General features: G+C 45.2%; 1 protein-coding gene across 1 annotated transcript; it reads right to left on the reverse strand.

Moving 5' to 3' along the window:
• Positions 1-48,866: 48,866 nt before the first annotated feature.
• On the reverse strand, positions 48,867-56,242 carry LOC146172924 (uncharacterized). The gene is made up of 2 exons (XM_084584118.1): positions 55,831-56,242; positions 48,867-50,053 (listed from the first exon to the last, which is right to left on the reverse strand). The coding sequence occupies exons 1-2, from the start codon at positions 56,113-56,115 to the stop codon at positions 48,887-48,889; spliced, it is 1,452 nt and encodes a 483-aa protein (XP_084440244.1). The 5' UTR covers positions 56,116-56,242; the 3' UTR covers positions 48,867-48,886.
• Between the last annotated feature and the right edge of the window lie 4,706 nt (positions 56,243-60,948).

Consider the following 60,948-nt stretch of genomic DNA (forward strand, 5'->3'; position numbering starts at 1 on the left):
CGTTTGCTCTCATCGTTACAACTAACGAACCATCATTATTATTGCTAATGTCATCACTGTCATTATCACTAACTGCAGCGTCATTTTCATCGCTACTATGCTCCTCAAGGTATACAAGACGAATTATGATGTGCTCTGGAGGAGTTGGTTTGTCATATTTGTATTTGCGCCAAGTGGTTACCGTTTTGTGTTTTTTCGTGATACGAAAGCCCCTTTTTGCGAACTATGTGTCAGGTTAGATTGAGCAAAGTTTTGCCAAATTTAGTTGTAAGTTCGGCGAGCATGCAAGGGGGAAAATTTGCAATCCCTAAACAAGTGTACAAGTCATGTCGCGTCTTGCAAGCCCGATTTTCGTTTGAATATTTATCAGCTGGGCCGCGAAAGAAACTTTATAAGGCCTTGTGCGATGTCTTTCTTCCGATGCCATTGTACAGATCGTTTTACTGTGCAGGTCCATGGAATTCGGTCCTTAAACTAGTGAAAAATGGGACTGTACCAGGGGGAGCAGACACTTTCTTTTTCAAGCTCTATAGCAATACATAAAAAATAAGTCCTATTTAGAAGTGAAGGTTTTCTTTTTTTGCCTCAAGGAAATCACTGTTTCGTATGCCGCAGGCCGGAAACTATCGAACTCGCTTTCTTAGATTGTTGGGAAGCCTTTTCCTTCTGAGAAGTTCTACAAAGAACGATTAAAAAAGACCCATCCGTGGATTGATTCGGAATTAGATTTTTACCAATTGAAGATAATGATGGGCTACCGCTGCACTTGAACATGTTATTGGGCCTGCACAGTACCTGGCGATCCAGAATGGCTTTCAGGTAGGTAGAAATTGAAGCAAGGAAAATATGGCACTATTTTCGAGAATCCGTTTCCAGCGTTATTGATGCTTTCAATATGCAAGACCAAGTGCCTGAGTGGCTTTCGAGAACGGAAGCATTAATACACATGCCTTAATTTTAATGGATCGCGCAGGCCCAGCTCACGTAGTTTTTAACCCATGTTGTGCGTTTGACGCATAATATTGTGTATCTGTAAAATCTGGTTTTGAAGTTGGCCGTAAAAAAAAAAAAAATAAAGCGGGGTGCAGTTGGTTAAAGTGCTATGGTGGGGATGCAAGGGATGATGGTTCGATTCTCCGTGGAGACAGGATTGATTTCTTTATGTAATTATTTTATATGTCTTCCTCAGGGTAGACAAGGAGAATCATCATGTACGTTTTACGACCCCGGGCGTGACACAGTTGATTAAAGCGCTCGGCTGGGGGTCCAAAGGATGGAGGTTCGATTCTCGATGAAGAAAGTAGTTTGATTTTTCTGATGACGTCATCATGATGCCATGTGATTGGCAGCTATAGTGTTACCAGACGAAGGAACGCCGACAGTATGAGCCATTAAAGGCTTCCGCCTTACAAAAGGGGAGGAAGCAGAAATATATGCGGCTCATATCTCCAGTGTTGGCAATTCCAGGTGCTGCGCCTCAGGCCAAGAATTATAAAGAGATCGATTTTTTTTAAGGCACCCTCTTTTTGTTTCGCGTCGTTGTGGAAGCGATGGTAGGCGTGTAGTGAAAAATTACAAAACTCCCTCTAGACATTTTTTCAAATACCCCACCGTGCAAATACCCCACCGGGGCGGTGCAGTGGTTACGGTGCTCGGCTACTGTGCCCAAGGATGCGGGATCGAATCCCGGCCTCGGCGGCCGCTTTTCGATGGTGGAGAAAATGAGGCGTCCGTGTGCTGTGCAATATGAGTGCACGTTAAAGAACCCCAGGTGGTCGAATCTGGAGTTCTCCACTATGGCATCTCATATAGCCTGAATCCCTTTGGGACGTTAAAGCCCACCAAATTATACCAAACCAAACCATAGCGCTAATAAAGATAAGGGCAACACAGATGAAGACGGGACAGGCGCTACCGACATCACCTACGTGTACATGTCAACATCTGTGTCTACATCTGATAAACGTCTACATTTGCGTCATCCTTGTCTTTATATGGATTACGTTTCTTTAACAAATTGCTACCGACTAGCCCAAAACAAACATCAGCCCTCTAGAACTATGCATACATGCATGGCGCTCACAACTTCATTATCTCCGTGTATATAGAGAAATGGAGATGCCTCAACAGCAGCATGTCCCTACTCTTGCCTTAAACATGCTAGGCATGTTTAAGGCAAGAGTAGGGACATGTTGCTTACAGGACAAGCAAGCATGTAGCATGCTAGGCTTACCACCAGGCAGACATCTCCTGTTGCCATTAAAATATATATCTCTCTCTTGCCTTAAACAGTGGTAAAAAGAACTACTCTATAATGGCAGTTTGGAAACTTCTATCCAGAAGGTCACTAATTTTCAATATGCACGTTTAGATGCTTATAGAGAGCCAACATGTCCGTGCGGGAGCCACGGCGCTACATGTAAGCTTCCTAGATTACCGATTGCTCTGCCATCTAGAATCGGCCAACAAAACCCATTAGCGTGTGTAAAGCTCTTCTTCCTTTCTTCTTTCTTTTAAAAGAGCTTGAGACATTAATGATAGAGAATAGAAAACTGGAAAAATTGTTTCCTCAAACGGAAAGAAAAACGTCCGAAACCCCATCGGAGACAACAATGACGCACGTTCCAGTGCGGGTCACGTGGTTTGGGTGCGACCCGGGCATGGGCAGCAAAGTAGCTCAGACGGCATCGGACCGAGAGAGCTATTCAAAGGTGTAAAGTAGCAGCTAGGAGGGAAATGAGGGCGAGATAGGGACAAAGGGATTCCCGGAAGGGAGGCGGACGGCAACAGGAAGGTCAAGCTAAAGGTAGGGAGGAAGGGAGAGAAGGGGGTAAGAGGGGAAGAGAGATCCCAATGTCATCACTAGCGATTCCAAAGTAGGCAGCAGCAAACGACCTATAATGGAAAATGTAAACGATGATAAGCAGGCTAAGGCTGGACAATGAATGCGGTGCTGACAGAGCAAATAACAAGCTGTCGAGGAATGCTGCATGACGCAATCTGGTGACGCTAGCCACAGGTCTGAATTATGTCCTCAATGGTGATACCGCAGAAGTGATAGAAAGGATAGCTTAAGTAGTTGGGGATATAAGGGCGATATAAGGGCGATATCACACCACGTGCGGATAATGGACTGCACAGTGTCAGGGGTGCTAAGACAGAACTGGAAGGTTGAAAAGAAAAAGATATTTTGGCGAGTAAACGGGAGATAAGGAAGTCACGTCTGGCGAACAGTTTCAAAGTGGCTGAGATGAACAGGGAAAGCGCTTCAGTGAGTTGGCAAAGCGTTTCAGTGAGATGGCAGCCATTTTAACAGAAGAGTGGGAGCTAAGACCTAGCTCCTCACGGACCGGGCAGCAGTTGTATAGGGGGTCCGCGAGGACTCAGGCCACAGAGATGGTTCGATGAGACGCAGAAGATAGTCTAATTGTGCCGGTTGAGTCCAACAAAGGGGCGAAGAGAAGGTAAAGGAAGAAAGCTTACTTAGATTTGTACATTAATACGCGAGGCCCTTGGACAGTTTGGGAATTGGTAATTTTAAAAAGCTCTGGTTCTAACCGTGCTGTTAGCTCGTTGCCTACTAAACAAAGGTGGCTTTAAGATTACTGCGCCCTTCCAACCATTAAATCTGTGTCGTCTTTCTTACCGCCAAGACCTTGTCGACGATTTCTCGGATGGTCCTCGAGACGCTCAGGTAGGCGACGCAATTCCTGTAATAGCGCGAAACTACGTCTGCGGGATCCGCCAGGGTCGTGCGCGCCATCAGCTCCTGGTGCCTCCTGGCGGTGTAGTTGCGCATTGCGTCGGCCATGAAGGATGATGCGGGCATGTCCGGCATCGACGCGTTTCCAAGCCAATGGCCGCAAACGTGCCTATAGAAGTCATGGCATGGCTTCACGTTTTTGTCCACGATGGTGTCCATGTAACCCAGCAACTGAGAACCACGACAAAAAAAAATCGATTCGACGGACGTTTATTCCTATGTCCTACAAATCAAAGCATCAATGTTATAAGATACACCAAAATTCTTCAAAAGACATTTTTAACAGGAAGTCACTTGCACACTTCGTTTTTCGCAGATCGCATGCTTCCACTATAAAAAGAACATATCCACAGATCTCCCCTCGGCAGAATTTCAATGGTTAGGACTCCAACGTTATGATTTCATCAGAAGACGTTTGCCATTAGTTTACTATATGGCCGTCCAAAATAGTCAGTTCACGGGTAGGAAAAAAATTAAATATACTTCACTAAACTGTGGAACATTAGAGTCCACAACTTTGAATATTTCACTAACGGTATCTTACAATACGCGACAATTACATAAAAAAATTAAAATTAACGGTAAGGAAAGTTAGAATTGAATAGCTAGTGCCGGCCAGAGTTTCGCAAAACCTTGGGTCTTATTATTTTACTGTAATCTCTCGAGTTTCACGGGTGGGCTGTAGTAAATGAGATGCACAACAATGTTGTCCTTGCTGGCCATTCCGAAACCAGCTGGCTACATTCTATCTGGACGGGCCGACTAAAATCTGCTTTGCAGCCTTGGTGCCTTAATCTTGGCTGCATTTAAGCTTTTTTGAGCGGTTCTTCTTTTCCCACCTAAGGAACATCTTAAAATGCATATCTCAGGTCTTATCTCTGTATGCATTTAAATAAGATGAAACATATCTGATATCGCTCTCAATCTCCGTAGAAGCCGCGGTAGCTAATTATACATTTGCGATCACCACATGCCACAGCCACATTTCACAGCGTGTTTGCGCATTGCAAAGCATGCTTCATTACGCAAACACTGTGCTTTTTTTAGGAATTCAAGCATTCTCCACCGTAGCATAGAGCAGAATACAGTTGGCAAACCATCAGTTATACGATGTATCACAAGTGAAAGACTCATGTTGATGCGCGTGGCTAACCTCGTCTTTATCTTCGCCTATCTCGATGGTGTAGGGATTAGGGTGCTCGACTGATGTGCCCGAGGATACGGGATTGAGCCCCACAACCTGACGCACTTATACATGTCGAACGCACTGGAATTCAGTGATTGACACTGAATGCTCCGTATTCCTAAACCAGTTAGGTCGGCATCTTTTAAACAGTTGGGTTCGAGAGAAAGACAATGTTTTTCTGACTGAAGGAAAGGTATTAAGGCGTTACTACCAGCTGTCACTAGTAGCACATTTTCCAAGTGGTATGTCTTTATTCTTTTTATTGTATTCTCGGAGACGACGTTCTTAAAATTGTGAAATGCGCACAACACTGCAAAACCTTAGCGCTTCAGAGACAGAAGCAGAGGTACAACCGCAAATTATTTGCAGTTCTTTCCGTTTTCCCTGGGGCTGTGTCTTGAAATGACCACAACTATGCCTTCAACTCTGAGCCAGCCAACGTACATTGCAAATGCGAGTGCGTATAGTGTCAGCCTCACCTGTGCAGTTAGTACTGCGAAACAAATGAGAGTTTTCTTCTTAGTCACAAGGTTCCATTGGTGCCTTTAAGCTACACCTAGCTACCATTCTGTTGTTCTGACGCTTTGCTGCTGGAGCCTACTATTGTGTGTGAGGCTTCCGCCTGCGTAAAGTACCTACTGTTTTTAGTTGCGTCCGTCGCACTTGGGAAATGAGGCATTCGAATAAAGCTTCACGGAAACGCGCTTCATCAAACTGCCGCTAAGTGTGCGTGAATGGCTGGCATAGTTCACCGTAACCCACTGGGAAGGGTACGATATGGTTCTACGGGCTCGCCGCTGACGCACGCGAGACCAGTCCAGGTATTCGGGAATAAAACATACGCGCGTACAAGAACTCAATAAAGTCGTCATTCGTTCTTGTTCCAAGACATTTAATGCGGATATCATCACCTAAATATATCTGCTTAACTATTTTTAAAGCGCGTACTACAACGATTGCAACCTTGCTACCCTTAATCAAGGGAGTGTACAGACCTCTTTATAAAAAAAATTGTAGGGGAGAACGTTTTGTTCAAAATTGGTGGTAGCGCCCATTGATGTCTGACGGGCAGCAGGGTACAAAATGATATAAAACGTATTCCCTTTCTCCCATATAGGGGGAAAGAAAGGGGGGGGGGGGGGGCGCTATTCCTTCCCCTTCTCTCCTATGCCCCTTCAGCGCTCTTACTGCCTTAGAGCTGGAGAGAACCTGGTGCAGTCATAAGAACCCACCCGCATATGGTGACGTCACTGCTCACCTCACGGCAGGCCGGCGTGACACATCGCGTTTTGGGCGTGGGCATTTTGGTGGTGACGAGCAGAACCACCAGGATGATGACCCCACCGGCTAATGCGCACACGGCGATCATGGTCTCCGGGCTTGGCAGGAAGGGGATGCCGCCTTTGGTTGCCGATGGGTGAGAAACAAAAAAAACATTAAGTGGGTATTCCTAAACTATACCTTATGGCGTGTATATAGAGGGCAGGTTGGCATGTAATACAAACAGGCATATGTTGTTATTTTGCAGCGAAGCACCTCGTTGTAACTTGCTTATGAGCATATACTCGGCAAACGTTACTATAATATGAGCATTTACCTTCCACATTGTCGGTGAGGATAAAAACTTTTTTTCTTGTTAGGTCAACATTTCTTTCTAGGTCGAGAGTTCTAGAGCTCCATTTTAAGCGAAAAACATGGCGTCAGCAGTGGAGCCTCGGCATGGCGGGAACCCACGTCACCATGTGACGTCTCAAGCAGAAAATTAAATCAAAGCAGGACCTGTAATTTGAGGTAAAGGTACGTTTCAAATTACTTAACAGTGCGAACTGACTTTTTATACGTGCATGTCTCAAACGACTTTACTGTACGAACTCACGGATTTTCGCAGCCACAAACCACTATGTTTTTGATGGGGTGTGAACCCACGACCTTTTGAGCTGAGAGCAAGGTACACTGCCGAGTAAGTCACCTAGGCAAATTGTCATGACTGAGCTTCAACGGGGGCGAGGCGGGGAAAGGGGAGGGAGGAGAGGGGAAATTGGGTTTTTTTATGAAGTAAATATTATACATTTTAATAAAAGAAACGCTATTTTATCTGTCATTCTGCGCTTTACTTACTGGGTTACATGGATTCTGAAAAGTGCGCATTCTCTACACCTGATAACATTTAACAAAACATTGATATTGTTCGGCAATGCAATCAATTACCCGGCCTCTTTTCTGTGATTAATGAGGTTTGCTAGGCAAATAAATTTTAGCGTAATCTTTTCATAAACATAACGTATAAATAACAGGTATGCAGCATTAACATAACATCCTTGAAAATGGTAAAGCAACCCTGAACAGGCATGTAGCCCACTGTGGAGATGGTGGGCAGATTGTGTGAGCCGTGGACCTTCTTTCATTTGTACATGGCATCATCTTCTTCTTTCATTTGTACATACCATCATCATCATCCCGCGGCGCCGGCTCCGGCGCGTGCCTGGGTTCGTGATCGGATTAAAACGCTAGACAAGGCTTCGCTGTCCTTGCCGTCACGACCTCGCCGTCTCGACCTATCCTCCTTCCACAATATTTATATTAGGTTCACTGAAGTCTAAGGGCTGCCCGGGTTTGGTTAGTGATCAACTTAGCAATACCTTCTAAGCGACGCAGTTTAAACTTTAGAGCTTTTGGAGAGCGGCCGTTCCTTTTTATGGATTAAAATATTTCAGCGTTCTGCCAAGGCTTCCGCTCATTAGATGCTACGAAGAATTGCCTACTAGAGAGGATGGCTGGTTTTTCAAGTACAATCACAAGCCTGCAGGCCGGGGCCGAGGTGATCGGCTTTTTCCGGTGAGAAATAAAGTTTTTCAATCAATTAAATTTTTCTTCTTTCGACTTAACTCTAGTAAGCCGATCCCCCACTCTCCCTTTCTGCATTACTAGTAATTACTGTTACAGTTTTGTTTATTTTGCCTTCGTTCTGTGCTAATCATTTCTTTGTTCAGGGCTAATTTTTCTATCACCGTCCTAAGACGTCTATTCAGCACATTACATACATACATACATACATACATACATACATACATACATACATACATACATACATACATACATACATACATACATACATACATACATACATACATACATACATACATACATACATACATGCATACATGCATACATGCATACATGCATACATACGTACATACATACGTACATACGTACATACATACATACATACATACATACATACATACATACATACATACATACATACATACATACATACATACATACATACATACATACATACATACATACATACATACATACATACATACATACATACATACATACATACATGCATACATGCATGCATGCATGCATGCATACATACATACATACATACATACGTACGTACGTACGTACATACATACGTACGTACGTACATACATACATACATACATACATACATACATACATACATACATACATACATACATACATACATACATACATACATACATACATACATACATACATACATACATACATACATACATACATACATACATACATACATACATACATACATACATACATACATACATGCATACATACATACATACATACATACATACATATATACATACATACATACATACATACATACATACATACATACATACATACATACATACATACATACATACATACATACATACATACATACATACATACATACATACATACATACATACATACATACATACATACATACATACATACATACATACATACATACATACATACATACATACATACATACATACATACATACATACATACATACATACATACATACATACATACATACATACATACATACATACATACATACATACATACTGTTAAGCGGGGATCCAGGCACTGGTAGCGGGCACTGGTAGCGAGCAGGACCGGAGCAGGGGTGGCTTAACTTGCAGTCAGCTAGTCCGCAAAATCACTTTCTCTTCCTCCTTCTCGGTGATCTGCCCAATTAATGGGAACCTCTTCTTTACAATCTTGCCCCCGCAGAAAAGAGGAGCCATCCTGCCGACTCAAGGAGACGAAAGGAATGCAGGATCGTAGTAAGGCTTCAAACGGTCGACGTGAACAATCTCACGCCCACGGCGGCGAAGGTCGGTGGATGCGGTGAGCGGTTCAATTAGGTAATTCACTGGAGAAGTCTGTTGGAGCACTAGGTAGGGTCCGTGGTACTTGGAAATAAACTTGCTGCTCAGGCCGGGTGGTGTCGATGGGACCCAGAGCCATACGTGAGCACCGGGAAAGAATTGATGCACAGGGTGGCTGCTGTCGCTGTGCGCTTTCTTCTGGGCTTGCTCGTCCGAAGTAAGCGAGCGAGCCAGCTTGCGACATTCTTCAGCGTGCCTGGCAGCTGCTGAAAGTGATGTGTACTCTGACATATCAGGACGGTAGGGGAGGATGGTGTCGAGTGGAGACGAAGGTTCACGCCCGTACAGCAGAACAAATGGTGAGAATCCGGTAGTTGAACGGCGGTGTTATAGGCATAGGTTACAAATGGGAGAATCTTGTCCCAATGGGAGTGGTCGGAGGCGATGTACTTGGACATCATGTCACCTAGTGTGCGATTGAAGCGCTCTGTCAGTCCGTTGGTTTGAGGGTGGTACGCGCTGGATGTCCGGTGGGTGGTTTGGCATTCGCGTAGGAGCGCTTCGACAACTTCGGATAGGAAAGGTTTGCCTCGACCACTTAGAAGTTCTCGGGGGGCACTGTGCCGCAGAATGAAATGATGAAGAAGAAAGGACGCGATAGTGGGTCCCGTGGCATCCTGAAGTGCTGCTGTATCCGCATAGCGAGTAAGGTGATCGGCGGCCACGATTACCCAACGATTTCCTGCAGGTGTGTACGGTAGAGGTCCATACAAATCGATGCCAACACGATAGAATGGTCGATATGGGCACGGAAGGTGCTGTAGTGGAGCCGGCTGATGGAGAGGAGGCGGCTTGCGACGTTGGCAATCGATGCACGAACGCACATACTTACTGACGAAGGTATACATACCGCGCCAGTAAAAGCGCTGTCGCAACCGTTCATAAGTCTTAAATACACCCACGTGGCCACACTGCGGATCGTTGTGGTGAGATGCGCAGATATCACTTCGGAGGTGGCGAGGTACGACGAGCAGCCACTTACGGCCATCTGGCATATAGTTGCGTCGATAGAGAAGATGGTCACGAAGGGCGAAATGCTGCGCTTGACGACGAAGGGTGCGAGGAGCCGGTGAAAGTGACGAGTTCGTAAGAAGATCGATTAGTGATGTAAGCCACGGATCCTTGCGCTGTTCTGATGGCATGTCGTTGATGGACAACGAAGACAAGGCGGAGCTGGAGGCAGGGGACAACGGAGCGTCAGGCGACACTGGCGAGCGGGATAAAGCGTCTGCGTCGGAGTGCTTACGCCCTGTACGATAGATGACTCGAATATCATACTCTTGTAGTCTAAGCGACCAGCGGGCGAGACGGCCGGTGGGGTCTTTTAGTGAAGACAACCAACATAAAGCGTGGTGGTCCGTAACAACGACAAATGGGCGCCCATACAAGTATGGCCGAAATTTCTGAAGCGCCCAAACAATTGCCAAGCATTCCTTTTCTGTCACCGAGTAGTTGGTCTCGGCCTTGGTCAGCGTTCTACTTGCGTACGCCACAACGTATTCATCAACACCGGGTTTTCGTTGGGCAAGAACAGCGCCGAGGCCGGCGTCGCTGGCATCGGTGTGCACTTCGGTAGGAGCAGCCGGATCGAAATGGCGCAATACGGGGGTGAGGTAAGTATCTTGCGCAATTTCGTAAAAGCAGCATCGCAAGCCGGCGACCAGGCAGAAAGATCTTTGTGAGCGCTGAGAAGTCGCGTCAGAGGGGCAATGATGGTCGCAAAGTTCCGAACGAAATGCCTAAAATAGGAGCATAAGCCTATAAAGCTGCGTAATTGCTTGATAGATGTTGGCTTCGGGAACTCAGCGACAGCTCGAAGTTTAGATGGATCAGGGAGGATGGCATCTTTGGACACTAAATGCCCTAAAATAGTGAGCTGGCGAGCGGCGAAATGGCACTTTTTCAGATTGAGCTGTAGACCGGCGTTGCTAAGGCATTGCAAAACGGTTTCAAGGCGAGTTAGGTGGGTCGCGAAGTCGGATGAATATACAACAATATCATCCAAGTAGCAGAGACATGTGTGCCACTTCAAACCGCGGAGAATATTGTCCATCATGCGTTCAAATGTGGCGGGCGCATTACAGAGGCCAAATGGCATCACGTTGAACTCATAGAGCCCGTCGGGGGTGACAAAAGCTGTCTTGGGGCGATCGTCCTCAGCCATCGGAACTTGCCAGTAGCCAGAACGTAAATCGATTGTAGAGAAAAATTCCGCTCCATGCAAAGTGTCCGGCGCGTCGTCTATGCGTGGTAGCGGATAGACGTCCTTTCGTGTGATTGCATTAAGGCGTCGGTAGTCCACACAGAACCGAATAGACCCGTCTTTCTTCTTGACTAAAACGACCGGGGACGCCCAAGGGCTACTGGAAGGCTGAATTACACCCCTACTGAGCATCTCGTCGACTTGCTCATCAATAATGCGGCGCTCTGAGGCTGATACACGATAAGGGCGTTGGCGTAATGGGGCGTGCGTACCAGTATAGATGTGGTGAGAAACAGTTGACGTACGACCCAAGGATAGCTGCTGGATGTCAAAGGAAGCTTGGAATCGGTTCAGTAAGTCGAGGAGCTTGGCGCGTTGATCTGGAGCGAGAGCACTGTCGATGGCTTTGTCGAAGGTAGCCAGAGGCGGTGAAGGAGACGAGGAACGAGGTGGGCTTAGGGCACTGACGTTGTGGGATATTGTGTCGGCACAGGTGGAGAAAACCGGTGGGACGGTCACAAAATTTTCTGATCGAACAGGCTCAGCATGCCCAACGCACTCGCCACGTTGCAACGTGAGTGGATAGAACGAATCGTTAGTAATGGCTAGTTCGGTGCGTCCGCTTCTTACACTAAGGACGGCGCAGGGCAGGGGAAGACAGCGTCGCGAGACGAAGAGGGAAGATGGGGTGAAGAGCACTGTACAGTCTTGAAGAGAGGGACAGTTTATAGGCACAATCGCAGCAGATGAAGGCTGGATATCAGTAGCACCCGCAACGTGGCATTTGGCTTCCCCGAGAACGTTAGCGGCAGTCGGTGCGGTGCACAGCGGAAAAAAACTCTACTTCGGCACGAGCGCAATGAATTACGGCGCAATTGCGACACAAGAAGTCCCATCCTAAAATAATGTCATGAGAGCAGTCACGGAGAACGATAAAACTGATGACGTAGAGAACGTTCTGAATGGTGACTCGAGCCGTGCAGGTACCGATCGGTTCGATGTGCTGAGCAGTGGCGGTGTGCAATGAAACCCCAGAATATGGCAGAACAACTTTTCGTAACAAGCGGCACAGTCTAACGTCAATAACCGAAACAGCAGCACCAGTATCTACAAGCGCAAGAGTACAAACATTTTCAATGGTAACTTCTACTAAATTGTTCGGTGGCGAAGCAGGACTTTCACTGTTCGACGAAAGCGCAGTTCTTGCCTGCGGAACTGCGTCTAGTGGTTTTCCGGCATTGGCGAGGTAGAACGGCGGCGCATCGGCGACGGAGAGCGACGGCGCGGAGAGGTTGAGCGGTTGTCATAGGTTGAGCGGTTGTCATGCGAGAAGTGGTCAAAGTGAGAGGAGGGCTGAGGTGGCGCACGGGGTGGGGACGGCGGCTGTGCGTAGGCAGCCGGGCTCTGATCGAAAGCGTACGGTGTCGGACGACGGCGGCACAGGCGTGCAACATGGCCAGGGAGACCACATGTAAAGCAAATTGGCCGATTGTCAGATGTGCGCCAAGGGCGTAGAATAGGTGGCGCACGACGCTGAGTGAAAAATGCGCGCTGAGGCGGACCATACGATGGCAAAGGCGTAGGAGGGGGTAGTCTTGCGGCAACCTCAGCATAGGACAGTGGTCTAGGTCCGGACTTCGGAACAGCGTCGGCATGAATGAGCGGAGCTGTCAGTGGTGTAGAATGAGGAGTAGGTTGTCGATGGGGCGGAAGTGCGTCGGCAACTTGTTCCTGAATAACCTGGCGTATGGTCGGAGCCAGGTGTGAGCTGGAATGCGGAACGTTTGAAATTAGCGATAATTGACTTGCAACTTCTTTCCGTACGAAGTCTAATTTCTTGAATTAGTGTGGAGCTGACAGGGGCGTCAGACATAGCCGCGATCGCGGCTTCAGGTTGTCGAGGGACGATGCGTTGCCGACGAAATTCGTCGTAGCTTTGACACATCGTGACAACTTCACTTACAGTACGGGGCTCTTTTGCCATCAGAATGTTGAATACGCCTTCGTGGATGCCCATCATGATGTGGCGAATCTTCTCGGCTTCAGTCATTGATGCGCTTACACGATGACACAAATCTAAAACGTCTTCGATGTAGCTGGTAAAGGTTTCTCCTGTCTGCTGCCTTCGCTCGCGCAAACGGTGTTCGGCGCGAAGCTTGCGGACCGCAGGTCGACCGAAGACACCAACAAATCGGGATTTGAACGAGGCCCAAGTTGGAATGTCAGCCTCGTGATTTGTGAACCATAACTTTGCTACTTGGGTCAGAAGATCACGTTGTTAAGTTTTAGGACGTCATCCCACTTATTGTGGGTGCTTACGCGTTCATACGAAGAAAGCCAGTCCTCGACGTCCTGATCGTCGGTACCGCTGAAGACCGGCGGGTCCCGCTGGCGAAGCACCCCGGAGCATGGAATAGAGGGGCCGAGGTAGCAGGGCCGGTGGTGTTAGAGCTGGAGTCGGTCATTGAGGTAGGAATTCGGCGGCTGCGGAGCTCCAGAGCGAATAAATGGAAGAGAAATCCCGCGACCTCCACCAAGTGTTAAGCGGGGATCCAGGCACTGGTAGCGGGCACTGGTAGCGAGCAGGACCGGAGCAGGGGTGGCTTAACTTGCAGTCAGCTAGTCCGCAAAATCACTTTCTCTTCCTCCTTCTCGGTGATCTGCCCAATTAATGGGAACCTCTTCTTTACAATCTATACATACATACATACATACATACATACATACATACATACATACATACATACATACATACATACATACATACATACATACATACATGCATACATACATACACGCATACATACATACATACATACATACATACATACATACATACATACATACATACATACATACATACATACATACATACATACATACATACATACATACATACATACATACGTACATACATACATACATACATACATACATACATACATACATACATACATACATACATACATACATACATACATACATACATACATACATACATACATACATACATACACACATACATACATACACACATACATACATACATACATACATACATACATACATACATACATACATACATACATACATACATACATACATACATACATACATACATACATACATACATACATACATACATACATACATACATGCATGCATACATACATGCATGCATACATGCATACATGCATGCATGCATACATACATACATACTTACATACATACATACTTACATACATACATACATACATACATACATACATACATACATACATACATACATACATACATACATACATACATACATACATACATACATACATACATACATACATACATACATACATACATACATACATACGTACGTACGTACGTACGTACGTACGTACATACATACATACATACATACATACATACATACATACATACATACATACATACATACATACATACATACATACATACATACATACATACATACATACATACATACATACATACATACATACATACATACATACATACATACATACATACATACATACATACATACATACAACGCATCTTTCGTCGCTGCACCATATCAAACTATGGTGATAGATAGAATGCCTATCGTGCTGTATCATCGCAGTATAAAAATACTTTATCTAATAATAACGCAAAAATGCAATTTTGTTTTAAAATACCTTGCCTAGGTTACTGATTACTAAACAACGCATGCTCTGTGAGCTGTTAACGACGCGAATCCCAAAAAAACTAATACACTGAAAAATAACCGAGGCGGTCTCGTCCCATCGAACCAATGTTGCATGTTATTCAATCATATGTTTTCTTCATCTTTCACGAGAGCTACGCCGGCTAGCCTTCCTGATGTATCCTGCTCAGGCTTCCCATTGATGCATGCTATAACCATTGAGTATGAGGGAATTTCTAAGGTTCTTCATAATGCTAAAGTGTCATCATCCGCAGGCGTGGACGGTATCAGCAATACATTGTTGAAAACACTGTTACATAATCTTCATTTATGTTGTCAGAAATGTTTACTCAATATTTGCAGTCCGGCGCGCGCCCTGACGACTGGAAAGTAGGCAAGGTGGTTCCGGTGCACAAGTCTGGTCATGTTCACTGCCCCTTAAATTAAAGATCAATTTCGATAGCATCTATACCATGCAAATTACTTGAACATGTTCTCTATTCTGCCCTTGTGAATGATCTTAAGTCCAATTCCTTTTTTACAGCCAATCAGCATGGTTTTCGACGTAATCACTCCTGTGAAACACAATCGCTTTTACTAAGTACCTTTTCTGGTGCTTTGGATAATTTCTCCGTCGTTCTTTGCATTTTCATAGATTTCGCTATGGCATTTGACACCATGTCTCATCTTCTTATACTCCTAAAACTTAGTAACCTTAACATAAATAATGACGTGTTAAAATTGAATGTTATTTTGCGGGTGTCGCACCTAATACGTGACGGCTAATGACCGTAACTACAATCTTTCTTCAGTAATATCGCGAGTTCCTCAAGGATCAATACTAGGACCTCTCCTCTTTTTAATCTATATTATTGACTTTCTTCATCTTGCAACTTCATCTATCCGGTTCTTCGCTGATGACTGTTATATATATGGAAATTTCTAACCCATCTGATACTTTTGTTCTGCACAGCGACATTAATAACATTTCTGCATGGTGCGAAACTTTTTCTAATTAAAGTATCTTAATGTAAACCAATGAGAGTACGACGCCTTCCTAACAAGGCTAACCTGCATCCATACGTTATTAATGGCTCTCCATTAGACTTTGTTTTAGACATCTCATCAAAAACTAATATTGAACGTGCAAGTAACAACGCTAATTGCATGCTTGGCTTCCTTCGCCGTAACATTTCACTAGCTCCGGTTGCTTTAGAACTACTTCTGTACAAAACAGTCGTTCGTAGTAAGATGGAATACGCGTCCTCTGTATGGGATCCTTACATCAAGTCTCTTATTAATATCTTAGAATCTGTCCAAAATCGTTTAGCTCGTTTTATTTTGAATAACTACTCCCAATCATGTAGTTTCACACTTATGAAAAGAACCCTATAGATCTTCCGGATCTTTCGATGCGGCATCATTTTCCTAGCTTTTCCACATTCCACAAAATATATTACACAATTGAATCTTTTAAACTGTCTTTTCATTTCTCCAAGTTAACTATCATACCGCATTGATCATCATTTCAAAGTAATTGTTCCAAATTGCAACGATGCCAAATTGCAACGATACGATGCCAACACTGTGCGAGACCAAGGAATGTCAAAAGTACTCCGGTTAAGTTAAATTAGTACTCATATATCGTTCAGAAATTTTAAATACTGTATGTACCCCCCCCCCACACACACACACATACACAAACACATGCCCGCGCGCGTATATTATGGCTTGCCTATTTTATAGCGAAAGCCATGGAACACAATCCCGTGCGCGAGATTGTGCGCGAGATCTTTCAACACCTCCTATTAGAAGGCGTTGGACCTGTGAGCGAGATTCCGCGAGATGTCAACGCGCACCAAGAAACGCCACACGACAGGAGTGAGGTCCAGTCTGACACTTGCCGGAGAAACACTAACAGATACGGCGCCTTTCCCTTCCTGTAAACCAATTATTTAGCACTGCAACGAACGCCCATAAGAGGCAAACGTTGAGAGCCGAATAATAGGACAGGAAGAATAGGCTTTCGCCATTCTCCTCTTAAGAAACACCTAAAAGACCCTGTAATTTTTTACGCCACTCTAGCTTTCTTCGTTATATGAAGCTTGTTCGAATCTCTCTGCAATATACGTCCTATATTTGTTGTCAGGAGATTAATTGTAAACTCCGATAACTCCCACAGTTATATTCTCTTCTGGCACGCGTTTTTTTTTTTATGCCCGACTCTGCGCACGAAACGAGGCGATGACCCAGCCGACAGTCTGCAGTTTTCCGGTCACGCACATACATTGCATACTCATTGACACTGATACAGTCGTAAAATATTCCATTAATATTTGTGTAGCTCGCATCTATGATCGACTGCGAAAATGTGGTTCGAAAATAATCATCAGCCGCCTATGAAAGATTGCCCCTTTCTACTGCTTTGCTAAGCAATAATCAAGGCATTCTGATCATCGCGCAAATCGGACGATTTGTCAATCCTTAACCCCCTACCTAATGGAGGACTGACGATGAATAAATGAATGGATCTTCAGCCATTTCAAGCACGCAACAAATTCTCCTACATACAGAGGTTGTTAGCCTCTCCCTGCTTCTCGTGACGGGGTCCCTGTGGCTGCACCTCTTGCTCTCGGATCTCTGGGCCTTGTTGCTGAACCTTTCCTTGCTGCTGAGACTGAGGCTGTTCTTGTTTCTTATGAGATTTTTTAGAACGGGAGTCATCATGGTGCCGCCGCTTCGTGTGACTCTTCTGTTCGGTCGACGGCTCCGTCAGTCTCGGTTCCTCCTGGACCACAAGGGAAGCTGAAAACGGCGGCAGGAAAATGTCACCACTTGCGGAGAATAGTATCCCACCAGTCTGCACCGGACCCAACAAAGTGACCCATTCTGCGACAAAATATTATTTTCTCTCCCTTTTGAAACAGTTCAGCTGCTGAAAAATTCGTCCTGATCAATAAGAAACTTGCTCTGTAAGTACGTCGAAGGCCTTTTAGGAAGAGATTTTATTTCGTACAACTGTAGTTGTTGTTGTTGTTGTTTTTTGTACTTTCTGCGGGGCTACTCCTTCGGCGTCACTAGCCGTAGAGTATTCGGAACGGCTCCTAATACTGTGTCTTATATACTTCAGAAGCAAAGGCTGTAAAACTTCGGTTACAAAAATTGCTTTTTTCTCGTGGGGATGGCATACTTAATTACAACACCGCTGAAACTGCAACCTCTAGAAATGTGAGCACTATACGCATATGTCATGCAGGTAATTTCGAAAGCAACTTCTATTCCCTCCATTGCCTTTCGTGAACTTCCGGAATTTAGGGGACACATGAAAAACGAAGGCTCAACCGTTCGAACGTGGCGGCACATAATTGGCTTCTTAAATATAAAATATTGCATGAGCAAGCATTTTGACAACACTGCATTCTAGGATAATTGTGTAAATTTGAGTCTAGTAACTCAATTATACGGCCGAAAGTCAAATCACATCTTCTAAATACTCTTGACCAATGGTGGCTAGATACAAGAGCGCTCGTCCCGTCTGGATCATCATTACCCTTCATATTCACATGCCGATCAAGGAAATTTAGTTATTTCACGTGGACTGCTTTCTGTGTTTTCCTTGTCAGGTGCACCTCACTGTTATTGATCGAATGGAAATGTGCGAAGGTCACGGTGTCACCTTACTCATGGTGCTATTGATTCGAAACGTCACTGTCACATCTGCATGCGGTGAAGGGTAGTAGTGCATTACAGGCACCAGCTTTTTTCTGCTTGAAAGAAGCAGGGTAGTCGAGCCTTTCATAGCTTTGACAGAAATAGTCCTGAATATTGGAAACGAATTTAAAATTCAGCGTATTTAATGAGCGCTGCTAAAAGACCCACTCTTCATGCCGCTCAAAAAGACAGATGACCATATACAAGATGGTGAATGAGACAACATAATAGTGGTTTCTTTCACCGAACGTTGATGAAACTATCGGAACACTCTTTACCTGTATTTTCAACACCTTCTGGACTCATTTTGGAAGACGGAGCTCGGTCTTCCATTGGGTCCTGTATTCCTGGAAAGAGGAAAATTCCCACGAAATCCTACAAGTTTTTGTTTAATTTACAATGTTTTTAGTACCATAGCTCTTCTCCAGCGTACAATCCTGAACTTTATCTCCGCGAGGGGCTTGTCGGAACGTCCAGCAAGGGTGGGCTGCTCCTCTAGTTTACCGCATCTATCGAAATTGTAGTCGAGGTTCGGATGCCGCGTATCGATCTCTCGTTTGGTTTCCAGGTAGCTCTTCATGGGAATGAGGCAGCAGACGCCACCGCCCGCACGCTCTCTCTTCGAGTATTTCTAACAGGACGTCATTTAGCGCTTTTGAAAACGAACCAAATAACGAGTTTTAATATCTCAGCAGCTTCTAATGTGGCCTATTGTGCAAATCTGTAAATGAAATTATCAGACTTACATTATAGGATTTCTATGGGCTTTAAATATCTAGGAGAGTTCGACGCTGCCAAACCGAGTTTCGAGTGATATCTCGTTTGATATAAGACACAAGACTTGTTTCAACGATAATTTGTTGATCTCTTTCACGCTGCTACTTACTGCGAACCTATAGACTTGTGATAATTGTAAACTGCTGAGGTTTCTATGTGATGTCGTCTGCGTAGAGTGTCTGTTGTATGCCATTCATCTGGGCCAGTTGGCCGGCAAGATGCTTGCTGGCAATGTTGAAAAGGAGCGGCAAGTACGCCTCCGTCTTTGGAGTGCCCCAGTTACCCATAGCGTACATCAAGTATAGTGAGGCAACCTAAAGTAAAGAAGAATAATAAGCCTCTGCCCGTGCCACTAACAGCGTACAAGCGGTATTCCAAGTCCTCGATCCGGAGGAGTGCCTAACATTACAATCGTAACCACCGAGGAGAGCCATGGGGAGATGGAGGACCGCTTTCAGCAAGCCCCCTTCATAGTCGATGCGTATGCTGCTGTCTCCAATGTACTGCCACAAACTCAGAGCTTCTGCCTGTCTGGGAAAATCACAAGGACAACACGTCTCTACACATGTATGTCGGGCAGCGCCCCATCGAAGGAGTGGCAGAGCTCCGGATCCTGGCTGCTTTTATTAATAACATGCTTAGGCAGAACTGCACTATTGTGAACCAAACACATAAACAACCAGGCAGGGCGCATGATTCAGCACCTTTCTTACAAGCGAGGTGGTCTGCGGGGCAGGAGTGCTCTACGGGGCACCCATGCCTTCGTGACCAGCCGGATCCTCTGCGCCGTACCGTTTATATGCGCCACCAGACAGGAAGACAGCAGCATTTACATCATCATCAGGAAAGCGACAAAGCGAGCGTTGGATCTCGCAGCGGCTACTTCTAATGCCAAACTTAATGCGTTGAAGGTGCTAAACTCTCTTCAGGGGTTGCGGAAAGCCTTCCTCATTCCCGGGCAGCCCCTGACAGATCGCTTACACATCCAACACACGTACATTTTAGAAAGAACGGCCAGCATCTCGGAGCTTCAGTGCCAATGCTCTGTGTCGCTTCGCTCCCGCGTATAGTGGGCCCGACTTCACTCGAAGGCAGGAGACAAGCGTGGGCTTGCGCACATGAGAGACAATATGAATCTAGGCAGAGCGTCTACTACGTGAACATCACAAGACCGTCGCCCGCGGAATTCTAGTCGGCTGCTGTAGTCCACCGAGGAATGAAGGTCTATGGGCTATCCTTTCGGGCCCCAAATTCAATGTGAGCGGAGGAAGTTGTAACGGCTCCAGCGGCCGCGAAACCAGATTCGAGGACTGCTACCACATACTCTCGCCGAGCCAGTGCACATTATCTGGCAGAGGAAATATATATTGCCTCCGCAATTCTAAGACGGGCTACCGCCGATGCAACTAATAAGGACATCATTTTCGTTCCTGGCCACCAGAGTCAACGAGCCAATGAGGCCACTGATGCGGCCGTCCGAGAGCTCACACATCGGGCGCTCCATCCTTCCTGATGTACTCACTTTAAGCCCAATACCAACGGGCGTTGCCCGCACTGTTGAGAGACCTACGATATCTATCGCATGTTGTGGGCATGCGCTCTGGCTCCGAATCTTCCCTCATTCCCCTCCATCTTCCCGAGAGGCATGGAAGACTGCCCTCCTCAACTGCTGCACACTGGAGGACCAAAGGGCCACATGGACCAAAGTGTCTCGAACTACGAACACTGACTATGTAGCGTGGTCTTCAGACCCCGAAACTGTCTTCTCAACATAAAAATAGTTTTCACCACAACCACGTGTGTGGTACACAGTCCATAGTCTGAATGTACACCGAATGCAAAAAGCATTTTCTGGAAGACGTTGATGAGGTTTATGTAATTTACTTAATACACCTGCGCTGTAACGAAGTGTTATTTATTCCCTACCTGTCTTTGCACGCCGACGCGAAGCTGTAGTATGTTTTAGCAAGCAACATTAGGCTCACAGGTGCCAACAACGCTACTCAGGTTGGCTGCAGGTTGGCGAGCGAACAATTTAAACACAGCGGTGATTTTTCAGTCACTCGGTGCCATTCCACAACAGTTTTATGCGCTTACCTGAGCTTGACTTTGACTTGTGCAGTTTCCCTATGCAAAAAAAAAAAAAGAGGGGAAGTGGAAGAAAAAAGTGAAATAAAAGTTGTCGTACAGCTTGTTTTTCTCCTAAATAGAGAAAGCGAGGCATACAATGTAAGCTATATTGAAACACCCGTAAAACGCAGTTACATTTGCTCAGTGACGTCTTTCATTCCCTGCTTTACAACGTTAGGACATTGAACGTTTCAGAGTAGGTTGTCAGTGATAAAGCCACGCTGGGATTGTTTTTCATGCTACTTTACGGAGAGAAGGACATAACCAGCGCTCTAATAGACTGACTACGAGTAGCGCGTTAGCAAAATTTAATAACGAAGACATCAGCTAGATCTATGTTGGCTGCCTCAAAGCGATACGACTGAATTTCAAATCCACTGCCTTGCATTGCATACGTTTAGAACAAAAAGCCTGAAGCACATGTAAATGTTCTCAGGTTTTAAGAGCTTAAGCTATCGGTCGGAAGAAAAACAAAAAAAAACTTACTTTTGCTATCGTCCACTGAAAGCGTAGTAAATGTCAATTAGGTGTATCACTTAATAATATGAAGGGATTTGCGACAAAGATAATAGCTTTTGCTAAACATACATTTCGTTTTATTTGTTAAAACGCAGCTTCTTCGGTGTTCTACAAAAAGTTACGATGTGTCGAAGGCACGATACTACAAAGGCGTTCGCGGTCTAAGTCCATAATTATTCATGTGCATTAATATCTAGCGTAAGTAGGCGTATTGTAATTGTGCCGAACACAGCATTGGAACAATGTTAAAGAACATACACATATAAAATGAGAATTTGTATAACATGCCTTGAAATAAAGAATGCTTAACAGGCATGATATATTTCGGCCAATGGCTCCTAAACACTGCACTTTGCATGGCCATCTTCCACAAAACTTCCGTTCAGAAGGTCTCAAAAAAAAAAAAAAAATTTCTTTGAAGCTTGTATTGGCACACCTCACATCTGGGTTTTACGCTAGAGCACAGTTGTATCAAACAAAAAGTGTGATACGCTCATGTATGTCATTTGATGAAGATTCCAAGCTCTCCTGTCCCATATTATTGGCAGTATCCTTGGTACTGCGATGCGGTAGAGACAACTTAAAAAAGTGTATTTTTCTCACGCTGTCGCACGTCTACCACCCACGTCAGAAGCAGTGACATCACGCTCCCAACTGCTACTCCTCTGGGCAGCAATTTGTGATTTGCGTGGAACCATGCCAAGTTGCTTATTTGCACTTTGGATCTGAAATCCTTATTTGGAGGGTAAAATTAGGAGGAGCAAACCAGCAAGCCAGCAATAAATAGACGACGGAGAAGATTGCAATAATCAGCTGAAACATGTAATTGTCTACTGTAATGGTTGCTTCGCTTCAGAAAAACAAATCAACTTCATTTTGAAGGTAGCGCGAAAAACGAGGACCAAGAGTAGAAGGACACAACTCTCTTGGTCCTCGTTTTTCGCGCTACCTTCAAAATGAACCAGATTCAACTCGCCCAACTTTCAGCCTTACTACAAACAAATCAAGTTGTGTAGAAATGTGAAAGATGATTTGTTATTCAAGTTCAAGACGCAGTCTCGGTATTTTGAGATGTATGTGGTAGACTTATATACGCACCACCAGAGGCCGTTCCGCTCTGTTCGGTCTCGTCTCGCCTTTCACTGGAGTCCATACTCAGGCCTGAAAAGAGAGGTGCACTTATTTGATGGATAGCACCTCACTAAACATTGGGGTCTTCGTCATGAGCACTCGTTCGTCAACTCATCGGTCATCGACAATTTGGGCGCTAAAGACGGACCAGGTATTCACCCAGCCACTTTAAACGCTTTAAGTGAGAGTAAAATATGATACCTGTGCGTTCATCGTTATTTGATGTTCGCTCTTTCTGCGTTATCTTTCTAATGCTTACCATTGATTGCAATGAGCTGGACCCATAATAATATGTTTTTTCATGAAAGACCATATCGTCCTTCACTAGAACCGTGATTTACGGAGGCAGAAATGAGTAGGCTCATAAAGTTCCAAATTTTCACTGTCATATGAGGTGCACATGCCTTGATAAAGCAGTAAGAAGAGCAAGTTTGACGATGATCGTATAAGTTGCACTGATCTGTTGCAAGCATCAGCTTATTTAGTTTTCAGGAAGCGAAAAACAGAGACCCATGTAAACACTCATCCCACTTAAAAGTAGAAGAGTAGCGTTTCTGTTATTATAATTCTATGCAAGCAATGGGACAGGGTAACAGAGGACAAGCATCTGCACGTGCCTAAACGAACACTCTCGCGTACAAGGAAAGATGTTGATCGACACTCTTCGCTAAGCCGATCTCAATATTCAAAAAAAAAAAGATCGAGCAAGTCAAAAATAAGATAACAGCTTGCTGAAAAGGACCAACAGACCACCTTCATCATGGCGCTCGCTGTATTCTCTTTCCTTACTATTACGCCATTATATTTGAATTTGGCATGCATTTATGACCCTTACTTTTACGCCAGTTTTATTTTCATTTGCGACGCATTCATGACCCTTACTGTTAAGCAAGTATATTTGCATTTGGCATGCATTCATGACGGTCAGCCTCGCCGGGGTGGCGCAGTGGTTACGGCATTCGACTACTGTTCCCAACGACGCGGGATCAAACCTCGGCCTCGGCGGCAGCTTTTTGGTGGAGGCGAAAAGTAAGGCGCCCATGTGCTGTGCGATGTCAGTGCACGTTAACACGGCGCGATGTCAGTGCACGTTAAAGAACCCCAGGTGGAGTCCTCCACTACGGCGTCTCTCATAGCCTTAGTTGCTTTGGGACGTTAAACCCCACAAACCAAACCAAGCCAAACCATCATGACGGTCACGCGCACGCAAATACTTGCGAGTGTTTCCAACGCCCATGAAGATATCATGGCGGGCCATAAACCTTGCACTGTCGACCTTACGCTGATCGCGAAATGCCGTTGAAAATCCTGCTAGAAGGTGTCTGCTGTATATGGCGCTGCTCTTTATAGCGCTAAGACTGTCTACTAAGGCGGCCATACGAGCTCAACCCACGAGACATGACATCTCGCACTGCGCGTAATATTTTCGCACATTTTAAGTGCCGCTTTTATTTCTGTTTTAAAGGAGTCGCCGGTACTGCAACAGCGACGGAAATGGTGCCAAAACGTTAACTAGAACGTTGCGTCACCGGCTGACAAGACACGTCTGAGCTGAGAATATATATGATTGCGTACCTCTTTTGTACTCTAATCAAGGCTCCTTCTTGGAGGCTCGCTGTCGTACGCAGTCGACGGTCGGAGCTTTGTGGAAGCTGGGGGTGCGAGGCAAAGGTGGCTGCGCAGTCTTTTCAGGAGAAATTCCAGCACGGCGCAAGACTAGTTGCGGGTCAGATGGCTTTCGTGGCGCGATGTCACGCGAAGCTCGCGCTCTGCTGGTAGCGACATGATGAGGACGAAGAATAAAATTGCCATTCTGGGAAATATTGCTACATCTAAACCATTTGTTAAGGACATGGGTACATGCTTTGCATATTTTGTTGTATTGCTGCAGTTTGCTTTGCGGTCACAAATAGATATTTTCATATATAGATACGGGTCAGACTCTTGATGGATTTTTAGCATTATTTGAAAGTGAGCTTCGATATTAAGTCATCTATAGCGTACATCCAGCGGTCGACATGGCCGAGGTCAGAATCGGAACAGGGAATTTACTGGAGGTTATTTATAAAGAGGCAACACCAAAGCAGGCATCCGTGTCGACATCCCAGACATGTGCGGGGTAGAAAGGCGAGGAATCACCGAATGGATAATCGTACGGTGTGATAAAAAACCAGATGACAACAAGGATAAGAACCACGCGGAGGCGCCACCTTCGAGGCAAGACCTCCTCCACTGCAATACCCCCGGAAAGGTTGAGGTTCAACGGTACGAAAATTGATCTCAAAAAATGAAGAAATTCTCCTTCTACAAGAAACCTTACATCCGTGGGAGAAGGTCTTGTTGAAGGTCACGGCTTGGTATTTCGCTGTGACAAACTATTCACCAAGGCTTTGCAGGGGTGTTCATTTGTAGGGAACAACTGTACACGCACTCTCGCAATCTGAAGGACAAACAATAAAAGGCGTCCTGAATTATCGGCGTCAGCAGTTCAGAACTAAGCACACGTGGCAGACCAAGGATGCACCCTAATTAATATCTGATGATATCGGTGCGATATTTAGAGATTAAAAACAGGGATCACAGGGTAGACAGGGTAGACAGGGAGTCCTTAATGCAAGCAGGTCCTTGTTTTTAGGCGAGCAGGCAGGGGAGCAAGCATATGGGCATTGCAGTATTTCACTCAATATTTTCGGCCAACCAGCAGCTGTAGTCACGTAACTTTGGCTTAAACTAGCATCATCATACGCCACATGCTGCCACAGAGTTTTACATCGCAGATGATGTGTAATCCGTCGCCACACAGTTCGATCAGGGAACCAAAGGACCGTACGCTTAAGCCAGGCCGAGGCCGATTGTACAGTCATCCAAACACTTCGCAAGAACTGGGGCTTAAAGGATGGCATGGTATCTCACGCACCGAGATTTGCGACTCTGGTGAATCAATTCGCCACGCGCTTTTAACCGACGTCTTGGCCTTTACAGCGCCAAGGACTGTAACTCTTCAGATGGCCGCAGTAATTATACGCAATATTATCTTGATAGATCCCAAGCGTTCCGCACGGCCTGTGCCATGTGATCGAAATGGGCTTGTCATATGTGAATCTTAAGTTTAACACAGAACGTGTAAAGAGGCGAGAAACAGACGACATGCAACTCACGACTGAGAAATATGGTGCATGAAGTCAAGCACTTGTCATATTATATCGTCTGTAAATCAAGGAGCTGACGGAGTGGGTATCTTCGAACGTTAATACCGTAGAGTTAGAGTAAGCTGATAACTGGGCTTCTGAACAAAAGAAAAAATATTACAAGGTCTGATGATGAGTCATGATGAGTCATGCCTAGTCACTGTAGTCATTCCCCCTCATCACTATGTGTTACCGATTTCCAATCAGTTGTAGTTATTAAAGGTCGTAATTGCACATATTAGTCCTTAGAAGTAATTTTAGTCATTATTAATCATCATCATTAATCATTAGCATTATTCATTAACTCATCGATGCCTATTTTTAACTTTTATCGATTATCCATCACCATCAATTGTTTTTATTCTTCATCTCCTTCGTCACACTTCCTCCATATGCAAGAGTCACATCAGCGCACCGATGCCACGCACAAATCTTCGCTCCGTGAGCCTAGAAATGCTTTCAAAAAAGGGCATCGCCATTTCATTTAGGTGCCATTATACATCTCTGGCAAAGACTGAGCACGTTATTTTCATCAAAGAGCATTGCATTTCCAAGAAAGACGGAAGATTCATCTTTAAAACGAAGCGCTGACTTGCTGCTAATCTTTCGGAATTCTTACGGATGTAACACACTGCAGAGCAAGTACCTAGCTTCCGCTTTGAAAGAGGCATAAATAAGTGCCTTTCCTGCTTAATGACAAAACGCAACAAGTGCCTCCGTATTGCGTGTGAGCCCGCCAAAGACATTACATTTCTACGCCCTAAAGAAAGCAACAAAAGTCAGAATACCTGTAATACGACCGAATTTGCTCGACACTGCATTTCTAGAGCAAGTACTTGCTGACGCCGAAAGCTCCATTTCCAATCAAATGCCCTACACTCGCTGGACAGCCTGTTGCTGCAGAGTGGCCAAGAATGTTTTTAAGTGAACCGTCACCATCGAGAGTTGCGCCTAGTCTGAAAAATAAAAACCGAATTTTGTTACGAATACAGAAAGCCATCGCTCTGCAGGCAGCATAAGATTAAGGTACTCTCTAAAAACACCGCGTTGGCTACTTAAAACACAACTTTACTGTTCTGGACTACAAAGCTACACGGAACACAAGAAAGATTTAGACTGCGGTCTCAATATACTGAACCTTTGAATATGCTTTCGCCTTCTACACCATTTACCGCGATGCGAGAGAACATTGCTTTGTTGTCTATGACTCGGTGTGTATCACGAAGCATTGCTATTCTGTACCGGCATGGCAGGATGTTCCGCTTGTGACACCACGTGGCTGCAGTAAAACATTACTCGTCAACGCCATCTGTTTAGCGCTGTTAGAGCAAAGCTGCGTCCTACTCCAACCACTCGAGAATTGTCGCCCTCTGACGAAACGTAATATCCTCCAAAGTGCTTACTTCTTACATATGCCGGTTTCTCCGCCGTTTTCTGTCGGTCTCAGTTTCAAGATGGCGGCCAAGTAACGTGATCACAGCTACAGCATTACAAATTATTTCTCAGTTAGTACGCGACCACACATACAATAGGGTCCACCACCTAGTCCACCATGTGTGATGTGATGGTTCCCAGTAGCCACTCGAACAGTTATGAGAAGGATAGGAGTAATCCCTATGTTACAAAAATGTAGCGAGACTTGGGCCACTGATAAAATGGTCATCATCAAACGCCTGCTTTCACAAGCTCTAGAGCAAAACTTCTGGTGTGCTCCGTTTCTAGAGACCAGACACAGCAATGAAGCGGCCGTTTGCTCATGTGACAACGAGCGATTTTCTATTCGAAATACCTTCCCTAAAAACGCTGTTTTTATATCATAACAAGCTTCCTGGGGAACGTGGTAAGCAGAGGAAATATGTCGAAAGGCAATGGGTAACAACAGTAGTGCCATCGACCAAAAATAAGACCTCGCAGGTAACTGTGCATGTAAGGAAAGGTGGTGAATCTTGCCATTTATTACAGAACCTCGCTGGAAGGAGCTATAGAGAGTGGTTTTGGTTTACACGCGTGTAAATAATTTTAGCAGGTTTTGTGCCATTGTAAAATGAACATTTACTTGAAATTGTATGAGCTTTGAGGCTAAGTTTAGAAGCAGCAAAAAATGGGCAAGGTGAGTTGCTGAAAACGTTCGTTGCTTATAATCCTCCCGGGATACGCGGTGCTGGCAAGCAGCCGAACATTATTAATTTAAACAGCGCGAACAAGAATACAAAGGACAAGATAAGAGGAAGCCACAGTACAAGCGCCGACTCACAACTTTGCCTAAGCCTTTACTCCAATGCCCAAATAAAAACAAATTTGACGAAAACGAAACAATCATGTGAAACAACCCCTGGGTTCACCTGCTGCACAAAACGTCACACAAAAAAGAAATCTCTTTGCTTGAAAGAGCAAGAGCAGCCTTGCTGGCACACTTATTGTCCGTTGAAATAAAATATGCTTCAACTATCTCTCTCGTCATCTTTTCTTTGTGGCGATATAAAATCCTAACCTGGTCAAACATAGTGCACTCTTATGTTTGATTTGATTTCTGTATTTCCTCTTGCAGCATAAAAGATTTTTCTATTAAAGCAAATAAAAAAATGCATTCGATAACCATCAATAGGTTGTCCCCTTAAAAAGAAAACAATTCGCCGCGGGATCGACCTAGAGGTGGCGCCACCGTCACTCCGGTAGTATGGATCGGCAGCCAGCGGCGCTCGCAGAAACGCACGCTGCGTAGGTCTGCTTCTGAGTTTACGGCGGGTTTGTTGGCGATGAAAACGTGTCTTCTGCAGTATTTATGCAATATTTCAGAAACAAAATCCAAGGATTTCGCCAATGCAGCAGGAGAAGAGCGGATTGTAGGTAAACAAAGCACGCAACCAGTCTTCTAGATTTACTTTGAACGTTTCTTGCGCTGTACCGCACTCACGTGCCTAATGCTTGGGCCTGCCTAATGACAGCTTTATTTTTTTTATCGACTTTTAAACAGTTTGCGCGTGTCTCATGCGAGTGAGACCGGCGAATCTAGTGTCAAGCCCACGCAGATACGAGGTTCGTGCTCTGACCTGCAGTAATTTAGATTGAATCGAGAAAGCCTGGTTCATTATATCGTACTTGACTCGAGGATTAAGCAGGTTAAATGTAGCATTGGCAGCGCACTGCATGGCGAGTTGCTTTAGACTGACTGCACATCAACTCTGGCCCAGACAACCACGCACAAGTATTCCCCAAAAAATGAGATCACGCCGACACCATACAGGAAACCTCGCCGCACAGAAAAGCTGATTGTCCACGTGTACAGCGCTGAGTGGATTGAATTTGCCGAGATGCTTTTTTGCGGCCACTGTCATAGAATGTGTTAGTGTATTATTGCATGCGCCACTAACTGTAAATGATTTCCTGAAACGGAGGAAAGTATAGGGAATTTCTGATGTGTGTGATGTTAATATATAACGGTAAATTAGTAGTGTAATTATTTTGTTTTGCAATGCAAATAAATTTCACCGTGTGAGAGAACTTTTACACACTTGACAGAATTTACAATGATCAGCTTATAATTTTCAGTAACGTTAAAGTGCAAGCTATGAATTCCTCGCTGCGAAGACATCGTTATAAACTGCGCATGGGCACTGTGATGTTCTGGGAAGCAATTTTACAAGCTGAAACTTTCTTTATCACTAATTATTTAGCAGTGACTAAATCATATGCGAAGTAAAATATTAGGGTTGCTTCCAAAACAGATGCCGGATATAAATCTATTCCGAAAGAAATGGAGGTCATCTTATCATGCGACTATAAAAATGTATTTGTTCCCGAACTAAACACTGATATTTAAGTCCGCATGAAGCTGTTTTACTCCCCTTGTCAGAAATGACGAGTTTTGTCGGAAGACAGCACTTGGGCGAAAAGGGATTATAATGATTATAATAGGCTACCAGTAAAGTACATTGATCTAGGTGTATTTTGTAATATTTAGGGTAATAATTAGGTGCAGGGAATATGTTTCCCAAACATTCGAGCATTTCTCTAAAGCAAAATGTGCTGACTAAAACTTTTACGGATGCACAGATGCCTTCAACAACAAAAGAAAAGAACAGAAATGCATATTGGCCCGGGTTTAACGCATGAAAGCGGCATCGACTATGACGGATGATTGCAGAGGCTGGTTTTGGTGTCGTTTTTTTTTTCATTATTAACACCACATTTACCACGTGGGATTGTTTATTGTGCAGCGAAATCCCACAGCAGAGGAACGCCTTTAGAAACGGTTGTGATTGAATCCCCCGTTCTTGAAATCAGCAGTCGAGCGCCCTTACCATTGAGACACTGCGACAGAGGTTTAAAAGCAAAAAAAAAAAGTACTCACACAACTCTAGCGTGCATACAGACGGCATAGCAGGCATAGAGTGGTCTGTTCAAACTGCGTTCTGCAATATGAAGCAGTCTGCGGTGGCATATGTTTTAGTAGCTGAGGTATTCCAAACAGAAACGGGAATATGCGATTTCTGAGCGTTTGCATTAACTTTTATTGACGGCAACGACCTGTTTTGCTTTGACACGGCGGTAACGACAGTACCACTTCGTTTAAGACATTGCATGTCAAAGGATCTCAAGCGCCGAAGACCGCGATGGATGATGTCCTTGTCCAAGCATGACATGCTCGATACGAACAAGCATATATATTTTTTAATTAAGCGTGGGGTTACAGACTGTACATATTTATTTTGCAGGAGGCATATAGTTACGCAAAAGCTCACCAGGAACTGCTAAACAAACAAAAACACTCTTGTACACGCCGCATGCGCGCGCGTAAATCACTGCGGGCTGGCACGCGACGCGAAAACTTATCCACACTGAGTAGGTTTCGCCGCTGAGCCGCAAGGTGGCGACTCTGCTCGATCTCGAGGCCAATAGCTCTGCCGGTCTCAACGTAAGATCACTAAAAAGCAAGAAAACTACCGCTCACGCTAGGCTTACACTTTACCAGTTCAATTCAATGCATGCTTTTATATTTAGTTTTTTGTTTTTTTCCTAAGAATTTTCGGTATCGAGCTGCAGTTGCATGGACTCTGTATGCTCTTGTAAATTTGTTCCGACCTGACTCGAATTAAGAACTTGATGTTCTCTGAAAAGCTATAGGTTCACGAAACACAAGTGAATAGCATTCGTCTATAATGCTCAGTTTCATTTGCGTGAATTCATACAAATGGAAAAGACAGCCCCGCCGTGGTGGGGCAGTGGTTACGGCGCTCGACTACAGTTCCCAATAATGCGGGATCGAATCCCGGCCTCGGCGGCCGCTTTGCGATGGAGGCGAAAAGCAAGGCGCCCGTGTGTTGTGCGATGTCAGTGCAAGTTGAAGAACCCCAGGCTCAGGTGGTCGAAATTTCCAGAGTCCGCCACTACGGCGCCTCTCATAGCCTGAGTCGCTTTGGGATGTTAAACCCCACAAACCAAATCAAACCAAACCAAAAGACAGCAATTTTACTCTGCGTAGAGTACCAGTACGTAGCATGGTAACAGCGGCAACAAGCCAGCTCAAGCTGTATTGTTATTTGAATTATTTTCCCGATGTAACGACAATCAAAAATTGATCAGGCTTGAAATATGGCCCCCAAATCAGATTACAACTAAAGAGGATTCCCGAGTGATTTTCGAACTTCTTTTACAAAGAAGAAAGAAAATGACATCACAGCAAATCTATTGAAGCTACATGGGCACGTTCCATCACTATGTGACTGCACAAAATTGCAGGTTCGTTGCAATCATAGCTTCGGTGTCGGAAATATCCAGCACAGAATTATTTCTTTTTTTTTTCTAGCCTCATACGCATGATATCAACATTCTACATGAGGGCTGTGTAATCACATGATCCAATCTGCATTCACATTCTGGTTTGCTTTGACGAAAATGTAAATATACAAAATTAGAAGGCTATACAACAATGTAAGTCGGAACGCTCGCGGTTGTTATCGATTCTCGGCATAAATTTGCGCATTCGCTTGGCTGGTCAATAACCACGAAGAGATGTCTTCACATTTCCTAACGCACATTACTACATTGTACGCACCGAAGGTAAGCATAAAAAATCTGCTGCAACCAGCTTGGCCAAGACTGTTTTGGCAGATTCTCTTATCCCCTCTGCTCCTGCAAACCGAAAGGCCGCTGAGAAGGTCTCCCGTATCCATTCCCGTGCAACACGGCCACGCACCCTCAATGTGGCGTATGTCGGAGCGACTTTACAATATTCTCGTTATGTGGCGCGTGTGCGGTTGTTTGTTCGTCGCCAATCTAAATCGGACAGATTTGAGCAGAGCCAGGATGACCTGGAAGTCTCCTTACAGCTTCTACTCCATGCTCTGTGCATCAGTTCTTTTTTCATTCAGGATTTCTGAGCTTAGCACACCGCCATTAAGAGACAGCGGCGCGGACAGTGCCGTTTCTGGCTCTCTCTACAAGTGTATGACGGTCATCATTGGCATGGAAAGTGTCATAGTGTTTCTTGTCATCGCCTTCAGATCCGGGGCTATCATACGGTTCCTTCGGAGAGCAGAAACGTTCGAAAAATCATTGGGTATTCCAGACTGTCATCGTCCTAAGAGGAAGTACCTCTTAACACATGTCCTTAAAGCTTCCCTATTCATTACTTTCATGGCGCACCCAATCAAGGTCATAATTTTTCTATTTAGAGCAACCGATATCCATATGAGCTTTCAGCAAATTGCACAGGGCATGTATGCTGCCATGGCCATTACATTGTTTATGATTTGTGACTTCGGCAACGAGGTCACGATTCGAGCAATTTGCGAAGTCCTCGTCAACTATGTCAGGATTCAAGCGCACATCCTGGATGTGAAGAGAGGATCAACTCTCACCATCTGGGATATTGAACGTCTGCGACTCAACATACTCGAGATACAGAGTCTCAAAGAGGAAATCAATGCAGCATTAGGCCCGTGCATCAGCCTCTTCTGCCTGAGGGCTTTCAGCATCGTCTCCATATCCGGACATATGCTGGCTCGGCTTGGTTTCGGATACGGCAGCAGAATGTTTGTCACACTTTATTCCCTCTACATGGCGTTCGGCCTGGTAGATCTGGCTTTGATGAGCCACGGCTTGCAGAACGAGGTATGTACACTTCAAGTGCTTATGAGTAGATTTTAACTCTGTCGATAAACCCTTGCCTCTGCTTTTGTTTCAATAATCATGTGATCATTTTTCTCAATATCATCTCTCTGGCGTCATTGTTTAGAGTTGAATGATAAAGCTTAATTACTGAATTTTGTGGAAGGAAAAACCCAACGCCTAATGAAAGTTCGTGTTGCATGAATCGAGGCACGCAGTGTTACATAGTTGAATTCATTCCATTTTGCTGTTTTGTGTTCTTCGCATCGACCCTGATGCGAACTCCATGCAGCCTGACGGTCTCGTTGAATAGAAGATACTGCACAATTCTGAAATGAACATAGCATGATGTTTGCAGCACTCAAATATCTGCGATGCCAACTGAAGCCGTTAAATGTATGCAGCCCTACAGATGAATTATTTTGCTGATCTCCACAGCGGAGATGAGTTTAATGGCATAGTCCTAATGTAATTTCATTTCAACCACTGTTCAAATCTCTGACTTTGTTAAATAAATGTATGATTCGGACGCTAGCTAATTAAATTATCTGATGCGATGGCTTCTTGGCGGGCTTCATGTAATAGTATTTCATTTGTGCGGCAATTCTAATGCAGTTGCATTTTCTTTCAGGTAGGAAAAATTAAGATGGCCCTTGCTGGCCTAGCCACGAATGAGATGACACAGGAATGGATATGGGAGGTAAGCGCGCAGTCAGTTTTGAGAAAAGAAGAGGAATTCTTTAGAGTAGATGTAAACATGGTTCTAAACACGCATCCGATCAGGCATTATACGACATTTTGAAATTGAGAACAGTAACTGTAAAAACGTGGCACTATTTCTTCTTTTAAAACAAATATGCTTCATGACAACGTAGACGCATTCTTTATAAAAATAAGAGCACCCCGAAGCAGGACAAATGTAATGAATTCATACCGCATTCCACATGCAGTTTAAAGTAAGCAGTGAGGATCAAACAGTCGTAGTCATCACTCAGCCTGCTTAGAGACAAGTATCACTTTGTGTACTAAACAGGTTCACGATCACATTACTAACTAACCTCTTTACTAACTATGCTTCATAATTAACAGAAATTAGAAAGTTCTGTTTCAATATTAATCAGCTTAAGATTGAACGACTAATTTTGGCTGATTAATTACAGTAATAATTAACTGCGAATAAACAATTTACTTAATGCTGAAGCACCAAGCCATACCTCTTTCGATAGATTATGCCAATAATAACCGTCCTGAGCTAATTGCCAGCCAGTTAATTGAAACGTTAATTGTGATTAATCAATACAACTTTACGGTATAGAAACGACCCAAAAACCGTTGTATAGCTTAAACTGAATGTGGTTGTGTTCCACTAATTGCAGACGCTAATTAATTACCGGGAAATTCTGCACTGTGAATAACGATTGCACTTTTCGCTAGATGCCAAGCCATATATCGGTGGAACAGTTTCGAAGTGTAGTAAAATGGGACATATATTTCATCATACAGCGCTGAATATTGGATATAACGAGCGTTAATCTCCTAGGATTTACTTTCTGCCAAGTACAGAACTTTGTCGAACGGCTTTAAATCGCTCTCACTATTTTCTTTTTCCTTACAGGTCAACTTTGTACACAACATTATAGAACCTCGTGAAATCTGCCTGACTGGATCTGGGTTTTTTATAATTAACTTAAGAACACTGCTTGCTGTAAGTACTGTATCAAGCTCAAACTGGTGCCTCTTTTCTATGATGTGCCTGAATATGAATGTAGCGAACCTTTGAGAAAGTTCTTTTCATTACTGGTAAACACATATTAGGCACAAGATAATATCCTCAGGTACATCATCACGTAGCATTGCGCATTATGTTTTGTTTTGTTTTCCTGTGACGTAAACAAGAAAACTCACACTATCGAAGGGAAATATATGAAGCGTAATGCCTGTTTTGAAGGCTGCATTAGAGCAATTCTGTCTAGTTTTTATTCGCACATTCTTTTTTGTATTCGCAAGCAAATGAGACCCACGGCATTTTCATTTATTATTTACTTCTAATTGTCCCATAACCTTCGTTCGGAGTAGTTAGCCTCTTCATAAACATACTTTTTTTATTTTCTATTTAAAAGTAACTCAGAGTTAACGAAGCTTATAGTAGATTGAAGGATGGAAACTTAAAATATGTATGAGATGAGGAGGTAGCCTATCGGCTCATTTTCGTTGATGCAGCCCTAATGAATGGTAACTTTGCGTAAGGCTCATTGTTACTTAGGCTCATTGACGCAGGATTTCACATCTAAAATAAAGCAAGAGAATAAATATTTTGCTAGAGCATATATTCACAAGCAAGCTGTATATTACTTCTGTGACAATATGCTTCATATTGCTTTCATCCTAGGTTGGCGAGGCGGCCATCACCTACAGCGTGATTCTCATCCAAACTGGTGACGCCATTATTCGTGACTGGCGACCCATAGAGCAATCATCCACCCAACATGGAAATGCAACCAGCATTGACCTATATTAAAAATCGCAGAGGAGAAACTTTGACATGAGCAGAGCTTACCAGAGATCGCTCTCATTCTCATTTTTGCTACCTGTATCAATCCCCTTATTGTATTTAGAGCTGGTGAATAGAAGCCCGTAATAATAGTTTTTTGATTTACGGTGCCTTGACGTCAAAGAAGACGTAGGTCGGCGCTGGAACTTACAGCTCTCGTTTCAGCAAATATACGTTCTGGTAGTCTATTTTGGGGAAACGTAACGAATTCTTCTTTTCACGGTGGGCTGCTTGGGCAAAGATTATTCGTTGCGTGTAAAAAGATAAAAGAAAAGGTCAACTTTGAAAAGAGTGGCCTGTCCTCTGTCGGCCAACGCGCGGACGTAACCGATGCCGTGCAAGAAAATATATGATATCGATTCCTGATATCGACTCGATACTGAATTCAACCCTGCTAGCATTTATTCGGTCCCATTCAAACATTTCAATATTTAGAAAAGAAAATTAATGTTTGAATATTTTACCTTGCCATTTCCCTCCAAAAATGTTTGACCGATTTATTTCTGGTCGTAGAGAAAAAATATAGGCCAAAAACCATCAATAATTTTTAGATGCTAAACGCCTTTACCAGAAGCCATCCCGAACCGCATTTTTTTCTACGTCTAAATAATTGATGCGAAATAAAAAGGCTGCCATTAGATCTGTTATAATGAAGTGGTATGATGCGGTTAACGAATCTCTTACCTTCCTCCTTACACCTGCATAGTATAGTTTGATTCTAATTCGAAAGATGAACAATGGGCAGTAGCGGAGCATAAGATTTTTTCATTGCGCTTTCCCTGAACGAATGTTTGGCCTTTTTCTTTATAGTTAAACGCTTGTCACCCTCAATATAGGCACGCTGCTTACCTGTATGCCAGCTGCGTATTAGAAGCTGTAACGTTCGCCTCATCCTCTTGCAGTTTTTATCGCTATACTGATTATGTAAGGAAAGCTGGTACGTTCATCCAGTGCTCTAATGTTTCGGCGTTGCAGTTGCTCGGAGCCGCCTGTGAATCTATGAGAAGGAATAAGGAGCGAGAGACAAGGGGAGGTTATTCAGGATAATAGAAGAATATAAATTTACTGAACATGAATATAGAAAGATGGCGTATGATTAGAAAGAGTGGATCACGATAAAATGCTCAGACGCTCTTGTGCTACCTTTCTTGATTTCTTCGTGATTATTCTTCTTTTTGTTCTTCTCTGCCAGTATCACGTTATCGAACAATTCCACTGCACCAGTTGCTGTCAAAACCCCGTGTAATGTACAACGGAATCCTTCTTAGTATAATCAGCGCCTAGAAACAAGTGTGCACACGACAAACAGAATCTTGTTCGGGCAGTACATTGAGGATGCGGCCAACTGCATTATTTGTTTCCGGCACTTTCGCAGCCTCTTCAGAGCCGCATGCAGTGTGTGAATCAGCGTTTCGCTTTTGTGAGGCAACTTTTGTATCTTTGAGGGCTTTTTCCAATGAACGTAAGCCGTCAGAGATGAGTTTGGCTCTATCGCCACTCGCAATGAAACGCCATTTCTCTTCACGAAGCGCGGCTGTTTCATCTAAGCATCTTTTGGCACAGCCCCGATGCTCTGGTATTACCTGTGAAACTTCTTGCCTCACTATTCCTTCGATCCTGTCAACTCTTTGCTCGAGTTCTTGTCTCAATGCTTTCTTGCTGCCGTTCACTCCGTGGATAATTTCGTTGAGGCAGTCGCTGTTAGCAGAACTTGAAACAAGCCGCTATCTATAAGGGTCTTCAGTTCAACGACTTGCACTTATAGCAAATGCCGGAAGGATGACGATGACGCCATATCGTCTTCGCTGCGTGGATTTCTTTCACATGGAAATCTACCAGGCGTCGCAAAAGTGGAGCACTCTGAACCCAAGTAAGCAAACACGTCGCTGCAAAGAACCGTGGTCGAGCACCTGGGGCATTGAATGGAGTGGAGCTAACATTCATGCTGGAAGTGCTGGGCGATTTTCGACGCAGCCAGCACAGCATCGTAGTCACTTCCTTCATTCCAGCACTTCATCTGCAAGGAAAACAAAACCGAATATTGACAGTGCCATCGATCTTACCACTACAGGAACTCGGGAACTCTTGGGACATTTTGGGAATCTATACGTAAGATTCTTCATCTTAGAGATTTTTTTTATCGTAATTGTGGAGATAGAAGTTCAGAGCTATTAATGCGAAAGTCTATAAGCCCTCGTGCTGTCGTCGACAAAAGCTGTCCGCGCGAGCGGCGCACCTGATTGGTCGACAGAGAAGTGACATCACAAGCCACCAAATTCAAAGCGACCAACCAGAAGTCTCATCTTGTCCAGCATTCCTGCCATTTGCAATCGCACACTTGAACGCGCGCCAAGGAACGCCACGCGACGGGAGCGAGATACTGCGCCTTACATTTCCTGTAAACCAATTTTAATTATATGTACCACTGCTACGAACGCCGATAAAAGGCAAACAATGACAGACAAATGATAGGATAGGAAGGGTACGCGTTCGTCATATTCTTCTTAAGAGACATCTGAGAGACCCACTAATTTTTTTTTTTGCAAGTTAGTTATCGTTTAAAAACGGGGCTTTAACTTAGACACTGCACCATTCGCTTTCTTGCGGGTTGATTTCGAAACTACATATATTGATCTTTGGAACAAACAAGTCGCAATACTGTTGGCTGTAAATGGTAAAAGTCTGATGTTTTCGAGAATATATTGCAAATTTTAGAATTTCTCTTCGCAGAAATTATGTACTCTCATAGTAAACAACATTGCTCAACTTTAGGACAGCCAACTTTCTGTTGATTGACGTGGACACGTCATAGTTAGTCAATAATCATCTGCATGCTCAGAATCGGGGCTCCCAAAAGAGTCTTTTCCAGTCTTCAGTGGCATCACGACTGAAAAAGCGTTTCCTTTTATTCACATCACCGCTGCCAATCGCAGGGAATGAACAAATCAACTAAGAATTCGCTAGGTAAGGTCAGAGAACAGCAGCATCTTTCCAACAGTCCATAAATTGAAGATCTGCGTTTGTGCGGCTGCATCCATCGAGTTCTGGCGAACCACGGAACTTGCAGTCTATGATTCGGTTTCGTTCACCCACGTGCCACACGCGTGAGCCACTTGGGCATTTTTGTTGCGGGTTTCGGGATAAAAATAGGATGCCTGAACAGAGAAGCCTATGTGAGTTTGAGGTGCTCAACATTACGGGGGACACAATCCCTCCCGAAAGGCATGGGGCCACAGAAAACTCTACTGCTCTCTGATTACAGACAAAGGCAAACAAAGGTAAGTTACAACATTACGACAACTTTACCTGTAAAACTACACTGCGTAGACGTGAAACCTCAATTGTTTCCAATTCGTACAAGCATGCCTTCCGTGGCGTAGTCGGTGTGTCTGGCTCGCAACCCACGGTTCATAGGTATGCCTAAAACTAATAATCTAGAACATTTTTAAAGGAATCAAATTCAGTATAATGGTAAATCGTTTGATCCCTACGATTACTTTTCTTTCGCATTATATATAAGCTGTAAACATACTAATTCACCGAATTAGGTTTTTGAAATTCTCTTCTTAACTTTAGGATTTGATAAATGCTCATTAACCTGCAGTAAAATAAGTGCAGAAGCGAAATTGGTTTGGCATAGCAGCCGTAGAGGTAATTAAAAGATGAAAATTATTTTATAAGCGAACGAACATAAATGATAACAGCTGCTAGTTGACACCTTCAGATGGCGCCACTTCTTATAAGCACATAAAAAGTACATACAAAACTCGTCACTTGTTAAGCGGAGTTTGGTATGATCAAAATGTTCTCCATTGCTTTGATAGATGTAAAATACTCTAGCGGAATTTCTTCTATAGTCTAAACTCCTTACGGGTTACTTCGCCACCCTGCCTCACCCGTGCGGCCTTCACTTCGGCTCAGCACTCGAGCGCACGGCAATTCATTCGACACGCTATCGCGGTCGTCATGCGGCCGTCATGGCTGTGGCATGCTACCCCCCCCCCCCCCTTTTGCTTCTTTATACCTGCCGACTTCGCTATCATTCGTTGTAGGCACAACAGCCATCGTTGGACTTCGCTATCATTCGTTGTAGGCACAACAGCCATCGTTGGACTTCGCTATCATTCGTTGTAGGCACAACAGCCATCGTTGGACTTCGCTATCATTCGTTGTAGGCACAACAGCCATCGTTGGACTTCGCTATCATTCGTTGTAGGCACAACAGCCATCGTTGGACTTCGCTATCATTCGTTGTAGGCACAACAGCCATCGTTGGACTTCGCTATCATTCGTTGTAGGCACAACAGCCATCGTCGGAAAGCTGTTTGAAGCCCCTATCGCGCTGTGCAGAGAGATGCAAGGGCGTAGACTTCCTAACCCCGAAGGAAAGCCTTAAGGACAGAAGGAAAGGGGCGGAAGCTTAAATGTTCTTCCACATATAAGCTCGCTAAACGTTGTGGTTCACGCCACAACCGTAAAACATTTAACGCCAAATATTTCGACCTCATAACTTAAAAGAGCTTCGCTGTAGGCTATTTAGTGGGGCGTTATACAATAAAAACCACCGAAACGGCCGGGCATAGTCAAAAAGGAAACACAGGGTGGTGGTGTCTTCCTTGTATTTGTCTTCTGGCCTCCGTCTTTTCGTTTTCGCTGCTTTTTTTTTATAATTGCTACCTCATGTCAGATAAAAAATATCCGTCGACTTCCACCGGTGTAACCCTCCCAGCTACAACATATCGCGAACATGCCTCAGGCAGACAATAGCTTGTATATTTACAAGTATAATCTTTGCACCGTCGTTCTAAGCCTCTGCGAGCTGGTAGTCGGTAGGTGACATGCTGGGCTCTCGAGCTGTCGCACCCGACGAGAGAGTGACGAGATACAAAAAAAAACTGCAATATATTTTCTATGAGAGCGTGTTTACCCGCAGCCACGAGCGAAACGAGGCGACAAAACACGTCAAGACTGCGCTCACTCTGACGGCGAAAGATAAGTCATATCGAACTGTGCTTCAGCTATAACCAGCCGCTGCAAACATACTGCAACATTATCTCGGCTTCAGCCGGCACTCTGTCGAGCGTTCGGCTTAAAAGTGTAGACGGCGGCGTAGGCTTTCATATAAATACTGTAGTACGCAATTACGACCTTCTAGCTGTTCACTTAAACACTATTTATTATTACTTTGCGAACTAGGTCCGCTTGACACTCGACACAAGCTGGGCTTATTAAGTGAAGGCACAGAACACAGTAAACTCACAGTGCTTCAACAAGGCTTACATAAGTAGGCGTGTGTTTCTATGCATTAGATAATTTTATAAATTCCACCGCGATTACCATGCCGAGACAGTGTGAAGCCATCGGGAGCAAGAAAGCGCTCATCGGGCAGGAAAGGGGCTCATCGCATGCGTTTCAGAAGTACTGGAAAGATAGGGCAAAACGCACTGTGGTCGATGATGACGATTGGCTTTCGTTCGCAGTGCTGTAAATTCATACGATTGATGTTCACAACTCTCATAACACGCAAATAATGCCCATGCCCACTCGCTGAGGTTTCTGCAGGAAACGACAAGCCCCCAGTATGCTTTAACTACATCGCTTGAGGGCCCGATTGCGCCGGATTCTACGTCATCTCCAGCTTTCAGTAATGTCTGCCCTTTTTCCAGTTTCAGTTCTAAAAACGACGGGTTTTGTGAGCGATATTCAGATTACTCGCTTCAGTTACCAAAACCATATTTCGCTTTTAGTGCTTTGTTATGACGCACTAGTAGTAAAAGGTGGTGGTGGTGATTTATTGTATATACAAAAGGAAAGAAAAGATGTTTGCCAGCCCTGGTGTCTGCTATCTGATATCTGAAGCACCTGAACTGGGGCGGCGGAAATAAAGGGATAGCGAGGAAGAGGTAGAGGAAATCAAAGAGGTGATCAATAAGGAGAAAAAAAAGAGTAGGTAAAAATAAAAGAAATATATACACTATGGTACAGTATGGAGTAAGTAGTTCTAGTAAAAGCTCCTGTGCTCCGTTTCTAGAAATCTGTCGCAGCAATAAATAGGTCGTTCGCGCAGGTGACAACAGGCAACTTCCTTTTCGAAATGGCTTCCCTAAAAGGGCTGTTTCTATCTCATACAGGGGTTTCTGAGAAAAGAGGTAAACTGATAAAATATGTCCAAATACATTTCATTTTAATTCAAATCTTTATTTTTATCAGAAACAATGCATCCTGGAAAGGGGCAAAAGGCTAAAAGCTGTCTCGTCAGCTTGACTAACCCATGACCCCCTGTACAATGCAGTCGTGGTTTTATACAGAGTCACAGATACTCAGAAATTATTATATAAACACAGACATGTTCAAAATCACTTTGGAATATTGCTACTATATGTAAGTAGAAAATACACATCACAATACCAACTAAAGATGGAAGTAAACAGATTAGCATAGAACCAAACAAGTAGAATGCATACATGTTGAAAGAAAACCCGTTTGAAAGGAAGCACATATTAAAAGCAAACACATCTACTTATTCAGTCCTTTTCTAGAAAATACATTCGGAATTCATTAACGACATAAGTAGGCACACATTTATGCATATTCAGAATAATAGACATGTCATGCTGCACTGACGGATTTTTGTAATTGTGTCGAAACCTTGGGAGGAACTATAGTTTATCACTGCGTGCAGATTGTGTCTTCTTTTTGAAGATGTTAGATTCGTCAAAAAAAAATTGAAAAGCTGAACAGGAAAAGTAGAAGGAGCTGTGACGACGATACAAATACAAGTATTCAGCTCGAATTATATTGTGGCTTATGAAAGCACTACTCGTGGGAGATAGGTTTTCTAAGTTAGCATTATGGTTACTAGGCTACAGCAGTTAATTAGACGAAGCCAGCAATGCATAATAAATTTGGCTTTTGGCTTGTGTTGGAAGAAGAGGTCGGCAACGAGATAAGGCTCCTGTTACTGTGGTTAGTTTTTTTACAAACGCCTTCTACATGTTCATCCTAAGTTAAAGTGGCCGAAAACGTGACCACGAGAACTTTATGAACATTGACTACTTGAACTTCTTGGCCTTGATATCTGACAGCAAGGCGTGTTTGTATATTGTTTGTACGTGACTACAGTAGAGTCATGGTCAAAAAATAAGATCTCGCCGGTAACTCTGCACGTAAGTACAAGTGGTGAATCTTTCCGTTCATTACAGAACATCGTTGGGAAGGTACTATAGAGAGTAGTTTTGATTTAGACGTGTGTAACTAATTTTAACAGGGTGTGGCCTGTCATCAAACGATCGCTTCCTTGAAAATGTATGATCTTTTGGGCAAAGTTTAGAAACAAAACAAAATGGCCAAGGGGTGTTGCTGAAAGAATTGTTTGCTTATAATCATTTCAGGACGAAGAGCGCTGGCAGCCGACAGGATAAAAAGAAAAGGCACAACATATCACATCAGGCTACAGAACTTTTTTTCCTTTGTTTGCCTGTTATCTGGCAGCGGTGGTGTTCCTATGATGACAAAAAATGACCTTGCTTCGCCTGAATGCGGTTTTGCATCGTATACATTTTTGTTGGCAACGTTGAACGCAAGAAGCTTAAGGATAGTTAATCACGCGCTTATTTATACGTACACTAATTCTTACTGCAGATTCGCATTCGCCGACACGTGCTCACAGCCAGTTTGCAGCTCCGGGGCTTTGAAGGCAGTCATGTCTGTCCTGCCGACAATTTTAGTGAACGGTTAGTCATATTAACTTGAAACAGCTTAGCTTTTCTCTTTAAAGGCATTGCACCTGCTGTTACTTTTGAACCGTTGTTGATACCCTTTTAAAATTTTTTTCGTGGAGTAAATCACACGCTTGATGCAGCCACTGCTTTTAGCCGCGCTTCGGCTGGTTTCTACTGCCATTTTTTTATCAACATTTAAAACGACCCACTTTGCTGTCTAAACTGTTGTAACAAATTCTATGGATCACCGTAAACCTCGCTATCATTATTTTTATTGGTAATTACTTCCACTACCCCTAAAGGCCGTCTTCCGAAGGTATTACCTAGGGGGAGGGGGGCACATGAACACATACGTCAAAAATACAATATAACACTTGAAGAGCTGAAATTCACACGACATAATTGAAGCGCAAAAGAAAAAAATACGACCGATAACAACTGATAGGCTCTACTTTACCGAGAATAGAATTCCTGCGCATTTCTCAACGACTAGGAGCAAAACACCAATGCTCACACTTGACCTATTGTTTTTCAGTGCAATTCATTACACACTTTTATATGCTGTCCCTTTTTTTTCTTTTTTTGTCAAGAATTGCAGGTACCTATAATTGCAGTTAAGTGCAATCATAGACTCCTGAGCACTTTGATCCGACCTGACCGAAATTCGGCAATTGAAATTCTCTGCAGAGTTTTTGCTTAGTAAAACCCCAGTGAATAGTATTCGTTCTATAAGGTTTTTTTTCTTTTTTTTTTTTCATTCGCTTGAGTCTATACACGTGGAAAAGATTGCGCTTTTATTTGTACCTTCGTTTCACCTACCCGCTGTAACGACAATGTGAAGGTAATCAGGCTTGTAAAGTAGCCCTCAAATAAGATAACAGCCAAAAAAAAATTCCTGCGTGATCTACGAACTTTCTTTCACAAAAAAAAAAAGAAAGAAAATGACATCACAGCAAATTATTGAAGCTACATGGGACGTTCCTTCACTATGTGACTGCAAAAAAATTGTAGGTTAGTCGAAATCATAGGTTAGGTGTTGGAATTATCCAACACAGAATCTTTATTGTCATATCTAGCCTCATACACATGACCTCGACATTCGACAGAAAGGCTGTGTAATCACATGCTTCAATCTATATGCACGTTCTGGTCTGCTTCGATGAAATAGTAAATATACAAAATTAGAAGCCTACATAAAAATGTGAGCAGGAATTACCTCGCACTTGTTATCGATGCTCGGCAACAAGTTGTGCGTTCGCTTGGCTGGTCAAGAGAGGTTCTACTTCGAATAACTACAAATGATGCATTTTACATTTCCTAATGCATATTAGGAAATGTAATATATATATATATATATATATATATATATATATATATATATATATATATATATATATATATATATATATGTGTGTGTGTGTGTGTTTTTTGTTTTTGGCCGATTCTCTTATTAACCACTGTGCTCCTGGAAACCTAATGGCGGGCCAGCAGTTCGTTCGTATAGTCATGCAACGCGGCCACGCACCCTCAATGTGGTGTATGTCGGAGCGCCTTTACAATATTCTCGTTATGTGGCGTGTGTGCGGTTGTTTGTTCATCGCGAATCTAAATCGCACAAATTTGAACCAAGCCAGAGTGACCTGAAAGACTCCTTACAACTTGTGCTCCGTGCTCTGTGCATCGGTTCTCTTTTCATTCAGGATTTCTGAGCTTCGCACACAGCCGTTAAGTGAAAGCGGAGCAGACAGTGCTGTTTCCTGCTCCCTCTATGTGTGTATGACAGCCACCATTAGCATGGAAAGCGTCAAAGTGTTTCTTGCCGTCGCCATCAGATCCGGAGCTATCCTCCGGATCCTTCGTAGAGCAGAAACGTTCGAAAAATTGTGAGTTTGCAATGACATGACTGTGACGTGATGTGATGTGGCGTGTCTGTTATGTGACTGTATTAACTTCAACTATCCCTCTCTCACAACTTCTGTATCCACTCATCCCCTTCCCCCTGTGTAGGGTAGCAAACCGGTTGCTTTTACTGGTTAACCTCCCTGCCTTTCCTCCGCATCTTCCTACTCCTCCTCCTAGAAATATTGTTGTACATCCCAGATGTCATTTTGTTAAGAGGAAATACCTCGTAACGCAAGTCCTTAAAGCTTCCCTGTTCATTTCTTTCATCGGGTACCCACTCATGGTCTTTTTTTTTCGAGTCACCGATATCCATATGAGCTTTCACCAAATTACGCAGTACTCGCTTGTGACCGTGGCCATCACATTGTTTATGATTTGCGACTGCGGTAACGAGGTCATGATTCTAGGAGTGATCATCGACCGAAATCGTTTGTGGACTCCCCATATTTCATTCATGAAAAGCAGGCTGACAGCGATTGCTCACGTACTTGCCTTTATCGGGGGAAGTCATGGGGAGCGTCAGTGCTGTCCATGCTCAAGCTATACAATGCATTATTTATGGGTTTCCTTCGATACCGCTTACCTGCACTTGGAAACATCAGAAAAACCAACTTAAGAATTCTACAGAGCGTTCAAGCTCAAGCTCTGCGAACCTGCCTGGGACTGCCGAAATGTGCCTCAACGGCTGCTACCATATTAATTGCATAGGAGCATCCCATAACTACCTACCTAATAGTCGACGCCCTGAGGGCCCATTTCCGATACATCTCCCGGGTTCCCTCTCATCATTTGGCCAGCCTTCCTATTACCAGGCCGAGTACATCGTTTCCAGAAACCGTTGATGCACATCGCGCTATTCTGCCGTCCCAGTTTACACCCGCCTCTAGACCATCATCTCCGCTATGGAGCCTGCATCAACCCCCCGTGCTTCTTTCAATAGGCGGCATCATTAATAAGGTCGAGCTATCGCCGACAGAACTAAAACGAGTCACTCTTGAATACTTTCATGAGCACAACATGCAAATTGTTTACACGTCTACACCTACGGTTCAGTGAATGCCGCGATTTCTTCAGGCTCCATGGCAATCCCCGCAACTACAACAGAAATAAAAATTCGGACAATTCACCGGACTTCTTCGACAACCGCCGAGCTAACCACTCTTCGTGTCGCACGTAGGCATATCAGTCAACAGAGTCCTCAGCGGTGGTCTATTTTCACAGATTCAAAAGCAGACCTGCAAGCCTCAAAAGCGGCTCTTCGCCGTGCAGCCCATGCGCAACTCGTCGCGGAAATACAAGAACTTCGTCACTATGCCGTTAATGAAGGACATGGCCTCATCTACCAATGGCTCCCAGGACACAGCGGCATAGCGGAAAATCTCCGTGCTAGGAGGTCGCGCGAACATCCCCCAAGACGGCGATTGTGTGTTGATCCCCTTTTCCAGGGCAGACGCAGCGGCCAGGATTCGCGCACTTACGCGGGAGCACACGCTCGCCTCGTGGAATTCTGGCGAGTTTGCGAACTGCCGCTTAAAATCCCTGGGCTCTGACCTGAAGTTCAGTCTTCCACCTGGCCTACCCCGGCGTGAAGAAACTTTTCTGTGCCGCCTCTGGGGTGGTGTAGCATGCACAAACTACTATTCTTTTGTGATATGTATGGCAAATAGCCCTGATGTGCAACATGCGGGTGCGAAGAGACTATAGTTCACATTCTTTGTGAGTGCCCCATATACAGTGCGGAAATACAGTGTATCTGCCGTGCGCCAGAGCGTCTAGATGTAGGCCCACTGACTGAAATGAAGATTTTAGGTCACTGGCCGCGGAGACCGTCGACAGCGAACGCTTCCCGGGCACTGCTCCGCTTCATGAAACCCACAGGCCTGATCGATAGGCTGTGATTTTGCTCTTATGTGACGAGATGTGACTGTGATGTGATGTGACATGGCGGGATATGCTTTGATGTGACTATACTGACTTCACCCATCCCTCTCTTACCCACCAATTTTATATCCACTCACCCCCTTCCCTCAGTGCAGGGTAGCAAACTGGTTTCTTTTTTTCGTTAACAAAGCAAAGCGCAAAAAGCCACAAAGGATGAGGAGGGGGATTTGCTGATCTCAGTTAAGAGCTGCTCTGTAGTAGCGCTTGTCCTGTCCCCTCCTCGTCCTTTGTAGTCTTTTGCGCTTTGCTTTGTTGACGATGAACCAACAGGCCCAAACATTTTCCCTTCTGGTTTCTTCTACCGGTAATCTCCCTGCCTTTCCTCCTCATCATCTTCCCTTCTTCCTTCCTATATTTCGATAACAACACTGGGACTGCGGCACTGTTAAACAGTTCGTAGAGTACGGAGCACAGAATACGAATCCAGTACCGCTGGCCTTGCCCTGACTGCTTGCACTTCACAAAGAGCTTCACAAAGAGGTTGCCGAAGCGCCGGCTCGGCGTCAGCGGATCACGGTGCATGCATCCCAATCCAAAACAAAGAGCCGCGTTGAATTAACTTGCTAGAAGCGTCAGCGACATCACTCAGTCGCTGCTATCTCTTCGCAGCGCAACGTTCCTATGGTCCCACGCACTGCCTCCAGCGACATAACTTAATTGCTCTCTTCGCTCCTCCAATGACACCACTGTGCGGCGGCAATTAGAGCGCCGGATCGGTGGCGGTGGATTTCGATATGCGCACCACCCGAGTCGAAACGCCTAGCCGCCGCCGTTCACCACTGTGAACCGCCTGCCTAAATGTCTTCCTCGAATCCTTGGCCTCAATCTATCAAAAAGCTGAAAAATTTAAGCTGCGCTCAAATTTTCCATTAGAGAGTAACGCAATTGTGGGCAACTTTTTGTATACGCACTTTTGCTCTCTCTCTCTCTCTCCCTCTGTCTAAACAGGCTACGTGCCCTTCATCCTTGTACAAAGGGTGTGCTACTTCTGCGTCAGAAATAAACAGAAATGGTTGCGAACAGAGCCTCTTCCCCTAGGCTAAGTACAACGCATGGAAGGACCACCTCTTACCACCTTCGATCCCGAACCACCGAATGGGCACGACACCGTTTAACATTATTCACTTTATTCATGCAAGAAGCTCGAACTTCACTTTAAGCTGGTCATCTTCCACGTAGCCTTCTCGGATTAGATCTTGGAGGGAAAGGAATCCGTCAGACCAATATGCATACAGTGCTTGCCCCTCTTGTGGATTGTCGTTACACAGTAAGAGATGGGAGGGCCGCTCCTGAATCTCTCGTTCTGCTTTTCCCTTTGGATGCACGACACTGAGCTTGATTTTATGCTCGAAAGGCCTGTGAAGGACATCATCCAAATCGCCCTTGTGTAGGTAAAAGTGGGCATGCAGCCGTATACTTCCCGAATAATTGAAGAGATCTACACTTGGTTGTATGCAGTATCCTCGTAAAAACACGCGCTCGCAGTCACAAGACGCGTTACCTGTCTTCCGCGCTAGTTCTACCAGTGGCTCCACACCTTTTACAATAAACTCACACAGCGATGCCTGCAGGTTGTGTGGTTTGACCAATGCCGTGTCAATGCGGCCCTTTGCAGGGGTACTTTCTTCAATTCGTTCTGTGCCTCCTTCGCATCCACTGTCCCACTTTTCCCTGCTAACTTCCGCCAACTCATCTTTCAGCAGTTTTTCGATTTTATATGCACTGTTGGCAGCTATGTTCAAAGTGTCACTGGCTGCAATCATGCGTCCTTTAGTTTCTTCTCTAAATTCCGCTATTTCATCTAAACATTTTTTCACGCAGTCACGAAGCTCGCTTCTTACTTCCATTGCTTCTCGGCTTACTGCGTCTTTCAAGCTGTTAATTCCTTGTCTGAGTTCTTCTCTCAGAGTTTCCTGACAGTTATTCACCTTCTCAACAACTTCGTCCAGTCGGTCTCCATTGGTCACTCTGCAAAGGAGATGTTTCTCATGAAGGGTTTTCTCATCATTCGCTTGTTTATCTGCCAATTGTGTCAGCGACATCATTTCCTTGCAGCTTGAATCCCCTTGGTAATCCGAATAAGATGGCGTCGCAGTAGCGGAGCATTCTGATACAGCTGGTACGGCAGTAGACGAGCACTTAGACAGCAGGTGTGCACACACTTCCGTACACAGAACTGTGGCCGTGCACCTCAGGCAGCTGACGGTGTGGTGCCGACATTCAAGTTGAAAGTGTTGGGCGATTTTCGATGCGGGCAGCACTTCCCGGCAGCCACTTCCCTCGTTCCAGCACTTCACCTGCAGGAATAGAACAAGAGGTGTTTTCAGAGCCACGCTAATTACATTTCCAGGATCTCGGTTACGCTGTGAAACTATTTAGCTCCTTTAGATACATGCGATATACGCTAAAAGCGGCCCTCCATATCGTCCTTTAAACCCATAGACAACTTTGAATTGTTTTACACCAGATAACCACACACTATTTTGCTTGGTGCGTACCACTACAGCATATCCTTTTCTTTTACCGTTTCATCAAAGTGCGCCGTTTACCGGATATTTCTCGCTTCAAGGATACGCGCCGGTCCATTTATTACGGGACCACGCCCAGCTCATAGCTTACGGTGGCTACAAAAGCATGTGTGTCGACCGGCGAAGCATAAAATGTGCTCGCACACATTTCGAACTCATGACGACAAAATGGCTATACCGTTGCGCCACTTCGAAAAGTAATCAATGAAACAGGCTGCATGTTTGTCACAGGAGGTGCTTTTAACATATCAAAATTTCTTTGTTGGTCTGCAGTACAAAGGCTAAGCGTTTGTGTTTTTTTCTTACAGTGTGGGCTCTACTGCTCCACTGCGACCACCACTACATGCTAGATTGCCTAAACATAAAAAGCATATTCTCTCCAAATATTTTTGCGTTTTCAGATCACTTACGTCTCCATTGGCTTGGCCAGTGTTATATGGGCGATTCTTTCTCGCTTCATCTAAGCTCACTCCTGCGATCCAAGCTGGCTTTCACCAGATTATATGTGATAAGCAGGTAAAAAGGCTGCGAACTGCGTCAGCGTGCCGTGGGTTTATGACAAACCTTCATTTCTTTCCCAGCCAAGGCATCGATTCATTAAAAACCAAAAAAGGAAAACGTTCCACGTAATTACCAAGGCAGAAAAGGAACAGGCAGAAGCGATTCTAAGAAAAGCATACAAGACGGCGCTTCACCTCCCAAGGAACACATCCAACGAGAAACTCATGCAACTTGGTGTCAGCAACACCTTTGAAGAATTAAGAGAGAGCCAACTTAAGGCCCAAGAGAAAAGATTGAGCAGTACGAAGACCGGAAGAGCGCTCCTGACAAGACTAGGTCGCAAGCTAGAAGAACCACAGAGCAGCCGAGTGACAGTGCCGGACCTGCTACGAAGAAAGATAAGCACACAACCCATACCCCGAAACATGGATCCAAATCTCCACGCTCGCAGAAGGGCAGCTAGGGCAGAGCATTACGAGAAAAACATGGGATACAGGGAAACACGCAGTCTACACAGACGCCTCTAGATATCCACAAACACACAAAGGAAACACAGTAGCGGTGGTAGTAAACCACGAAGGGGAACACATCGCAAGTGTCACGACCAGGGTGTCTGACATAACAGAAGGAGAAGAGATAGCCGTTGCTCTGGCTGTAAGAGAAGGATATAGGACAAGGAGACCTCTCCACATCCTAACAGACTCACAAGAGGCGTGCCGGAATTACACTAGGGGCAGGATTAGCAGTGCGGCACTCAAGATCCTCAAAGAGGGTGCGCCCTCGGAGGAGACACCAAAGCAAAACATAATCTGGATACCGAGCCACGCGGGAATCAGGGGCAACGAGGGGGCAGACAACCTAGCTCGAGGGATGACCAGCCGAGTGGGAGCGTCGCACACCCCGGAGGACCCCCAGATCAGATGCGGAGAGAGCTATTCAGACCTACTAAACCTATATAAGGGGCTGAGGTTCCACTACCCCCCGCCACACAAACAACTAACCAAGGAAGAAGCCACGGGATGGAGGAGACTACAAACGGACTCCTTCCCAAACCTACACATACTAAACAAGATTTTTCCAACACAATATAGCGCCAGCTGCCCATGGTGCGGATCAAAACCAACACTATATAACATCACGTGGGAATGCGAGAGAAATCATGCATTTCACAAACAGAAAGCACCAAGTGCGGAGCAATGGGAGAGCCGGCTCACCAGCTGCGAGGTAGAGGCTCAGAGGGCACTCATAGCACACGCAAGCGAGGTGGCCCGACTCAGTGGAGCCCTGGACTAGGGGCCCAACCACGGCCAGGGAGGTGACGGACTTCCAGAAGAAGCCTCGACCTCCACCACTAACAAACTTCCAAAAGACAAATAAAGCTTTCAATCAATCAATCAATCCACGAACAAAGCTTGATGAAAAACAAATGCATAACAGGCACAGGCTGCTTGAACGCATGACGGCATTTTTATGTCCCTATTGCCGAAGAGCTCATGTGCCTTCAGGTGTATTCTAAAAGCTGTTTTATAGACTGATCAATTCCGACTCACAAGATCGTACGACTTCACCTTGTAAACACCGTGAGCCTGCACTGCGTCAAATATCCCAAGACATACGCTTACGTTATTGTGTAGATAATCCCTTACGAAAACAGAAGCTACTTCCGTAAAGGTGTTTGAAGTTGCACTCGCGAGCGAGCGGTCGAGAACACGCACCGGGGAAATAATACTGCGCTTATTGCGGCAGGGCTCAAGTGTTATGACCTGCGCCTCCGGAGCTATGATATACCAGAGAACTTCCTAGTTTCCGCTCCACATCTCCTTCTGACAGCATGTTGTTCATCCCTCAGCGGCGCACAACGCCCGTGTTCTAATCCAAGACTCTTTGTACCTCACCTAATTTACTGTTCTACCCAGATATTCACGCAACATTCTATGATGCAGTTTTATTTCTATTCGTAGTGCCATTGCTGACTGTGTCCGCGCGGAAATTGCCTTTGCTCCTCTTTGACGTCTCATTGTGCGCCGTACTTATTCAGTCTGCAAACCTTCTTGTTACCAACGACATGGATATTCCTCCGCTTTCTGATGTGCTCGTTATACTTTCATGTCAGAGCGTCACTCACTTGACTGCTATCTTCATATCTACCGAATTCACAGCCCTCCACTTCTTTTTCGGCTTCCATTCGCTGTTCTCAAGATCAAGGATGGTCAGAGTGCTATCAAAATCTTGGACGAATTTCATATCCATGCGTTCTAATTCGCGATAAGTGCACTGCAACTAATGAAGCACTTGATTCCGCTCATATACACACTCTTCTGGACACCAACACCACTTTCTATTTTAATGTGTTCAACTCTAGCGATGCTGCGACCGCTTCGAAACCTCACGACGTTTTTCAACATGCCATTGTCGCCTTCCTTCCTACACAGCTTCATTTATTCCTTCGAGCTTCCAAAAACAGCCTTAGGAACAATCTGTGGTTCAGTACACCATCGAAATCAGTACAAAGGCACCTTTGCAACACCGCGCTTATTGTGTGTCGTCATCTGAGCGTTAAGTAATTGCTGCTCATGTGGACGACATGCTCCGCGGTGGTGTCACACAGACCTCCTTAGTCTTAGGGGTCTCCGGGTTTGTCGGTGACTAATAAATATCTGTCCTTGCAGTTTTGTACGGAATACCACAGGTTCAGCAAAATCCCTAGAAAGGACGTCTATTCTCTTCCACGTGCCAATGACTCCCTAGACTACCTGCAAGAGGCCAAGTTTTTCTCCCCTTGTATTTCCGCGCAAGGTACTGGTAGGGGTCGATGACTGCCGCTGATCACTCGGAACCTGCCTTAACACCTCGCGGCTTATATGAGTTCAACGTAAGTTCCTTTTACAAACCCTGGCCACTTTCGAACGCCTTATAGACACTACTCCCAGCGGGTTAGAGTGGTAAACCTTTCTTTCCTATCTTGGTGACATCGTAGTCTTTCTACAGACTTCCAGTGTCACATGGTCCCACTGAAGGAGTTCCCCCCTTGTCTCACTGCCGCTGGGATTCAACTGAATTTTAAAGAGTGTCGATTTGCTCACTGAAGGCTCACTATTTTAAGTCATTTCATTTCCAACTAAGGCTTCCTTTCCGACGCCACCAAACTTTCTGCAGCTACCGAATTTTCGCCGCCAACTTCACGGAAGCAGCTCCGCAGCTTCATCGGCATCTGCTCCTAATTCCGCCTCTAGCGTCCGCTTTCTGATCCAGCTACTCGCCAGCAAGCCGCTCCGACTTCTCCGCCTGAAATCCAGTTTGTGATTACGCCTTCGACCCTTTCGCGGCCTTTTGGATTTATCTCCCATCATCGGGCCTTTTGACCCAGCTGCGCCAACTGAGCTCCACACTTACGCCCGCGGTGTGGGAGACGCTCTACACACACACACAATATATATATATATATATATATATATATATATAGAGAGAGAGAGAGAGAGAGAGAGAGCATCTCCCAAACCGCTGGCGTCAGTGTGGATCTCAGTTGGTCATCCCAGTTCTCCAAGCTAACTTGAGTCAAGGGTTAAAAAATGAAACATTTCAGGTCAGCCAGAGAAACCCCTGTATATAGATGCCAGCCATCTGGTGCACTACAGGGAATTTTTGTTTTGCAATTAACAAAATAATATTTTTTAAAAATTTTCTTATCTACTAACTATTGCCTCCAGACAATAAAGAGATTTTCGGAATTGTAGAGCACCTTCAAAATCCCCCATCCCATTTATTGCCGATAAAGAAAGCCTGGCGTGTATAGTTTCTCCAACCTCTGAAGAAAGCCCACGAAATACAAAATAGAACATTGCGCGACTGGCGCATTCGTGCGCCATGATTCTGTTGCTCTCAGCCTAGGTTTCAGTAAACGAAATCAGCTACCGCCTTGGCTCCACGACCCCTTTGCAGCGGCAGGCCAATATGTCAGCCGTGGTTTCTTCATCCGCTTCAGGCAGTCGGCGCACGCGACGGTGCAGCGAGCTCACCGCTTACCGCGCTGGCTGCAATCATCGCCAAAATATCAGCCTGGGACTGGGCAGTCGAGTCTCGGCCACAGTTAATTTCGTTCACTCAAACCACGATTGAGTGAACATTGTTTTTATTCGCGGGCCCTACCGCTTCTTGTACATATTTCTGGAAACTGGAAGACTATATAGATATATATGAATACAGAATTAAAAAGCCATTCCCGAAACAAGTGTTCTTCCAGACTGAATTCAGGTTTACTTCAGGTATTTCGAGATGTTTTTTTTTCGTGTTTACCTGACTGAATGAAAAACAGACCTTTTCAATATGGCTTCAAATGCCAAGTTGTGAATATAAAACTTTCCGAGCAGCCCGAAAAACGTCCGACAAAGGTCTTTCCGATGAAGTGTCATTAGCGGAGCGTTTTCTTTTTTTTTTTTTTATTCCACGAAGCAGAAATCCCGCGAAGTATGGGAAACAACTCGACCGCACGCTAAGCGCTCCCAGTTATCCTGCGATTGCGGCCAATGTCACAGCACTCTAAATTGCGACTTGATATAAACCTGCTGATTTCATCGCCTCTGACCTGCTCGCGACAGATCCTCGCTTAGCTGTTCGTACCGAGATAAGCGTTAGACGTTGCTGGGCGCTTTTCCAGCGCGAAGTAGTACATTCCAGCGTTTTTCCGGCAGCATGTTCCCCTACCTGCGGCACTACACAGGGGAACATATCCTGACGTATAGTCATCCGTTCAAGAATGCCGGAATAATTTGCGTAGTTAACACACTCGTTGAACCCTCAACACAGAGAGCCAATTGGAGCACTCTACAGGCTTTCCTTTTACTTTACTGCTCTTGCGGGTTAGTTGCATCTTTCTAGCTTGTAAGCGTAGCTGCGGCCTTAGTTAAATAACGGCAAAATACTTTTTTTTCTTCGCTGCAACATGAGCCCAATATACGGGCAGCCGATCGACGGATTTATCATCGATGAATGGCAACGCTGCAAGTCGATTAAATATTAACGCTCTGTTATTTGGCCTCCACGCTTACCTCCCGTTTGAGGAGCTCGTCAGAGGGGAACTCCTTGATAAAGATGTTCTCGTCTTCGCATTGTTGACCATCCAGAGGACACACACGGCTGCTGTCAGGTGCGCTCAGCTCATAGCAAGCCTCGCAGAGCGTGTGCCTACAAGGAAGCAGGGCTGTCCTCTTGCGCAACAATCCACAGGCGTTGCACACGCTGTACGGTGGAATTGGCTCAACAAAATGCAGAGGTCTCCAATCCAGTTCAGCGGAAAACCCCACCACGGTATACGACATGCTTGCCGGAGGCATTGCTGACCACGTCCTCGCTCTAGCGGACGATCCGCGGTAACTGACAGTTTCGCCCCTGAACCAGTTTAGTGTGTTGAGCAGCCCTGTCTAGATCACGCCGGCGGTGCTCTGCGGAGCAAGTCGGCGCTATCTTTCATTGGATCTGGGTCTTAGTTATGCATCCCATGCGCATGCGTGGCAAAAAGAGGGGATCGCCTTCTCATCGCTTCTTCGTCCAGCCCCCGCATTGCGGGGTCGTTTGCTGCCGCCAGGGCCACGCTGCCTGCGTTTGTGAGGCTATGACTGTAGCCATGGCATCATCTTGTTGCCGTGTTTCATGAGTGTAACGAAACGGCCAGACATGCAAGCGTGAGTGGTAGCGGCTGATTGCGCGTTTCTGCATACACATCACTCGGCCGCTGCGCTAATGTCCTTCGGCGTGTATCTGCGCTGCGTATTTAGCTGTAAGGGATTACACATTTCGCGCGTGTTCAGAACGGCCGACTTGGCTGACGGCCTGAACCCACAACGTTAATTAAAATGGCATCTGTGAAGCTGTGAACTCAAATGCATTTTCTCTTAAATTACTAATAAAATACCAGACAGTGGTTTCATGAAGCAAAGGCACATTTGTTTAATTTGAGCAATTCGGTGTGTGAGACCAACTGAGAAAAATAAGCGCACAAAGTTTGAAGGAATGGATGAAGAAGCGAAAGGAAAACCATCGAGGAACATCAATATCGCGGAAGAACAAGATATTTATGAAGCGATCAAATATAAAAACATACATTAAGGATAAAACATTCAAGGCAAGAAAATTAATGAATATAGAAGAGGGATAAACCACATGGATAGAACATTCATGAAGAGTCCAGGCGGTGGAATGCATCGTTGCATAGGTCTCATGAGTAAGTTATTGTAGCTAATTTATCACTATACGATCCATCCACTCAGTATGGTATGGCACAGTGTTCGAAGCTGTAGAGAGAAAGACAAGCATCCGCAAAGTTCCCGATGCCTATGAGTCCCCATGCACGCACCACTTACAGACAGTTCTCTGGCAGCCACTCACTCGCATTTGTTGGTCCAAGCGGGTGCAAAATGATTCCTCATCCAGGTACCCATCAAAAGAGTCAACCTACATCGATTGGTTCATTGCTTATTGCTCAAAATGCGTATTTTCGGCGGCGATAGGGGAAGTGATCCCTACATCGCATAGGCGCCGTCCTATTGTGACGGTGCTCACATATCACACATTCTAAATCTAGCTATAGCATTTCCTATGGCAGTCTAGATTTTTTGTGTACCCAGTGATACAGAAGCCTTCAATCTATATTGTGAACTTGTGATTCCCTACTGTAGTGTTCAGCTTTTCTATGGCCACGTGGAACCATTTTCCTATGGTCAGCTAAAGAAAATCCCTTGTATGGTCGACTACAGATATTTGGCCCAAATGTATACAGCCGTTTGCTAAGGCAGTCTTTGCTATAGAATATTTACCCTACTCTATGGACTCCCGCCGGGGTGGCCCAGTGGTTACGGTGCTCGGCTAAGTGTCCAGTGAGTGAGCGAGTGAAAGACTTTATTAAGTATATTTAAGGGAGGGGGATGTGTAGGTGGGGTCCCTAGTCCGGGACTCCAGCGGCTGCCGCTGCTACCCGCGCACATGTCACGAGGGCCCGTTGGGCCTCTAGTTCAGAGCTGGATAGGGCAGCCTCCCACCCCTAAATTGTTCGCACTGCATTCGGATCATCTGGAGGATTGTGTGGGCAGGTCCACACCATGTGGTGCAGGCCTGCCTTTTCCCCGCAATATTTGCATTTGGGGTCGCAGAACCCGGGGTGCATTGTGTTTAAACGGGCTGGTGTGTTATATGTACCTGTCTGTAGGCGTCGCCATCTAACTTCCTCCGCTTTGGAGAGCCCCTTGGCTGGGGGTGAATATTTTCTGCGAGAGAATCTGCAGTGCTGTAATCTCTCCGCATACGTCGCCAGAGGGCCGGGATAGGGCGGTGTGGAGGATGGAGGGGTCGAGTCCCGGGGGAGGAGAGCTCGGGCAGCGGCATGGGCGCACTCGTTCCCTTCCACGCCTTGATGTCCCGGTGTCCAGACGAGGCATTTGTCTTGTTCGGGGTGTCCATAATTTTTCAATATTCTGGCAGCCTGGGGTCATATTCGCCATTTGATGTAGTTGCGGTAGGCAGCCATAGAGTCTGTTATTATATAGGCGCAGGTGGTATGCGTGGCGGCTAAAGCAATGGCCACCTCCTCCGCCATTTCTATATTGTCATCGCAGATGGTGAGGGCATCAACCAGTTGTTGTTGGTGAATCACAACCGCTACCGTGTACGCCGCTTCTGACTTTGCTGCGTCTACGTAGTAGGATTCAGTGTCCGTCCCGTACTTTTCCTGGATGTATTTGGCCCGCGCCTTCCGGTGCCCTGGGTGGAACAGAGGATGCCTATTGCGGGGTAGGGGACTGGCTATGAACGAGTCTGACCACCCGGGCGGTATAGCCTATTTTTGTACGAGACCTTGCGGGCTAGTCACGTTAAGGTCCATAAGAACGGTCTGGCCCGTGCGGGTTGCTGCTAGTTGATTTATCTGGGTGGCGCGTTGGGCGGCAAGGCGTTCTTCGGCTGTATTGTGCACCCCTAATTGCAAAAGACGTTCTGCGGAAGTGCTTTGGGGCAGGCCCAGTGCCTTTTTAACTGCGTTTCGTATAATGAAGTCGATTTGCTTATAGTCTCCCGTTTTGAGATGCAGATACGGTGTCGAATACACAATTCTATTAATGATGAATGCTTGAACCAGGCGCAGGGTGTCTTGTTCGAGCATACCCCTGTCGTTGGTAGTGACCGTGGCTATCATACGCGCAACCTGCAGACTGGTGTTTTTGAGCCGAGTGAGGGCGTACACATTTCTGCCCTTGTCGTTGATGTAAAGCCCTAGAACCCTGATGGTGTCCTTCTGTGGTATTGGGTTTCCATTGAGGTTGACTTCAACAGTGGGTCTGCGTTGGCGGGAGCTGTGTAGTACCAGCAACTCCAACTTTTCGGGGGAGCAAGTAAGGCCGCAGTTAGCGGCATAGGCTTGCACGGTGGTTACGGCCTCTTGAAGGCGGTCTTCGATTTCCGCGGTAGAATAGGCCGGGGTCCAAATAGTGATGTCATCCGCGTAGAAGGCGTACCGTAGATGCGATACCTGATTTAGCTGGGCTGGGATTTTGATTAAAGCAATATTGAAAAGTAAGGGTGATAGAACAGCACCCTGTGGCGTGCCGCGTGTGCCTAGCTGTATTTGGCCGGGTTCTGCCAGTCCGAGGTCGGCGTAGACGGTACGACCGTGAAAGAAATCTTTTACATATGCATAGGTCCTTGCACCACAATTGATGTGGCTCATATTTTCCAAAATAGAGTAGTGCTTTACGTTATCAAACGCCCCCTTGAGGTCAAGAGCGAGAATTGTCCTGAAGAAAGGCTTGTTAGGGGGGTTTATGACTTCTTCCTTAAGATGGAGGAGTATATCTTGGGTGGATAGGCCAGGCCGGAATACGAGCATGGTGTGTGGGTACAAGTCGTTTTCTTCAAGATATCGGGTGAGCCTGATGTGTACCACCTTCTCCATAACGTTCCCTACGCAGGAGGTGAGAGAGATGGGCCGTAGATTGTTAATATTTATGGGTTGCCCGGTTTGGGGATGAAGTGCACCTCCGCAGTCTTCCACTCGTTTGGCAGCCGGCCCATGCGCCAACAGTTGTTAATGTAATTCGCGAGCTGCGTGAGGGCTGCGTCGTGGAGATTGGCAAGGAGTCCCACCGTGATGTTGTCTTTCCCAGGAGCTGTGCCTCTGCGCATGGCTAGGATGGCGGCCTGTATTTCTTTGACGGTGAATTCCACATCTAGTTCCTCGTTTGGCTGCCCATTATAGGCAGGGAGGGGGTCCGTGTCGACTGTGGTGCAGAAGTACTTTTGTTTGATGGTTTGTACGAGATCCCTATTGGAGCCGCGGTAACCGTGTAGAGCCCTAGCAAGGTTCTTGCGTTGGTCGCTTTTGGAGTTGTTGGGCTCAATGAGGCATCTGAGTAAGCTCCAAGTATGTTTCGAACTAAGGTTACCACTCAGGGAACCACATCTTGTCAGCCAATTTGATTGAGCAAGGTTCCATGCATAGTCCTCTGCAGCTTGCGTTAGGGTTGCGATGCGGCGTTTGAGCGTTCTGTTGTGGCGCTGGTGGCGCCAACGTTTCACCAGGCCTCTGCGGGCGTCCCACAGGTTCAGGAGATTGGAGTCAATAGCAGGGCGGTCTAAAGATGTTTTCAGGGTTCGAGTGTACTTAGAGGACAGGTGCCTAAGGTCCGATGCCCAGGAAGCGTAATCAGTGATATCTGGGTGATCAAGGTCAGCTTGCTCTTTTCGAAACGCGGTCCAACCAGTAATTTTGGCAGCACCGCGCATATGTCGATGCGTTTTGCTTGCAAGATGGATGATCAGAATGAAATGGTCACTGCCTAAAGTTTCCAGTGTGTTTTCCCATAGGCAAGCTTTACCGCCGTGGGCTAGTGGGAGATCGGGGCTGGTGTCACGCGTGACACTGTTGCCAAGTCGAGTTGGTTGGGTCGGGCCGTTCAGCATGGTAAGCATAAGGTTTGATATGGTGTCTGCTAGGATTCGGCCTTTCTTGTTTACTTTCGGGTAGCCCCAGGATGGGTGTTGAGCATTTAAATCGCCGAAAATAAGGAGCAGAGCTCCTTGGGTGACAGTGAGTGCCGTTGTGAACACCCTGGCGCAAGGGAATGCAATTTGAGTGGGTTTACTGTAAATGTTGAGAATGTAGGTGCCCGTACCGTTGCGGT

The sequence above is a fragment of the Amblyomma maculatum genome, chromosome 11 (genome assembly GCF_055883805.1).
Source record: "Amblyomma maculatum isolate TAMU_Amacu chromosome 11, ASM5588380v1, whole genome shotgun sequence".
NCBI lineage: Eukaryota > Metazoa > Arthropoda > Arachnida > Ixodida > Ixodidae > Amblyomma > Amblyomma maculatum.

What these genes read in the sequence shown, in the direction of transcription:
- LOC146172924 (XM_084584118.1), bottom strand. Translation starts at nt 56,115, where the DNA reads ATGCCTCCGGCAAGCATGTCGTATACCGTGGTGGGGTTTTCCGCTGAA. An exon ending in ACGAGCTCCTCAAACGGGAG is followed by an intron (nt 50,054 to 55,830) that starts GTAAGCGTGGAG and finishes CTATTCCTGCAG; the next exon opens with GTGAAGTGCTGGAACGAGGG.